The 72,089-nt window shown below is 42.4% G+C and overlaps 1 protein-coding gene and 1 long non-coding RNA gene across 8 annotated transcripts; one reads left to right on the forward strand and one right to left on the reverse strand.

Annotated features, from left to right (window-relative positions):
- Positions 1-13,385: 13,385 nt before the first annotated feature.
- On the reverse strand, positions 13,386-18,350 carry TEX51 (testis expressed 51). 7 transcript variants are annotated; one of them, XM_077861329.1, is made up of 8 exons: positions 18,104-18,350; positions 17,930-18,004; positions 17,611-17,700; positions 17,352-17,456; positions 17,174-17,257; positions 15,959-16,034; positions 15,764-15,872; positions 14,866-14,994 (listed from the first exon to the last, which is right to left on the reverse strand). In XM_077861329.1, exons 1-7 carry the CDS (start codon positions 18,303-18,305, stop codon positions 15,797-15,799), a joined length of 708 nt encoding a protein of 235 aa, XP_077717455.1. In that variant the 5' UTR covers positions 18,306-18,350; the 3' UTR covers positions 14,866-14,994; positions 15,764-15,796. The 7 variants fall into 7 exon arrangements, with proteins under 7 accessions (XP_077717452.1, XP_077717457.1, XP_077717455.1 ...); XM_077861332.1 differs by lacking the exon at positions 14,866-14,994 and adding an exon at positions 15,198-15,412 and having other exon boundaries at positions 17,352-17,369; XM_077861328.1 differs by lacking the exon at positions 14,866-14,994 and adding an exon at positions 15,198-15,409.
- A 64-nt stretch (positions 18,351-18,414) lies between these two features.
- On the forward strand, positions 18,415-53,203 carry LOC144291938 (uncharacterized). The gene is made up of 4 exons (XR_013359479.1): positions 18,415-18,600; positions 20,228-20,325; positions 52,592-52,613; positions 52,819-53,203. It is a non-coding gene; the product is annotated as an uncharacterized LOC144291938 (long non-coding RNA).
- The last annotated feature ends 18,886 nt before the right edge of the window (positions 53,204-72,089 follow it).

The following is a 72,089-nucleotide window of genomic DNA, read 5'->3' on the forward strand; positions in this document are numbered from 1 at the left end:
CCCTTTTTCTCCATTGCTGGCTTCAGCCCTAGTATCTCCATTGTGCTAGTTTTGTCACCTCCACACCTCTGCTCTCCAGCTACCAAAGCTAGAATGCTATGGGTTTTCTCTTTTCCTCTCCCCATCACTACAAGTTTATCATTAAAAAACAAAAATCTTCCATATAGTTTTAATAGAGTTCCAGGAGGGAGCAAAGTTAGATAAATAAATTCAATCCTCTAGCAGAAACCAGAAGACCTGCAGGAATGATTTCTTATAAATACCCCCCATATTGAAAATTTTTCTCCAGTGTATTCTGGAGACACAGGACTTAAGCCACAAGGAATCCAGTACATGAGAGTTTCAACGTACAGCAATTGATCCATCAGGTAGAACCCTGAATGATGTGCTCACCAGACTGTTGTGCCCAAGATTACGTATCCGAGAAACCACCGAGGAGCCGACACCGATGCAAACACACGAGGGTTGATTTGCAAGCTCGAGCTTGGGTCCAAGTGCACCCGACACAATGGAGCAGGAACTTGGACCCCGAGGTGGGTTCCAGCTTAGTTTTATGGGCTGGTCTAGGGGACCTCCAGAAGGGCTGGAGCAATTCCTCAAGTTCTCTTTACATTTTGATATGGGGCCTTCAAGGGCATTGAGCTCTGTTCTCATTCTAATATGGGGCGTTCTAGGATGTCAAGCTGTAAGCTGTTTTCTTCCTGTAACGGAAGTAAGGTAAAGTTCAGCTCTTATTCACAGGGGCCTGGGATGGCTGTACTTGTGCTAACGCTGAACTTAAGGTGGAATGGCCTTAATTTTCTTGGCCTCCACACAGACAACCAGGGGATGGTAAGGTGGTTTACAAGGGGAGGGATCTCCTGTGATTCCAGGTCATGTGCTCAGAGCAGTGCACATCTTGGAGAAGGGATGGTGGTCCCACCTTACTGGTCCTTAGGGAGCCCTGACAGACTCCTTACCTCTACCCTCCTGTTTCCATTCTATACTATTAGCCGTGAATCAGATGATGTTGCTCCCCTACTTAAAACCCTTTAGTGCCTTCTCAAGTCACTCAAAAATCCAAATATTCCACCACAAACCACACAGCTTTGTGTAATCTGGACTTTGGGTACGGCCCCCAATCCTCCCTCTTGGCTTCTTTTCCTTGCTATGCACAGTCATATTTGTTCTTCCCATAGGCCAAGGTTTCTCCTGCTTCAGGGCTCTTGCACATGCTGTGCCCTTGGCCTGGAGGCTCTGCTCTATTTCTTCCTTTGGCTGGCACCCCCACCTCTGGTCACAGGTTGAACGCCTTTCCTGGTCACCACCTCCATTCTGGTCCCAGCCCCCTCCACAGGGGCCAAGCCTGGTCTGTGTGGGAGTATCCCAGGCAACATCTGCTCACACCGAAAGGAAGAGAGGCTACTTCCAGTGTGCATCCATCCTCATCTAGTGTGAGGGGTGGTTAATAAGAGTCTACATGTAATGTGTTGGCTCAGACTTCTATAAACAGATCCAGGAGTTGGCCTAGGTATATGCAGCTGTAAGTACGTATTTCCGGGTATAGCTTCTGGGAAAGGTGATGTGGTGAAATGGGTCAGGTAGGCAGTAAGTTCTGGGCCAGAACCCAAGCTCTGCTACTTCCTTGTCATGTGACAGTAATCAAGTCATTTAACTTCTCTAAACCTCAGTTTCCTCACTTATAAAATGGGTATAAAAGGAGCAACTATCTCACAGGGCATTGTGGCAGGGATTAGGGGCTGTTTGTGAAGGCTCTGTGACTATTCCTAGCACATGGAACCTGAATACACAAGCAGCCACTGCTCTCCCACCCCACAGATTCTAGGGAGGTGCAGTTGGTGACCACAGAGCTGTGGCCTCACTGTGTCTATAGAAAATGTGTGCAAAGCACTGATACTGTGGGATGGGGTTTGGGTGCTCTGAAAGCTCTGCAGTAGGTGTGCTCAAGATCAAGAGCTAAGTTTTAGTCTCCAGGACTGGTTAGGGTTTCCAGAGAAGATGGGTTCAGACACAGGTTCAGGACACTGTCTACCAAGTCATTCAATCAGCCCCCGTTGGTGTGACGTCAGTGTGCTGAGTGCTTGTGGCCAGACTTTGCTTCCCTACCTAGAGTGGCCTTCACAGAGAGGCTTCACTGCCAGAGCTGTTTGCCAGATAAGGTTCTTACTGTTCAGAAGCAGTGGTGCTGGATTTATGCAATCTCCCTTGTGGGTTGGTTAGTGTGTGTTAGCTGGGGCTCAGTCAGAGCAGAACTGACTGCTGTCTGTTGTGCCCTAGGTGGCTGTGGGAGCTGGCTGAGCAGCCTTCGGAAGGCCCTTCTTTGTCAGAGTATCTGATGCTGGAGGCAGTGGGGGAGGGAAAGAGGGAGTGAAGGAGGGGGAACCCATGAGGACAGGCTGAAACCTGTGTTGGTTCTCACTGCCTCCAACCTTGATGATATAGATGTCCTGCCAGAGAAGCTCATGGCCTTAGTCACAGAGCTAAGTTCACATCTGGACTGGAGGAGTAAATGGGAAGAGGTGCAGCCCAGGCCCAGCCATTGATGCTGATGAGGTGAGAGCCAGCAAGTTGGTGACAATATGTGTAAGCTGCAAAAGCACTTGTGCCTCATCTCTGCACTCCCACCCCCCAAGCCCTATTTCTGACCATAAGCAACAATACGGTTACTGCTGTGTGTCTGCCTCCAAATCTAGTGCAGACTACCTTCTGTGGCACATCCTAACCAGAAGCACCAGGGAAGGAAATTCTGTGAAACAAAGGTCAGCCAGCTGAGCTGACTGAGCCACCATGGTTAATGTGAAGTGGCTCTCCAGGTGCATGTTGCCTGCTGAGAGATGGTGTCTGCTCTGTCAAGGTGAGGGGCAGTTGTGAAGTCTACATGAAACATCTGGGGCTGCTCCTCTGTGAGTGCTCTGGAGTCTATCCAGTACCTAGTGCCTGCCTCGTGGGAACCTAGAGCCATCACCAGTAACCAGGAGGGCAGGAGAAGCGTCTGTGGAGGCCGAGAAAATTAAGGCCATTCCACTTCAAGTCCAGCGTTAGCACAAGTACAGCCATCCCAGGCCCCTGTGAATAAGAGCTGAACTTTACCTTACTTCAGTTACAGGAAGAAAACAGCTTACAGCTTGACGTCCTAGAAAGACCCATATTAGAATAAAAACAGCCCAAGCCAAGGGCAGGAAGCCCTATATTAGAATGAGAACAGAGCTCAATTCCCTTGAAAGCCCCATATCAGAATGTAAACAGAACTTGAGAAATTCCTCCACCCCTTCTAGGTGACCTCTAGACCAGCCCATAAAGCTAAGCTGGAACCTACCTCGGGGTCCAAGTCCCTGCTCCGCTGTGTCGGGTATACTTGGACCCAAGTTCGAGCTTGTAAATCAACCCTCGTGTGTTTGCATCGGTGTCGGCTCCTTGGTGGTTTCTCAGATTTGCAATCTTGGGCACAACAGTCTTGGAACTGGGATGGACCAATGCCACCCTGACTTTCAGAAGGGGGAATATTACGGGCTGATTTGTGTCTTTCCAGATTTATATGTTGAAATCTTAACCCCTAATGTGAGATGAAGACTTCAGCAGGTGCTTCAGTCATGAATGGGATTAGTGACCTCGCAAGACATGTGGGAGAACTTTCTCTCCCTATGCCATGTGAGGATGTAATGAAAAGACAGCCAACTGCGCATCAGGAAGGGGCTCTCACCAGGCACAGGGTCTGCAGCACTTCCGTCTGGGACTTCCAGCCCCCAGAACTGTGAAAGAAATGTTTACTGTTTAAGCCCCCTAGACCATGGTACTTTGTGAGAGCAGCCTGAGCCTACTAAGACAGAAGAAAGCAGATTTCATATGTACAGACCAGTAAGCTAAGATCCATCCTGCATGAGGCTGCACAGCAGACAATTCAAATATTTTGGTTCATTTTGAGGGCTCTTGGTAGAAAGAAGGAAGTATGAGGTGAAGATGGGGAGGACGGTGGGGCTGGCTGCCAGCAGAGCAATCAAAGAACCCAATGGCATTAGCAGACCCAGGTTAGCATGTAGTCTAAGAGCTTGAGGTAGGAGTAGGTATCTGCATGCAGCAGCCACTCCAAGCCTTGGGAGTCCCCACCTGGTTGGGTGTAGGGTGTATTCCCTGGGAGATCTGGTGACAGGGTGGTTGAGACAGCAGGAGTTGGGGGGAGAAAAGAGGGTGGCAGGCAGGAAGGTTCCTATTGTGGAGGCCGAGAAAATTAAGGCCATTCCACTTTGAGTTCAGTGTTAGCACAAGTGCAGCCATCCCAGGCCCCTGTGAATAAGAGCTGAACTTTACCTTACTTCAGTTACAGGAAGAAAACAGCTTACAGCTTAATGTCCTAGAAAGCCCCATATTAGAATAAGAACAGAGCTCAATGCCCTTGAAGTCCCCATATCAGAATGTAAACAGAACTTGAGAAATTCCTCCAGCCCTTCTGAAGTTCCCCTAGACCAGCCCTTAAAACTAAGCTGAATCCCACCTCGAGGTCCAAGTCCCTGCTCCGCTGTGTCGGGTGTACTTGGACCCAAGCTCGACCTTGTAAATCAACCCTCGTGTGTTTGCATCGGTGTCGGCTCCTCGGGGTTTCTCGGATTCGCAATCTTGGGCACGACACCTATGGCCTAAAGTCTGCGTTCCATGTTCTGCAGGGCAGAGAGACAGTAGCCAGGAGACCCACCCTTGAAGTATTTCAGCGACGGTAGCGCTGGAGCAGAAGGGAGCTGCCAAAGACTGTGTTGCAGGAGTCTGCCCTGCTCTGGGTGCTCAGAGGAAGGCTTCCTATAGAAAGGAAGGGTTGAGTGGAGTTCTCAGTGTTGAGTAGGAATTGCCCAGCTGAAGGGGGCAGAGAAGAAATGTGTGATGAGGCAAATGGCACATCTGAAGAGTTAAAAATAGCCCTGCATAGCCAGAATGTCGTCTAGCTCTTTGGAAACATGATAGCAGAGGCATCAGTGAATTTTTACTGTTATGGGTGAATCATGAACCCTCCCTGCAAAATTCATATGTTGAAGCCCTAACTCCCAGTATCTCAGGATGCAACTGTATATGGAAATAGGGTCTTTATAAGTAAAATGAGATCACTAGGGTGGGACTTAATGTTGTGCCCAAGATTGCGAATCCGAGAAACCACCGAGGAGCCGACACCGATGCAAACACACGAGGGTTGATTTACAAGCTCGAGCTTGGGTCCAAGTACACCCCACACAGCGGAGCAGGGACTTGGACCCCGAAGTGGGTTACAGCTGGTTTTTTTTATAGGCTGGTCTAGGGGATTTTCAGAAGGGGTGGAGGAATTTCTCAAGTTCTGTTTACATGTTGATATGGGATTTTCAAGGGCATTGAGCTCTGTTCTCATTCTAATAGGGGCTTCCTGCCCTTGGCTTGGGCTCTGTTCTTTCTAATATGGGGCTTTCTAGGACGTTAAGCTGTAAGTTGTTTTCTTCCAGTAACTGAAGTAGGGTAAAGTTCAGCTCTTATTCACAGGGGCCTGGGATGGCTGTACTTGTGCTAACGCTGAACTTAAAGTGGAATGGCCTTAATTTTCTCGGCCTCCACACTTAATCCAATATGACTGGTGTCCTTATAGAAAGAAGGATTAGGATACAGACACAAACAGAGGTAAGACTGTGTAGTTAGAGAAGTGGACACCTATGTGCCAAGCAGAGAGGCCTCAGAAGGAACCAGCCTTGGCAGCACCTTGAGCTTGAACTTCTAAGCCCCAGAACTGTAAGGAAATAAATGTCTATTGTTTGAGTTACCCAGGGATGCTGTTATGGCAGGCCTGGCCGACTAATATGCTTATTAAGTGCCAGGTATTGGACTAAGTCCTTTACACACAGGAACTCATATCTCATGCCAACCCTAGCAAGCAGGTGCCGTCTCTTCCCACTGTGCTGATAAGGACATTGAGGTACGGGGTAAGAAGTGAAACCATACACACCACAGAGCTTACTATCTGCATTAATGTGACTTCATTGCTGGACATTCAGCACTGACATGATGTTACAACTGCAGGACTTTCTTGCCTAGGAAGAGGAAGTTGCAAATAACTTTATGGCTTGTTTAAAAAACTTTCTAAAAATCCATTTATCTAGATAATAGACCACTCAAATTTCTCCCCAAAAGGGTAAGTAACTTCTAAGAAAATTGCTTACTTGGGCTTATCAACTGACTGTGGGCACAACAAGCAGGATACCACAGTCCCTCCTTGCTGTGTTCACCAATCCTACTGTATTGTGAATTTTGCCCAGTGCCAATTAGGGCCCCTGCATGGAAAGATCTACCTTGAACCAGACCTTTCTGATCTCATAAATACCCTACCTCGCCTTTCCTCCTCTGACACCAGTCTATGAGGCTGTGGCTCTCATTGTGGAACAGCAAATCTGGATTTGCTTGATTGACAGATTATTTTGGTCATCTCTCTAGGGAGTTGACAGTCAGCAGAGGTTAAGTAACCTGTCTTGGATCACATAGCTGGTAAGTGATGGACCAGACTGGGACCCTTGTAATTTGGCTGCAGCGTCCGTGCTTCTCACTGAAGTGTCTAAGGGTCAGGGTCAGAGGGAGCTATAGTCTTTTCCATCCCACCTCTGCCTGATTTTCCCTGGGAGGGCAAGCAGCCTCTGGAAGCCACCTGTCCCATTGTTGGGGAACCATTGTTGGGGCAATGTAGTGCAGTAAAAGGAACAAGGGCTCTGGGTTGGCACAGTCCCAGCATATTCATTGGCCAGCTGTGTGATTTTTGAGCAGGTGACCTGACCTCTCTGAACTTTGAGTTTCCCATCATCAAAATGGGGATAATGGACCACGGTTCACATGGTTATGGTGAAGATGAAAAAGGACTAATGTTGATCGAGTGCCTGGCACATGGTAGTTGCCCAACAAATGACATTTTCAGTATTGCTTGTGTATATGGAGTTGATGTTTGCTTCCCAGATTGCCTCCTCCCTCCCCCCACCACTCAGCTTGCTGTTTTGACAAAGCATAGACTGGTCCCCTGATGTTAGAAAGTTCTAGACTTCAAGCAAATCCCTCTTCCCAGAGCCTTTTTATTCCTTTCACTTTCATCCTAGAGTTGGTGGAACTGGGGTGGTAACTCCAAAGAGAAGCACCTCTTGAACCCTTCTAGACCTAGGGCTCTTTGTTTCTGTAGCTTAGAGGTGGAAATGAACACTCCAGAAGAAGGGTGTGTGGCTCAGTGCAAAGAGCACAGGACAAAGTATTTGTCCACCAGCTGTGTTCTGATCCCTCCTCTACATCTATCTTTTCTTTCTTTCTTTCTTTCTTTCTTTCTTTCTTTCTTTCTTTCTTTCTTTCTTTCTTTCTTTCTTTCTTCTTTCTTTCTTTCTTTCTTTTTCTTTCTTTCTTTCTTTTTTCTTTCTTTCTTTCTTTCTTTCTTTCTTTCTTTCTTTCTTTCTTTCTTTCTTCTTTTTTCTTTCTTCTTTCTCTTTCTTCTTTCCTTTTGACAAGTAAAGTCATGAGGATGACAGTGATGTGAAGCCAGTAGGCGATGTGGAGGACACTGTTCCCATGGCCAGCAACAGCGAGGGGAGGCAGTGCAGTGATCCATCTCTCCTACCTCCATGGCCTCTCCCTCTGTGGAGTGGCCCAGGCAGTTCACTCTTCTGGCAGAACCTTTGTATTTACAGGATATGGGCTCAGTCTCCAGAAGTGTCTGTTGGTCTTCATCATCACAGCAATCATTTTGAAAGCCTTCTGGACTTCCTGAGGCAAAGAATGTTAATCCTTAACCTCAAACAAATGCGAAGTTTCTGTTTAGGCATCTCTTTTATAAAGGAAATGGGATCCTTGTAAAAAACCTGTTATCAGTTAACACCATAGGTGCTAATGGCTTTCCTCTGACAGGATTGGCCCTGTGGGAAGCCTGGCTGTCTCAGTGGTTAAGCATCTGCCTTCCCGTCAGGGAGCGATCCTGGAGTCCCAGATTGAGTCCTGCATGGAGCCTGCTTCTCCCTCTGACTGTGTTTCTGCCTCAATCTCTCTTTGTCTCTCATGAATAAATAAATAAAATCTTAAAAAAAAAAAAAAAGGATTGGCCCTATATATTCATTTCCCAGTAAGTCACCTCTTTTATGTTAAGATTCTCTTCTTTCAAATTGCCTCTGCGTCTGTTTGGTTCTCTTCCTAGCCTCCTTGCATGCAGCTGCTTTACCCTGAAGTGAGGACAGGAGGAGGAAATTTTGGTATGGGACCTTTGAAGGTGGATGGGCCTGGGTTCAAATCTTGGCTCATGAGCCAACTGGGACACCTTTGGCTTTTTAATCTTTCTGGGTCTGGGCCTGAGATATGACATCTCTGAATCTTGTGCATTCTGAGGGTGTATATGCCAATACATGCCACCCACACATGTCCACACTATAGTGTGCTAGCTGACAGGAACAAAGCTGGGGTCTGGCATCTAAAGGGAAAATAACCTTTTCTATGGGTTATGTTGAAGGCCAGGAATGATTTATACAATGCAGCATAGTGCCTGGAAATTGAAGGTGCTCAATAAATGATTAAAAAAGACATGGGAAAATTGATTTAGAAGAGAATATGACATGCTTAAGTGGCATATTCCATTGCAGACCAAGCAATGACAGAAGAAAGGGAACATAGGGGATGGCCAGATTTCATTCTTATGAAAGTGTTCATGAAAATGACCACCTACAGAGGCAGTGCACTATGACTACAGTGGTGGAAATGTGGGGGAGGAGGGTAACACTTCTCCTTAGTCCTCAGGTCCTCAGATTTACTTTTCAGTTTCAGGAATGTGTGGAAAAGTCTGAAATGCTCTTTGGAAAAAAGATGTGCCTGGGTAAGTAACAACCTCACCGAGGCTCAGTTTCTTTATCTGCAAAGAGAGGATTATAATGCTTACTCCATGTTGGTACAGGCAAATGAGATAAAGTGATAAGCTTTGCATAGACTAGAAATGAGAAAAATGTCAGACAGCTTCCTCCTGCCCAGCAGAGTCTCTGGCAGGTGTGTGATAGAGCCAGGGCATATGGGAGATGTGTTTTCTTGAGGGAGAGGCTCAGTGTGACCACAGATAGGAGGTATGGGAGCATGTGGCAGATTTGGAAAACCAGGAGCTTTTATGGGAACTTCATCCAGGGCAGTGACAGCAGGTGTTGATGGTGACTGAGAGAAGAGTGGAAGGCAACCATGCTAGGAGCTCAGGCTCTTGTCTGGTTTGCTCTGGACTGACCAGTCAGGCTCCAAAATACGTAAGAACACAGGCAGATTCTGAAAAAGCCCTTCGACCATGACTCCGCTACTTGTTGGCAGGAATGCCTGTAAGATTCTGTCCACTGGCCAGAAGGAATGCCACTCTGGAGTCCTGACAGGGGAACAGCTCAGAAACCTGTGGATTCTGGGGTGGTGGTGTGTACACCCCTGTCCTCCCTGCCCCATGTGGAGTGGCAGCACAGTCACATCTTCTCTACCAGATCCTATGAGATCCACTTGCCCCCTGCCTCCCCCCCACCGCCCCCCGGCACCTGGTACTGTTGGTATCAGTGTGTCCCCTGATACCCCACTGCCACTATTGCTGGTGTTTTCTTTGTGCTTAATGATGCTGAGTATCTTTTCACATGCTTATTTGGCCCTTATTTATCCTCCATGAAAAATCTTTCCATGTCTTTGGACAGTTTCTAATAGGATTGATGTTTACTGCTGAGTTTTAAGAATTCTTTATATATTCTAGACATTAGCCCTGTGTCAGATGTGTAGTTTGCACATTTTTCCTTCCAGTTTGTAGCTTGTTTCACCCTTTTCACAAGGTCTTTTACGGGTGACAGTTTTCATTTTGATAAAGTTCAATTTATGTTTTTTTTCCTCTCATACATTGTGCTTTTGATGTTATCCAAGGATTCTTTGTCCAATTCCAGATTCTGGAGACTTCCCCCTATTTTATGTTTTATGTTTTACATTTAATCCTTTGATACACTTTGAGTTCATATTCTTTATAATGTGTGAGACTTAAGTCCAGGCTCATTTTTGCCTATGGGTGACCAATTGCTCAGCAGCATTTGTTGAAAAACACATATTAAATCTCTCTCTCTCTATTACTTCTGACATCTATTTATTTATTTATTTAAAGATTTTATTTATTCATCCATGAGAGATACACAGGGAGAGAGAGAGGCAGAGACGCAGGCAGAGGGGGAAGCAAGCTCCATGCAGGGAGCCTGACATGGGACTTGATCCTGGGTCTCCAGGATCATGCCCTGGGCCAAAGGCAGCGCTAAGCCACGGAGCCACCCGGGCTGTCCCTATTTACTTATTTTTAAATGATTAAGTGAAATCTTCTTTTATCATAATTCCAGAGTCGTTAACATACAGTGTGATATTAGTTTCAGATGTAGCATATAGTGATTCAACAATTTCATTCAACATCTGGTGCTCATCACAAGTGCCCTCCTTGACTCCCATCATCTATTTCATTCATCCTCCCACCGACCTCCCCCCTGGTAACCATCAGTTTATTCTCTAGAGTTAAGAGTCTATTTCTTGGTTTGTCTTTTTTCCTTGTTTGTTTTGTTTCTTAAATTCCTCATATGAATGAGATCATATGTACTTGTTTTTCTCTGACTTATTTCACTTAGATTATGTTCTCTAGATAAATCCATGTTGTTGCAAATGGCAAAATTTCATTCTTTTTTTATGGCTGGGTTTTTTTTTAAGATTTTATTTTATTTACTTATTAGACACACACACACAGAGAGAGAGAGAGAGAGAGGCAGAGAGAAAAGCAGACTCCATGCAGGAGCCCGACATGGGACTCGATCCCAGGGTCTCCAGGATCACATCCTGGGCCAAAGGCGGTGCTAAACCTCTGAGCCACTGGGGCTGCCCTATGGCTGGGTATTAAATAGTTCTCAGGGGCAGTCCAGGTGGCTCAGCGCTGCCTTCAGCCCAGGGCCTGATCCTGGAGTCCCAGGATCGAGCCCCACATCAGGCTCCCTGCGTGGAGCCTGCTTCTCTCTCTCTGTCTCTGTCATGAATAAAAATAAATAAATAAATAAATAAATAAATAAATAAATAAATAAATAAATAATTCTGAATGAGTAACATCATCTGGACCTGGAAGCGCTGGATGTGGAGGTACACTGAAGGTGCCAAAGCACATGCAGCCTCTGTGGACTTCTGGTGTGGTCACCAAAGATTACATACATGTTGGTGCTGTGATGAAGTCATCCCCCACCCTTAGGAAAACAATATGAGAACAGAACAAGAAATTCAACAAAGAGATAGGAAAACATGTAAAAGAACCAGACAGAGATTTTGGAGTTGAATATATATCTAAAGGGAATGAAAACAAGCTTTTGAGAAGATATCTACCCTTTCTGTTCATTGCAGCATTATTCACAACAACCAAAACATGGAATCAACCTAAATGTCAACGGATGAATGGATAATTGATGATAATATAATATAATGTAACATAATAATAAAATATGTTAAAATATAATAATATATATGTATATATAACATGAATATTCATGTTATTCAACCATGAGAAAGAAGGAAACCTGCCATTTCCAACAACACAGATGAGTCTTGAAGGCATTATGCTAAGGGAAATAAGTCAGAGAAAGACAAATACCATATGAATACCTTATGTATGAAATCTAAAAAACCCAAACTCATAGAAACAGAATAGAATGCAAGTTGCCAGGGGTTGTGGGTGGGTGGGGGAAATGGGAGATATTGATCAATGGGTATAAATTTCTAGTTATAAGACAAATAAATTCTGGAGACATAATGTATAGCATGGTGATATTAATAATACTATATTATATACTTGACAGTTCCTGAGAGAGCAAATCTTTAATATTCTCACCAGAAAACAAAAAGATGGTAATTATGTGATGTGATGGAGATGGTAGTTAATGCTATAGGTAGGCATTCTGCAATTTTGTAAGTATATCAAATCAACACATTATACCTCCTTAAACTAACACAATGTTAATTGTGTCATTTTTATCAATAAAGCTGCTAAGAATATTTTTTGATGCATTAATCACACATATTTTAAAATTTTTATCAGATAACTGATATCTGGATCGGTTGTAGGTTTTTTTTTTTATTGTCTGATTTTTCTCTTGATTCTGTTTTGGCGTGCTTAATAATATATATTTGAATACTGGATATTGTAAATGAAACATGGTAGTGACTTTAGATATAATTTTCCTTTAGAAAATGTTTACTCTATCCTCCAGCAGTGATAGATATAGAATAAGAATAGGTCTCTTTAATTTTGTCAGAGGCTGTGTTACCTTGAGGCTGGGCTCCATGCTCTATAAGGATTTGTCTGCCTCTGGTGTACTAGGTTATCACCAACCACTACCTTGGGGTATTTATTAAAACTTGTGTTCGTATGTAGGTCACCAACTCTAATTTTTATTTCCCTAGCACGCAAATCTCTGATAAATTGATTTCAGAAATTTCCTGTTTGATTTCTTTGTCTTTGGGTCTGTGCTGGTTAAGAACAGGAACACTCCTGAGAGTGCAATCCATTTGTGTCCTTTTCTGCACTTCTGTACTTTCAGGTTTCTCTCACGTTTTATCTTGGCAAGGTAGAACTTCACATTTTGTCTCTTTGGCCCATGATATTGCTAAAAGCTGTGTTGGCAGAAGCCAACAGAGGCATCTGACAGCTCCCCTAAGCTTCTTAACCTCTGCTGCTGAAGCCCAGAAGTGCAGAGGGGAAGCTCACTGCAGGGCAGCAGCTCACCACAGAGAGCTCTACTTCCCTTTGGGACCTCGGACAAATTAGGGATCTGATGCCTTAAACAGACTTTATGTTTTGTTTTGCTCTTTTGATGTATTTTATTTTTGGTTGCCCTTGGTGGCAGCCCTGGTGTGTTAAAAGCTGCTCTGTCATAGCTGGAAGCATAAAGTCCTCCAGAGTCTATATTTTGACCTGACTTAAAATTCCTTAATTTTTCTACTCTAGCGGAACTCAGTATTACTTTTCATGTAAATATACCCTCAAATTATTAAAAAAAAATCTGTTGATAAGAGATATACACATACAGACACACAAACTCATAAATTATACTCAGGATTTTCTATTTTCACTGCATGCATCAGAAAATAGTTGCTCTGGATACTTTTGAAGTAATGGTTTAAGTCCCAATTTAAATATAAATAGGAAAACAATATCACCACCATGAAAGCCCGGCTTTTCCTCTGTCGTGGGTGGCAGCCAGCTTTCACAGACACAGAATCACAGTTTCCTGGAGGTCTATTTCTACTGCCTGGTCCATTTCTACTGCTTCTATAGCTATGTCTTTATGCTTTCTCCAGAAACTTTACATCTATGGACACTTCCTCAGTTTTTTTTTCTTTTTTAAGATTTTATTTATTTATTCATGAGAGACACAGAGAGAGAGGCAGAGACACAGGCAGAGGGAGAAGCAGGCTCCATGCAGGGAGCCCGTTGTGGGACTTGATCCTGAATCCCAGGATCACGCCCTGAGTCAAAGGCAGACACTCAACTTCTGAGCCACCCAGGCGTCCCTTCCTCAGTTTTGTGAAGCAAGGAGTGTCTGTGGGGCTGGATGCGGGGATATCTCAATTTCCAACATGTGGAGCCACATCTGCCTGGGCACAGATACCCTACCCCTCTCTGGATCCCTGTCCTCTCCCTGGGACTCAGGTCTGCCACTGGCAAAACCATCCACTACTTCCCCCTAGCCCGCCCTGCTCCCTTTGAGCCTGGGTACCTCTGTGGGCCCCATCCAGCCATATCACATTTCTTGAAGTTGCCTGAACCTATCAAAGCCTCTCATATCTCTGCTCCTCTGCAACACTGAACTCTTAATGAAAACAGTTCTCCCTCCCTTCCTACCTTCCATGACTTCTCACAGTTGAAGACCCCACCTTATGGGGTGGGGGGTTTCCTGGATCCCTCTGGCTGGGGATGGAGATACTTATGGCTGGGGTCCCACAGCTGCCCTTAGCCATTGTGCTCCCTGTCCTGGTTGGTTTATGGCCTATATGCATCTTGCCTCAGTCTCTTGCAGTCCCCACCCTCACCCACCACCACCACCACCAAAGGAGTGGCCCTTATGGCAGGGTGGTTCTATAGAGTCAGCTCACTTCCAGCCTAGGTGCTAGCTCTGGAAGAAGGGGTACTGGCAAGACCTACAGAGACAAGATGTCTTATTTCAGGAGGTGGGCTGTGGGTCCTGGCAGGATTTCAAGGGACTGGAGGTGAGGGAAAGAGATGAGAACATTACATTTTGACCTATAGCATGAGCAAATGTAAGATGGCAAATGTGAACCTAGTGGGCTCCAGGGTCAGGGCACAACAACCTGGTTGAAGTTTGACATCCTCCCTGCATGCTCAGATGGGGGAACAGATTCACAAGGGGGAGTCTACAACCTTAGCATCAGAACCAGGACTCGAGTCCAGGTTCTGGGATACTGGTCCTTAGCTCTGGTCCCAGACTTGCTTCTTTTCAGCACCCAGGGTTTGACCTGCTGACCAGGGCTCTGGTGCTGGCAGTGGCTGAAAAGCTGTTGGATAGGTCCCATCAGAGCAGAGCCTGATCCAAGGACAAGAGTCTGGGAGTACCAGTGAGGAAGGGCACAAGGTTGAGGGGAAAGGGAAGAGCTGTGCCTGGAGGACTCAGAAGTTCCATTTAATCTGGCAGCCTTGGGTTCAGACAAGGAAAAGGACATAGGGATGGAGGAGGAGGAGGCAAACCCCTGCCCTCCCTCCCCTCCTCCACTCCACTACCAGAGGCAGAGTCAAGGAAGTGTCATTGCTAGCAGTACCAGATTCACCGGGGACCTGGGTGTTCCTAGGGTGGGCATCTTGGCCAGGATGGAGAAAGGTCTGCTGTTAATGTGATTTGAAGTCTGTTTTCTGGTGTCTGTTCCTCTGCCAGTCCCTGAGCTGGCCTCTCATTGTCTCTGTTCAATACCTGGACATAGGGACCCAAGCCATCTCTGTCTTCATCTCTGGTGCTGGAAGTAGATGAGGCCAGACTGAGCCTGTGGAGATACCACTGCTGGAGCCAGAGCAGTAGGAGAGGGGCACTTCAGGACAGGAAGGGTGGTGGGCCAGCAGAGGGAGGGTGAAAAGAGGGAATGAGCCCCTTTATGACAGTATCGGGAGGATCTCGGTGCCAGCTGTGTCTTTCCAGGCAGGAAGCAGATGCTACAGCCCATCAGAATGGGAGGAAGGTGTTTTACTGAAAAGTATTTGCAAGGCATGGGTATAGGGAAACCACAAGACAGAGTGTGGTCTCTTTGCCACATAACTGCTACCACCCCAGATTGGAGGGGGTCAGGGAAAGGACAGTTACTGGAACTCAGAGATGAGATAGCTTCCTGACAGCAACTGGGTGATCTCCGTTCAGAACACTGAACTGCTGAGTTCCTGCTGAGAGAGAAGAAGCAGGGCATTTCAACCCGGACCTTCTGTATGCCCTTGCGTCTGTCCCTCTGAACTCCTGCTGGCTGAACCTAACCAGGAGCAGAGAGCAGGAGGGCCATGTTGGCTGTCTATACAGATCAGGGAGCATAGTGGCCCATGGTGGGGAGAAGGTCTACAGAGAGACAAGTAGAGCTATGGGTGGAGGCCACCTTGTGGAGCTTTGCTGCCACTATGTCCTGGGCCCCTGTTCCTGGGTGTGTGCTCACATTAAGGGGGGTTGGGGTCTCCTGAGCCCCAGCCTTGAATCCACTCTGCTCTGGATGTCAGACCCTGAGAATCAGAGTTGGGGCCTCTAACCTTGCTACTTGCAGCTTTTCCTCCTCGGGAGACCTACATTCTGGCAGGGGTCTCCTTTCCCAGCACCTTTTCTGCTTCCTTTCTCTTCTCACGCCAGAAAATGTACCATCTGGGCCAGGAAACAGGGTGGAGATGGATCAGTTAAGGAGTAGGTGTGTCTTCCTTGGGGATACTGGGGCTTGGAGAGTCACTCACCCACTTCCAGCTATGGCTGCCAGAAGCAGAATAATGCCAAGGCTTACAACCCACGTGACGGTACTCCTGGTCCTGTCTGGGGTGTAAAAGGGGTAGCCAGGTTTTTGGGGAGCAATGAGAGCCATCTGAGCCCAGAGAGGCTACATTCTTTCCTCCTTTTATTTGTCCATTCAGTCATTTGTTTGCAAACACTGATTACCTACTGTGTGCCTGGCATATATTTAGAGACAAGTGAAACATGGTCCCTGCTCCCTAGGAGGTCGACAAACAATTATGGTGTGGTGTCCAAGGGAAGAAGAGCAGGAGAGAACAGAGGAAAAGTTGCCAGGAGGAAGGCTGATGAGCCTCATGGGGTGAGAGCTGGTCAGGGAAACCTTCTTAGGAAAGAGACTTCTGGCTGGACTTTGAAAGACAAGTATAAATTCAATTCCAGTCCCACAGTCAAGCACAAAACTGTGCTCCAGGCAGAGGACACCGAATGTTTAAGGATAGAAGCATGAAGCTGTATGTATGTATGTGCAGCATGTCAGAAGCTCAGTGTGGCTGGGGAAGAGTCAGGGGGCAAGTGATCAGGAGCTATTCACACAAGGCCTTCTGAAGAGGTGGGCTTTATCTGGTGGGCAATTGGGCTACAAATAGTAAGTGTCATAAGTAGATTTTCTCCTTGAGGAAGTTCTTTGGTTGTTGAGTAAGATGTGGCCAAGAAGGGGCACAGAAGCCAGTTGAGAGATGCTGGCATAATCTAGATGAGAAGTGAGGATGTCTGAAGAATAGTGGTGGATATTGCAATGAAAATATGGCAACACATTTAAGAATTGTTTAAGAAGATTTGGTGATTGCATGTATTGCATATGAGGGAGGAAATTTCCTAGTTTAGGAGGCTTAGGGCTTAAGGTTGCCATTTGCTGAGAGAGGCCCTGATGGAAGAGCAGATTGGGGATGGGAGAGTTGAGTTTGAAATATGCTTACAAGCATGTTGGCTTTGAGGACCAGGGGGACTTCCAAGGGAGATGTCCTAGGGGCAGGTGGCTTTATATCACTGAAGATGGACATACAGCATTAAGAAATCCCAGGAGGTGCTATGTTCTCTGGTGAGGATGGAGAGCAAGGAGAGCTTGGGGTTTGGCAGAGGAGGAAGATAATCCAGAGAGAGACAGCAATGACCCAGCAAGGAATGGGTGCAGGCTGGAGGCAGGATGGCTGGCTGCCACTGACCTGGGCAGAGAGTGGGGTCTTTGCAGATAAGGGAATGTATCTTGCAGTTGGCACAGTTGATAACTTCTAGTGTGGAGTGTAGGTCTGTGAGAAGAGATCGGCAGCAGCCTTAGCCAAGGCCATGTGCCCCTAACCTCTCATCCCCTCCCCCTGCTCCCATGTCCCCATACATACTCACCACAGGTCTTGTTGCAGGCTGCCCAGGAGGGTGAGATGGTGAAACTGAGGTGCTGGGGGAGGCAGACAGAGCTAGGAAGGGTTGGGGTATCATCAAGAAAGGGAGCTGGGAAAAGGTACGAACAGACACCCAGTATGTGGGCAAGGGTAAGGATTCCTGGGGAGGGACATGACAGGGACTGCAGACTGCACTCTGCTCCCCTCAGTCCTGGGTGAGGTGAAGGGATGGGTGGTGGGCAGGGGCCAGCTCCATCTCTCACCCCTCTCCTTCAGCTCTTCAGATATCTTATTCAGCCTGTCAGTAAACACCTGTTTCTGGATACGAATCTCTTCCAGAAGTGATGGTTTATCTGAGTAGAAGAGAAGGGTACTCTCATCACCCACATTTTAGAGGTGGAAACAATTATGTAACTCAAGGTAGGGAATCCAAGCCAGTTCTTCAAACAGAAGCTGCATAGAGAATACAGATGCTGGGTCTCTTGCCACTCTTCCCCACACATCCCCACCCCAAGACAGCAAGCCCTCTGGGAGTGCCTTGGGGAACTGGACTTTGTCAACACAGGCCTGGGGCTTCCTCACCATCTCGAAACTTCTTGATGGTTTCATCTATATGATTGAATAATTTGGCTGTTGCTTCCTCCATATGGTCCTGATCTGAGAATGGGATGTGGGGTGAAGGGCAGTTGGAGGTATAAGATCCCAGCCTTGGTAAAGGGGCCAGCCTTGATCCCTGGTGTCTAGGCTGTGCCTCACCAAGATATTGGGGTTCTAGGAAGACACGATCTCTCTTCAGGAATAGGGAGTGGACACTTTGGGAGAGCTCTGCAGGTGGCCCTGGGGTGCCCCAAAGGATCTGCAGATCATAGTCTATCAATGGGGGCAGTTCTGGCCAGCAGTGGAGGCAGCTTTTCCCATTGGTGGGGGGCAGGAGACACCCAAGCAGGAGAAGCAGCATCTTCTGGGGTCTTCCCTCTGTGTCCTTAACACCCTGCCTAGCAGTTCCACACGGAATGATGATACTCCTTCCCCCTGGAAACCACATTCTCTTTACAGAACAAAGTAAATTCTGCAGGGTAAAGTGAAGGCCAGTTATGGTACAAAACTAGTCTTTGGTGTCAGACCCAATTCAAGGCTTCAATATCTTCCTCTGAAGATGAGGTCACTGATGTACTCAGGGAGGATGTGAGGATCAGAGAAATGGCTGTGCAGTGTTGTGGCTGATGGTCAGCTCTCCTGATAGCATTTACCATGTAAGAAATAGTTCAACAGGCTGAAATTTGAGAGGTTAGGAGGGAGTAGCACAGAGAGAGGATTAGTTGTGTAAAGAACCTGAATCACTTTTCCACATAGAGATGGTCAGCCAAGGGGGAGCTTATGGAACATACATCTTTTTTGTGGCACATATAAACTAGCCACTGTCTTGTGCCTGTCCAGGCCAGAGGGACTTAGCTATTCTTATCACAGTATAGACAGGCTGTAGACAGAATTCCAGCCTGTGCTTGGATGTACAGAGAGAGAAGTCATCTTTGGGTCAGTAGTTCTTATGTGCAATGTGCATTGAAGAAAAGCAAACTCCTTACGCTTGAGTAAAGAAAAAGCCAGTGGGATATTTGTCACTGCTTAGCTGGTAAGCTTTGTCCTTCCATGCCATGCTTCCAACCAGCTTCTGAATACCTTGGGCTGGATTATGAGCAGCTGAAAGCCACCAGGCATTTGAAGAATACTTCTTACATGAATAATAAACTAAACACCCCCCCCCCCACCACAAACACAAAACAATAGCAGGAATTCAAAACAAAAGTGATTAAAAATAGCAGGAAAAAGAAAGGGTACAAAGATATGGGGGGGAAGCAGAAGAAAACTTAGAACTTAAATAAATTATTGCTTTCTCCAGACAAGAAGAGGCTGCTATGTAAAGGAAAAATAGAATAAGAAAGAGTTATTGGAGATTAAAAATATGATAGCAGGAATTTAAAAAATTCCATAGAAGACAAAGTTTCAGATATCTCCCAGACAGAGGTACAGAAAGAAAGAAAGAGACAAGAAATAAGAATGAAAAGTTAACATTAAAGAACCAATCCATGAAGTCCAATATTTAGCTAATACAAATTTCAGAAAGAAAGGACAGAGAAAATCAAGGGGAAATTATTTATGATAGAAATTGAGTAGGAAGTGTATACAGAGAAGAATTTTATCTTATCGGGAGAGGTGTTTGGAGGATGGGCATCAAGATTTGCCCGAAGAAATAGCAGTTGAATTGGTAAATTCTGTCAGATGGGCTCTGAGATGAGAGTGTGATTCTGAGTACTGTACAGCTGTTCCTTTCCCAATGATTTGGGATAGTTTCAGGGTTAAGGAATTAGCATACTTTTTTCTACTCAGGGCATGCTCTGGCTCTGGAAAGGAAGGCCCTGATTCTCTGGAGTCAGGGCTGGGAAAAGCAGTGGTCCCTCCCCTGATACCCTGGATAGCATGCAAGCCAGAAGCTTCCAATGCTTGTCATCACTTGTGAGGGAGCTCTGCCCAGCCGGTATGAGAACAGAGGATTGGCAGGAATGATACAAGGAAGACATTTTATAAAGACCTGAGTTTCCATATTGAAGGGGCCCACTGAGTTGGTATCCAGGGCTAGGAATAAGAAAAAACACACCAAAGCACAGAGCAAAAATACACCATGTACAATAATCAGAATGACTTCAGGCTTCTCATGAGAGCAATATAGGAAAGTAGTAGACAATGGAGAAATACTTTCATATTCTGAGAAAAATATATCCATTTTAGAACTCCATACTGAGGGAAAACATCAGTCAAGGAGGAAGAAGACTATTTCATCTAGATAATGAATGTTTAAAATTAGCTTCTATTACCTCTTCTCAGAAAACTATTGGAGGATGTGCTCCAACTAAATGAGCAAAGCAAGCAAGCAAGATAATAACACGGAATTCAGGAAACGGAGAATCTAGCCTTGCAGAGAGGTGAGGAGAACTTCTGTAGTGACTGTTGAGGGACACCCCAGAATGATAAGCAGTCTAAACTATTTGGCTCTCCTTGGGTGAAGAAGGGCCTGGAGCAGGTTGCTTTGGTCAGCCTCCTCTAGGCACTGGGTTTCTTTTCTGATTTGCTTAGGTCTCATTTGCCCTCTTCTGCTTTTCCCTTGCAGAAATAGTCTTTTCTCAAAATAGAGGTGGTGATGTTTAATACTCAGGCTTTTATTTTGAAGATAAAATAATCAGAGTAGGTCTTTAGAGTGCTTTGGCATCAGGCTATCAGGAAACCCCTGCTTACATAAAGGGAACATTCTGTAAGATGCAGCCATACTTGGTGGAGTTCTACCCTGAGGTTTGGGACTAAAGCCCTAGAGTGTGCTGCATCTTTCTTTCTTTCTTTCTTTCTTTCTTTCTTTCTTTCTTTCTTTCTTTCTTTCTTTCTTTCTTTCTTCTTTTTTTTTTTTAATTTTTTTTATTTATTTATGATAGTCACACAACAGAGAGAGAGAGAGAGGCAGAGACATAGGCAGAGGGAGAAGCAGGCTCCATGCACCGGGAGCCCGACGTGGGATTCGATCCCGGGTCTCCAGGATCGCGTCCTGGGCCAAAGGCAGGCGCCAAACCTCTGCACCACCCAGGGATCCCCTGCATCTTTCTTTCCCTTAGTTTATGCTTGTCCTCTGGGAAACTTGAGGGTAAGATTCAGGTGTCACTTTGTTCTTGGCCCAATACCATCTCAACTGTCGGTCGGTCAACTAAAGTGGTACCAACATTTTGGAGTGGTGTTAAACATAGAATCTCAGAGACCACAGATTTGGGAGCTTTTAATCCAACCCACTGCCTATGGCTGGCAACTCTTTGCCTATTCATTTTGCCTTGATTTCTCCTCTTCTTTTTTAAAACTTTTTTTTTTAAGATTTTATTTATTTATTCATGAGAGACACACACACAGAGGCAGAGACACAGGCAGACGGAGAAGCAGGCTCCATGCAGGGAGCCCGATGCGGTACTCAATTCCGGGACTCCAGGATCACGCCTTGGGTCAAAGGCAGGCACTAAACCACTGAGCCACCCAGGGGTCCCCTCTCCTCTTACTTCTAATTTAATTCAATAATATGTTGTATACCTGGAATGAAGTAGGAACTTGAGCTGAATTAGAAGTCCAAATAATAAAGGCAGTCTTTTCCATTGCTAGGCATCTTGGGGGTATCAGAACCTTCTGTATTCTGAGATCACCTTTATCTTGTGCTTCCTACAATGTGGGCATGTTTCATAACCCTGAGACAGGATACAGAACAGCTCATCCAGTTTTTGAAGACAGAAATCAAGCTGCTTCGTTTGAGGCCAAACATCTTTTCTTTGGCCCAACAATTTTTTTTTAGGTTCCCATCTTAGAATATGATTATATGTCTCCTCCTCATTCTGATTACTTTCCTTTTAAACTATTATTCTCTGACTTTGGCAGGATAGAATTTGCAACTGGATCATCTTTGACATTCGTAAAATTTGTTTGATACCCTCCTATTTCCATTACACTATAGATTTCCCCACATATTGCTTCATAACAAATTGCCATAATATTAGTGGCCTAAAACAATACCCATTTATCATTTCATGGTGTCTTATAGGTCAGAAATTTGGGCACAGCTCACCTGGATTTTTTACTCTGGGTCTCTCAAGGCTGAAATGCTGATGTTGCAGAGTTGACCCTTGGACAACACGGGTTTGAACTGTGTTTGAATATATAAACATAATTTTTTTCAATTATATTATTGAACTACATTATATATTATATACTATATATATAATTTATATACATTATATATAGTATTATATATTATGCTATATATAATGTATATAATGTACTTTCTCTTCTTTATGATTTCTTAACATTTTCTTTTCTATAACTTATTGTAAGAATAAGGTATGTAATACATATAGTATACAAAGTATGTGTTAACCAACTATTTATATTATTGGTCAGGCTTCAGGTCAACAGTAGGGTACTAGTAGTTATATTTTTGGGGAGATAAAAGTTACGTGTGGATTTTCCATTGTTTGGAAGGGGGCAGTGACTCTAATCTCTGTATTGTTCAAGGGTCAAATGTATATCATAACCTAATCACAGGAGTGAAATCCTTTATTTTCACAGCACTGCCTTATGTTATGGACACCAGGGGATAAGAATACTGGGTATCATCACAGAATTCTGCCTACTACACCTCTAAATCCCAAATATTTACTCTTTGGAACTATGATGATGTCACCTGCCCCTCCCTTCACATAATTAGTCACCAACTTGGGTTATGAAACTATGCCTCTCCAGAGCCCCTTACTTTTAAAATAAATTAGTTGGAAGCATAGCTGCAATGCAGTTAGTTAAGGGCACCATAGGTTAAGGGCACCATCCTTCATTAGACTGACCTCACTTCAGACACCAGTCACGGGTTCTGGGTCCCAGGCTGTCTTAGCTTCTAACGACTTGGTTACAAATAAGGGGGTTCCCACTATCAATCCTGGTTTCATAATTTGCTAGAAAGACTCACAAAACTCAGGAAAGTGCTATACTTATGATTATAGCTTTATTATAAAAGATGCAAATAGGGAACAGCCAAATGAAGAGACAAATAGGAAGGTCACAAACACAAAGCTTCTGTGTCTTCAGGACACATCACCCACCCTGGTACATTCCTCCTCCAGGAACCTCACTTGAGTTTCAGTGTCCACAATTTTTATTGGAGTTTCATTATATAGACATTGAATCATTGGCTTGTAGTTGAATTCAACATCTATCTCCCTCATCCTCCCAGAGTTTGGGTTGATATTACCTGGGTCAAAATCCTAGCACTCTAAACACATGGTCTTTCTGGCCGGGCCAGACCATATCCTAAATCATCACTTTAGCATAAAGTCAGCTGTAAGCCCACCATAAGTAGCAAAGACACTCCTATCACTCAGAAATTACAAGGATTTAGAGGTTACCTCCTGGGAACCAAGGAGAAAGGCCAGCTCCATTCTTTACTATACAAAAATAGCACATTACTAATTAATATTTTAGCTTGAATAGACCTGAATCTAGGCTTTGTAATGTTCTGAGGTCTGTTGGAACCGACTAAGAGGTCGGTTCCAACAAGCTTTTTATTCACAGGTACTGAGTTGTGGGGATAGTAGCAGTGAGAGATCTAGGCACAAGTGGGACATTATAAGGGCATCTATTTTCATAAAGTGCACAACCAGATTAGCTCAGTTGGTCAGCAAAACTATCTTAGAGGTTATTGGCTTATAAATCCAGTGCAGTTGTTACAGGGAAGCTTGATTGAAGGGTGTTTGATAAATCCATGAGGTTGGTGTCTGCATGGTCAATGCCTTTACAAAAGGTTGGATTTCGTTGTTTGATTTTTTTAATGAAAAAAATTAGAAAAAAATTCTCACTAGATGACCCATCATAAATGAAATATTCATTTCATTTTCTTTCTGGTTAAAACTCATGTCTTGAAATGCTTTGTTGTATCTACTTAGAATGATCAATGGTGATGCCTAGGGGGATTTCTCCTGCAGAACTTGTTGGTAGAGAACATTAAAATTACATGAAGCCTCTCATGTAATTTTAATGACCATCAAAAGAATTTTGATTAGAATTGAGAGGAATTTAAAGTAAGATGCTTCTTCTGGGAAAGGCTGAGGCCATGGTCCTTCCATTCAAGGAGGCAGGGTCAAGCATCTACAGGACATTTCCCCATCCACCACTGTTTCTGATTAGAGACAGTAGCTGCACAATCAAGCATCAAGAAAAGAGGGTCTGCAAGACAAGCACTCCTGATCATCTTCTTACTGCTTCTAGAAAATCATTCAGAGCTAGAGATGGGCATGGGCTTAATGGGGCTTAGTGACCCATGTGTTCTTCCCAGGAGGAGTGAGTGGAGGCCCAGGATGGGAACTGACAAAGCTTCAAGTGTAGCCCTGTGCTTTCCAGATCAATATTACCACCCTACACTCACACCATCTATCTCTCAAGTTTTCATTTTATGCTCACTGAACTCCTGTATCCATAAAGCCTATTCAGGGTTCTCCATCTCACAGTGATTTCCACATCATCTGATCTCTCTGAGGGCCATGTCTAAGTTTTTCATTAGGTAATTAGTTGTGTGCTGATTTGGGACACATTTTTTGCTATTTATTTAAAATGGTATTAAAATTCAGCATAAGCCATGCTCCACCAGACCTTACCAGCCTGCATTTATTTATTTATTTATTTATTTACTTATTTATTTATTTACTTACTTACCAGTCTGCTTTAAATATAGGGTCACAATCACAATAATATTTCTCCAGGTCATCTCCTTTTCACAAGGTCTTAACTCTGATGGCTCTCCTGCTGTCAGTAGTTTGGACAGTCCTCAGGATGTCCCCCCATGGCTTCAAGCACAGTTCATGCAGCTGGCATGAAGTGTCTGCTCCTTTCTCTGGAAGTGAGCTCCCCATTGCCACTCTCTACACACAGTGTTCTCAGCTTCTTCTTCCCTACTTTGGATGCACTGGGTTCTGACTCCTTGCTGAGATCCTAGAACTCTCCTGATTGCCCTTATAAGACCCCAACTACTGCTCCATAGAAGAAGGGGAAATGGCTCTTATTCAGCCGTGAGTTCAAAGCAGAATGTCTGTGTTTAAAGCTCTGGGAATAATTCTGATATTACTTGCTTTCTTCCAATGCTTATATGTAGTAGCCCTTGATACAAGCTTGCTCATCTCCTCTCTTTGTTCCTTTCAGTAAGTTCTTTCTTATAAGGCTCTTTGAAAAAAAGAATGGGGTCTTTCCAGAAGTCTCAAAGATAGATCTGAATTCTAAGGTAAATGTGACAGGTAGAAACAATGGCTGCATTTATGCTAGTCATAAAGGGTCTTGATGGGACAAGTCTCCAGTTCCTAAATGGGGTATTTGTTTTCTCTGGAGAAGCAGGAGAAGAGATAGAGGATCTCCAGGTATGGGATGACTACAGCCTCCATGGCTCTGTGGTTTTTGGTGCTTGCATAGAGCAGAATAAAGCCTTTGGCTGTTGGAAGGCCATGGCTATCCTGAGGACTAGAATGTCTTCTATCTGATAAGGTGGCCATTGAGGCTGTTATGGTGTACACCTGAAATCAGGAGCATGGGCTAATGCCAGGAATGTTGGACATCTTTGAAAGACATGGAGAATCCATGTCAACAAGAGATTCTGGTATCACAGGTCTATGCAAAGAGCACTAAGCACAGACTTATTCATCAATAGGGGAACAATATAGCCATAAGACCAAAGGTGGGTACACATAACTAAGGGATCTGTAAGAAGGAATTAGAGGGGTCAGTCGGAGCAGGAAACCAGAGTGGTGGTGGCCTGCTCCTGCCTGAAAGTCCTTAGTCCTGGGAACTTCAATACAGAAGAGTTTTGGGTCTCCAAATGGACTCATTATGCAAACCCTGTCAGCCCACTGAGGGTCACAAGCTTAGGTTCCTGAATAGATGGACATCATGGCCACTGCCATTCACTACCATCTAAGAAGCAGTAGACATGGGGTGAAGGGGGATCAACTGGGTTTACTGTGGTATTTCCTCCTTGTGGAAATGAGAAAACAGGGGGAATAAATGTGCATGCAGTCTTTTCCTGAGCTGGATCTGGGTTTGATATCTTGCTTTGACATTTCCCTGTTGTAGTATTTTGGGATGGTTTCTTCACATCCCTGATCCTTGGTATCCTAAAATGGGGATAATTAAAGCACCATCTCCTGGGGCTTTTGTGAATATGTATGTCAAGTGCTTAACATAATGTAGCTGTTCAATATCTTTTAAGTCCTTACCCTTCTCTTTGGATGAACCTGAATGCAAATGGATCTTGTTGCCAAATAATAATAACTAAGCACTGTGAAGTGTGTGCTGCATACTAGGAATGGCACTTAATCATAACAGACACCTTAAGACATGCACAATCAATGGGTATCCCTCTGCTAGAGAACAGTGTGCTAAGGTACCAGAGGATAGGCTTTGTCCAGTTGGGAACTGCATAGCCATGTGGCAACCCAGGCGCGCTTATGCACACACACACGCACACAGCGTTTGTACATACTTGGGTATGTTTCTTACCTAAGGGTTAGCCAGTACAGATCAATAGCTGACTGCCATTGACATTTGAATCTGAGAAGTAGTCATTTAAGCACTCATGCCTGCAGGACACTGAAAAAATGATTCCTCTGGTACCAGAGCAAAGGATCTAGCCAGCACTGAAGGCTGTGCATGGTGGGGCCATTGTGGGTGGGTGCTGGACAAGACTTCTTAAGACCAGGGAGAGCCTTGCAACAGAGGAATCCAAGTTTCCAGCTGCTGGGTGACCTTTCACAGCCTCCTCTTGTTGTCAGGTGCTGTGGGCCTTGCCCATTGGTCTAGGAAACATCATTTACTGTGCCTGCAGCTTCTGAGGGCTGTGCCAGGAGCTCCACAGAAATGATAGAATGAAGAGTCTTCCACCATTCATGGGTGGAGGTGGGTGATTATTTCCTCTGGGATTTTTATGTTCCTGGGAGACTAAAGATTAGGCAGTAGTAGATATGTTCCATAGGACATGAAGTCTAGCCTGGAGTGGATTCTCAGTAGGGCTGGTTGTTAGGGGCAGATCTGGACCTGGCTCAACAGCCAGTTGGAGGGGATAGGAGGGGCCTGGGCCTGGAGAGTTCTGCCTTTTCTTATTGGGAGCTGGGCAGTGTTGTTGGCCACCTACCAGGTCCTGCTCTGTGCTCCTGTGCTTCTAGTAAACTCTTCCTTCCACTTTTCATCCTCTCTAGCCATAACTGCAGCCAGGGATTCCCCAGAGCCTTGGGATTTATCTTCTGGTATGAAGTTGCTATAAGTTGGTAGACAAGTGTCTCCATGGAGGAGAGGGTGAGATAGGATGCTCTCATGCCTTCCTGCTCCTTTCCACACCTGGAGCCTGCATGTTCTCACTCTCTTCCCAACCACTGCTGCTTTTTGGGGAAAAAAAATCTGCTCCTTCTCACCTACATTTCAGTATGTATCAGAATGTCCTTTCTGTTGGGAGTATTTGACTTCTTTGCTATGGAAGGAGGGGTTTTGTCCTCTGTATTTTAAGGTTAAAGTGGACACAGCTATCATTCTGCTATGAGCCAGGTGCTTTTTCCACATAATCACATTTAATCTTTACAGTAATGATATCACTTCAGGTCAGGAAGGTTGGACTCTAACCACACACCCTCACCTTTCAGTGGCCTAAAGAAATAACAAAGACTTATTTGTCCTTTATGTTACTTATACATATGGGTTGACTGGGTCCCTGCTCATCATAGCCTCTCAGATTTTGGAAGGATAAAGCAGCCTCTCTTTTGGGCCTGTGGGGTACCCTACCAAAGGGAGAAAAGTCTTATGTGGGCACTTAAAGGCTCTAGCAGTGCAAACTGTAGAGTTTGCTTCCATTCACAAGTCATAAGTAAGTCTAGTCATATGGCTTCTTCCAACCTCAGTGATGTAGTCACTTAAAAAGTTGTAGTTACTTTACAAACATGGCATTTTATAAGTGGCTGGAAACAGCTTTCCCACTAAGAATACCTCCTCTCCAACACCTGTCTCCCCATCCCAGAGGGGAAGCAACAATGCTTGGTGACCAGTGATCACCACACTAGCTGGAAGGCAAAGGAGAACATCTCCATTGGACACGCACTTGCTATGAGTCACTTCCATGGGCAATGTGATGAGGCAGCAGATAAAAACCCAGATCGCTCTGCCTCAAAGATCCATGCTTAGGGTGAATAGTTTTACTTTTTCAGCTTGTTAATCTTTATTTCCAAAAGTCATTTATAGAATTTTAAAAGTGTTTTAAACTCACACAGGGCCCTAGCCTAGAAAATTGTCATGCCAGCTACATGCAAAAGAATGCAACTGGATCACTATCTCATACCATACACAAAAATCAACTCAAAGTGAGCTAAAGACTTAAATGGAAGACCTGAAACTGTAAAACTCTTGGAAGAACACATAGTCAGTAAGCTCTTTGACATTGGTCTTAGAGATATATTTTTTTGTATCTGCTTTCTCAAGCAAGGGCAACAAAAACAAAAATAAACAAATGGTACTACATCAAACTAAAGAGGTTTTGCAGAGTAAAGGAAACAATCAAAATGAAACAATCAAAAGGCAATCTAATGAATGGGAGAAGATATTTGCAAATGATATATCTGATAAGAGGTTAAGATGCATGATATATAAAGAACTTAACTCAGTATTTAAAGAAATATGATTAAAAAAAGAAATATAATTTAAAAATGGGCAGAGAAACTGAATAGATATTTTTTCAAAGAAGACATCTAGGTGGTCAACAGACACATGGAAAGTTGATCATCATCACTGATTAAGGAAATATAAATCAGAACCACAATGAGATATCACCTCATACCTGTCAGAATGGTTAGTATCCAAAAGACAAGAAATAACAAGTTTTGGTGAAAATGTGGAGAAAAGAAAACTTGTTCACTATTGGTGGGAATGTAAACTGATACAGAGCTACAGACTTCCAGTTATAAAATAAATAAGTCACAGGGAGGTAATGTACTGCATGGGGAATCCAACAATATTGGAATGACTTTGTAGGGTGACAGATGGTAACTTGACTTTCTGTGGTGACCTTTCTGTAATATATAAAAGTTGGATTGCTATGTTGTGCACTTGAAACTAATGCAAAAATTGTTGTCAATTCAATTACTCTCCAATTAAAAAGAAAATTGTCATGTCCTCAGGAACCCCAAAGAGGAAACGTTTGGGGGCAATTAATATCGGTAACTGTCCTGTCCCTTGCTGTCCCTCCAGCAGGGCCCTGTAGCTCAATCAGAAGACACCGAGGCTGGGAAAGGAAGGATGTCTGGGTAGAGCTTCATGCATGAGTGAGCTCATGTGATGGGGCGTGGCTATCCTGATTTTATACATGCAGAAAGGAGGGCTCAGAGAGGGTGAGGGACCTGCTGGTGCCACACAGAGAGGAGCTGCAAGGTGAGGCCATCTGAACCTTGTCTTGAGCTCTCTCTGAGTATGGTCCCACACAACCTGTTAAGACACTCCACTTGCTCAGGAACGCTAGGCTGATCAAGTGATCCTGGCTGGGGACATTTGAAGGTATTTAAGTCCATAGGAGGCATTAGGTGACAGTGAGGGCTGCTGGCTGTGTCTGACAGTTCCTGGTTCAACAACTGTGGGGCTTGGTGTGACTCTGGGTCTCAGGGAGGTAGAAGCCAGGACAAAGAGGAAGATTATAAGTTCCCCAAGCACTGTGGGTCATAGCCCAGTGTGGGGGTGCAGGGTATCACGGGAGCCTGGCCCCTCCATGTCCCTCTCTGTGGGCTGTCCAGTTCCCAGGAGCTGGAGTTTGGAACCTCTAGGCCCTGCTTAAGTCTGGGGTAGCCATCCTGGAAGGCCCCCGTGCAGCAAGGGGGCCCCGTCAGTCAGTTTCCAAGGGACCAAGCGTCTGCTGCTGAACTTTTCTTTCCTACATTTTCTCTCTTCTCTGGCATTTTGATCTGGAGGAGAGGTTAGCAATAGAAAACGATCAAGCTTTGTAGACACCATGGCTCTCAGTCCTCCTGGTAGCTGTGGATGGTAGGCACTGCTATGTCCATTTTAAGGATGGAGGGACCAAGGGTTAGGGAGATCAGAGTGGTTTGTCTGAGGCTGAGGAGCTGAGGCCTTCACAAGTAGGGATAGAAGATCTACAAGCCTGCCTTTTGGTAAGAGTGGGGCTAGGCTCTGGGAGGGGGTGGGGGGCTCCCAAAATGGACAGCATGAGGAAACATGCTGCAGGGGAGGAGAGGGGCTCCTCTAGCTTAAGGGAACACGGCTGTCTGCCGGTAGTTTTGGATCATTCATATCTTCATAAATAAGGACACCTTTATAACACACAGAGTCCCCTGCTCTGAGTGGGTTCCATGGTCAGAGACATTCAGGCAGAATCTCAGAATAGTCCCCAACCAGCCATGTGGGCTTGGGCAAGTCATCTACCCCCTAGGGGTAAAAATAATGATGCCTATTTCATAGAGACTTCATGGGAATTATTTAAAATAAAGTGTCCAGCGCATAGTAAGCACCGTAAATAATAATGATGATAATAATAAGAATAATAACGATTTCAGCTGCTAGCATGACTGATATGATTGCACGAAGTGGTGCCTCGAGAGCTGCTCACACCACCACACATCAAGCCATGACTCGGTGGGACGTGAGCTGGCTGCTACAGAAGAGGCCCTGTGGTGGAGGGAGACTGAACCTGGTTGCCTGTAGGTACTTCCACCTGACTTTGATTCTGGCTTTGATGAGCTGAGTGATCTTGGACAGAGATACCTGCCCCTTTGATATCTCAGTTTTTTCTTTAGTAAGCTCTTATCTCTGACCTGAGTGATGAGATGACAATTTGCCCCAAACAGACTCCTGTGGGTGATGAAGTACCATGTCTGAGTGGGAGAAAGAGGAATGGCTCTGTCTACAGAGCTAAGGGCTAAGGATGACTTTCCTGGGACATGGTGCTTCTGCACATTTCCTCTGGGTCTTTGAGGTAAGGCCCCTCCACTGGCTTAGGCCCAGGGCAGTTGGCTTGAGAACTTGGTCTTCCACACATTCCTTTAATGGGCCCTGTGCTCATTGAAGCAAAGTGCACAAAACTCCCTGTAAATGCCTGGTAATATGCCTTGGAATTGGGCCCTGCAGGATTATTAGAGCCATCCATCTTAATTATACTGAAAATCACTTATACACTTTACATAATAAAGCCGCACTTACAATTTCCCAGATCTGAGCCAAGCCTGGCAGGGCTCTTGCTCTCTGGGTGGGGCATTTTCCTCAAGCCCCATTTTCTGTTTCTCCTCCCTGGGTGTTTCTTTAATTTCCCTTCTCTTCATGGACCATGGGCTCAGGGCTGGGCTGTGTGGGGACTGAGCCCTCCTGGGGCAGGGCACTGTCCAGATTCTTCACACTCAGCATCTTCCTTAACCCTTAGGATGATCCTGTGAGGTCCGTGTGCTTATTGCCATTTTACAGATGAGAAAACAGCCTCAGAGAGGCTAAGTTGCCTAAAGCAACACAGTTAAGAAATCGTGGCTCTAAGAAGAAAAGCTCTTCTATCTTCCATGGAGGTGTCTTCAGATGTCTCACTTCTGCCCTGCAACCTCACCTTCCCAGTTTCACTTCTGTGGTTTCAGGAAGCAGTGATGAGAATAAATTATTTTCTCATCTAAGGCAGCCTCTCCCTCACTCCTCTCCCCATATAGCCCCAGAAAACATGCACATAGACCTTTGTCACTCCATTAGACCATCATTATGCAGGGTAATGCTGGGTTTCCTATGCCTTGTGCACATGGGGTGGACCCTGAAGGTAAACAATTAGTTGGGCTGTGAGCCTACTTAGGAGGAAAGTGTGCCTTGGAGTAATTCTCAGGAGTTGGCCTCACCTATGTAGGAGGAGCTGAAGGAGCCCAGGGAGGAGGCACATGTGTGCGTGCTCAGGTCCAAAGCAGAGTGTACCACTATTGGTGCTTGGGTTGAGGGGCCCCTCCTGTGGTTCTTGAGATGACTGGGAACCTAAAGTAGAGCCAAAGGCCAAATATCAGGAGCCTGTAAATAAATATTTTTTTTTTCCAGCTAACTGCGACCATACCCCTGTACCATTTTGGCCAAGGGGAGATGAGCTGTGGCTCTGGGCCATGGAGGAATTAGGCAAGGAAGGGGGAAGTCAGGGGAAAGCAGAATGGGGAAGATCAGAGACCTACAGGGGTCAGATCCTGATGTACAGATCCTGATGAGGAGCTCAAGGTTCTTGAGGAAAAGGAGGAGAGTGGGAGGTGAGAAAGGGTAGGCTGGCAGTCAAATGTCGGACCTCAGGCAGAGTCTACTGCCAGCAGGAGAGTCACTGAAAGGGAAGCTCAGGGGAGAGGCCTAGTGTCTGCTGTGATAGGGGCCAGCAGGAGCCTCCTGCAGCCCATGGCCCAGGCAAGGGTGGAGGACCTGAGTTGAGACCCAGCCTGATAGGGGCATATGTGGACGGAGTGGCATGTTCTGCCAAGCCACAACCACCAGGGTCAAGTTGGGAGGAGCAAGAGAGGCTCTGGTGATGAATCTGGCAGGCCTAGCATGTGGGTGGTGGCTGAAGAGGGGCACTGGCATGTGGCAGGACTGGTCCTGAGGACCCTGTGTGCAGGCCCTCTCCTGGTGCACACCTACTTGCCTCTGGACTGGGGCAGGGTAGCTGAAGCCAGGACAAGCTACTCTGGGACATCAGGAGGTCAGTTAGCTTCTCTGGACCTGGCATTGCTCCTTAGTACATACAAAAGGTCCATGAATTGCAAGACCACATAAGTACCTTCCAGCACAGACACTCTGTCCAGGAGAGGCAGTGTTTGGAGTCCTGTAGTATACACCATACCCCATGAAAAACAGAAGCAACAGGGGGCTGATGAATGAGCTTCTATTCCAAGGGCTAGACAGCTGCCTTCCCTGCTGACTTAGCACAGGGAAAGCTGCCCAGGTAGAAATGTTTCTAAGAGAAGAAAATGTGAGTCCCATGGGCCAATCTGATAGTGCAGGATATAAGGAAGGAGTCAGGTTTAAGAGGGGCACATGGGGTAGAGAAGCTCCAGGCTTGAGGATCCAGGTAGGGCATGAGCTCACAACCCCAACCAAGTCCTAGCCAGAGATCCCCTGCAAGGCACTGTATGCTTTTCTGGGGAGCATCGAACTGTCACTGCCTGGAAAATGAGCAGCAGAACAAACATGCTTTAGGCCAAGGAGCAAGTGTTTGTTGATGGCCTACTAGGCATCTGATGGTTGGCCCATGTTAATTCTGGGATTTATGTTTTCCAATTCTCATATGAGGAATCTGAGAACTAACAGAAACCCATGACAACTATTGAGGAGTGGAGGTAGGATGGACCTGCCAGGCCTGCTGTCTTGCCTGTACCCACTGCCTCCTTGGCCCCTTCCCACCTCCTCTTTATAGCCTCTCCCCACTTGGAGGCTGGAGGTGTGAGGTTGGGGGCTTCCTAGAGATGGTGTATTAAAGTTCTCTGAAGAAACAGAACCAGTAGGATATCTATATGTACTACAAGAAATTAACTCACATGGCTATGGAGGTTTGCAAGTCCCAGATCCATAGAGCTAATATTCCTATTTGAGCCTGAAGGCCAGAAGCTACTGTAGAGCTAGGGAGAGTCAATGTTGCAGTTTGAATGTCTATAGGCAGGAAGAATTCTCTTCTACTCAGGGTCAGTCAGCCTTTTGTTCTATTCAGGCCATCAACTAATTGGACTAGATTCACCCACATTAAGGAGAACAATCTGTTTTCCTCAGTGTACAGATATAAATGTTAATCTCATCTGGAAACACTCTCAAAGAAACACCCAGAAAATGTTGGCTCAAATATTTAGACACCCTATGGGCAAGTTGACATATGAAATGAACCATCATGGGTGGAGTATGTTTTGGCAGGGGCAGGGAGCAGTGGTATAGCCACTGCAGGTATCTGGTCATGAGGCTCAAAGACACATCATCTCTGTAGGGCATGCTGTGAACATAACAGAAGTTACTGGATTGGTGCCACTCATAACCCCATGATATGCTTAGCTCATGGGATCTTTCTGTCAGACCCATGCTGGTCAGTCTCAATTGTCCCTCCCAGAAGGGACCCACACAGGTGATGGTAGTAGTGTCCCCAAGCACTCACCCTCTTCTCCTTGGCCATGATTACTGCAAACCTACCTGTAGCTGGTGTCTGCAAGCTTAGGATGATACACTCTGGTTCTTCTTGGGGCCACAGAGCCACAAGTCTGTGGTTCTCTGAGATCTCTGTGACCTCCCTCATTACTCAGTTCCCCAGAGGCTGACTATCTAAGGGCAGAAAAGCCAGTGAGAGTTATAAGTGGGGCTCAAAACACTGGCATTTACTGTGTGGAGAGAGAGCTGGGGGTGCTAACCTCCCCTTTATTTTGATATGTGCCAGTCAGGACTCAGTATCCTACCCCCAGGCCTCTGAGCTGGTTAGGGAGGTGATTCCAGTCTCATGTCCTGATGTGTTCCTAAAACCAAATTAAGTGGAAGAACGCCAGGCTTCTTAATTATGTGGCAAGATATAAAGTAATTTGAAAACCAACTACATGAAGCTGTCAGAAGGGAATAAATGTCAAATTGGCAAAGGAAACAAGTAATTGGGATCAGATTTCATAGTATCCTTTGTTCACATTCATCTGTGCCAACAAGATAGATGACACATTGGGGAATCAGATGAGTTTCAGGGCCCTGTGAATGTGCTGGATGTTGTCATCCTGGACAGGAAGCTTTTTGTCCATATGACCATCTCCAGACTACAGTTTTCCCACTGGGTGGGGCACAAATGTATATAAGCCATATTCCTCTCCTGGGGTCTTCTTGGGAGTTGGGACATGTACATAGGGGGCAATTCTAAGAGACAAAGCCATGCACACAGAGCAGAATTTTAACTATAGGTAGCCGGAGGCCAGCTTCCTGGGTGGTTCTGAGGTCCAGACAGCCAGGGTCATCCTGTGCTATATTTATTTACCTACTTCCAACATAGTCCCTATCCCACTGGTTGACCATTCTGGGACCCAAGCACCAGAGCCTGGTGCAGTGTAGGTGGGAAAGACCATTTGTTGAATGGATGGGTGGGTGGATAGATGGATGGATGGGTAGTTGGGTGAGTGGGTGGGTGGTGAGTGGGTGCCATGTCAGTGAGTGGAACGTGACTTTCCTTCTGTGGGGTAGAGGATCTCTCTCCTCTAGGGCTTGTCTGGTACTGGGAATCCTTTGTTTTCCATCTCTGAAAGGCTGAAATCAGGCAGATTCTTGGTTATACGGGGCTGGGGTGGTGGTGGCATACTGAGTAATTTAGATGAGATTCCTTTCATACTGTGGTGTTCAATTTATCAACAAGTAAACTGGAATCCCCATATTCCACCCGTTTGTGCCATGGCAGGCCCAGGGCAGTTGAGCATGGGGCCCCCAGTTCCCAGTGAGTGCAATGTAGTGTGGGGAGAAGGTCTTCAAAGTCAGTATAGGAAGCTGGAGACAGAATATGGGAATAAACTCACAGAGGCCATGCATTTTGGCTTTTGATTTGCAGGCTAGGGAGGGCCTTCCTGGCCTGTCTCATTCCCCATGAGATCCAGAAGACAACAGGCTGCTAAAGTGTGAGGGTCTCCTGGCCTGCCCTTCTTCCTCCCAAAGCCTGTCAGTCTCCTAGTTTCCTGTGGGAACTAAGAGGCTCTGTGGGCCTATTACACATGGTGGACTGGGTGCTCCTTCCCTCTCCCTAGTGTCAAGGGATTTAAGTGCTGAGTCCTGCCTAGGTCACTTGTTTTGGTGATGGGTAGGGGACAAGGCTTTGGGTGGCTTTTGTGAACAGCTGTGTAAGGAGAACCTCTTCTGTTCCAGCAGGTGTGTAGTCTTTGGTCAAGAGGGAAAGAATAAAGACTTTGTAGCCAGACACTGGCTGATAACCCACCTTTGTCAACACTGTGCAGTGTGACCTTGGGCATATCACTTAATGTCTCTGGACCACAGTTTCCTCATCTGTAAAACAGAAAATGGCAATATATATCTAGGAGGTTTCTATGAAGGACTGATGACATGTTTCATAGAAAACAATTCTAGCACCTGGAGGGCTCCTAGTAACAACTAGTTTACTACTGTGCTCTCAATGTGAGTAGTTTCTGGGTGAGCCAGACCTCTATTACCCAAGCTCTCCCCTGTTACAGAGCACACAGCGCATGGTAATGTTTGCATGGCATATCGTGTAAATGGAGATAGAAGGTGTCGGAATGAGGTGTGTTCTGTAGAGTCCTTCTTTGTGTCCAGTGGAAGCCATTGCTGGCAGACCTGCATTCCCCTGGGGCAACTCTGAACCAAAAAGCCTTGCCTCGGACCCTACATCAAACCTGACAGTGCCTTTCCTGGCTTCTGGACCCAGTCTTCAACCATTCTGGGTTCTACACAGTGCCCTTGAGGACAAGGTAGGGGTCTCTCTTGCCTGCTGTGACCTCCTCAGCACCCAGCACACATCAGGGGCACAGAAGAGGTAGTTCACTACACTGGCCATTTGTAAATGCCTCCTGTGTGCCAGGCGGTATGTAGGGCCTTTTACATATATTATCATGAATTCTCAAAATTATAATAGAGGGAATTATAATGAGTAACTAGAGGCTCAGAGAGATTAAATTAATTTTCCCAAATTCACATATCTAAGAAGTCGCAGATCTGGATTTTTTCTTTCTTAAATTTTAGATTTAAAAATTGTAGTAAAATATACTTAACATAAAATTTACCATCTTAACTACTTTTAAATGTACAGTTCAGTGGCAGTAAATACATTTACATTGTTATCCATTTCCAGCGATTTTTCATTTCTCCAAATTGAAATTCTCTACCCATCACACAATGCTGCATTAGCCTCCCCTCAGCTCCTGGAAATCACCTGATTCTACTTTCTGTCTTTTATAAGTTTGACTATTCTAGGTACCTCATGTAAGTAGAATCGTTCAGTATTTGTCTTCTCATGACTAGTTTCTTTCAATAAGCATATCCCCATGGTTCATCCATGTTTTGCATGTGGCAGAATATCCTTCCTTTTTAATGGCTGAACAATATTCATTGCAATAATTGGTTACAATAATATTGTATGCAATCACCACATTTTGTTTATACATTCATATGTCAGTGGACACTTGGGTTAATTCCCTTTGGCTATTGTGAGTAATGCTTCTGTGAACATGGATGTGCTCATATCTCTTTGAGACTATGCCTTCTGTTCGTTTGGACATATGCTCAAAAGTAGAATTGCTGGATTATATGATAATTCTATTTTTAATTGTTTGAGAAACCTCCATACTCTTTTTCACAGCAGCTGCACCATGTTATATTCCCAACAGGCCTCCAATTTCTCCATACCCTCGCCAATAATTGTTATTTTCTGTATTTGTTTTTGTTTTGATGGTAGGAATCTACTATCCTAATGGATGTGAAGTAGTTTTGAACTGAATTTCCCTGATGATGCACACTGGAAGTATGGGAAGCCAAGCCAGACAAATGTCTTTCTCTTGGAGCTCCCACATTGTGGGTGAGCTGTATATGCACTGAAGAGTGGGCTGGGTGCGAAGGCTCTGAGCCAGAGCGGCACTTGGTGCTGGTGTTCTTAGACATGCTGGTGATGGAAGGGACCCTCTTGTTTACTTTCTCCATTGCCTTGTGGGTGCTCAAGCACCTTGTCCATAATGCACACTGCACAGAGGAGTGATGATATCACTGTGCTTCCAAGGCATCTGTCTAGGCAGGGAGATGGTGGATACAAAGGGGCTGGAGACAATTCTGATGTGCCCTCAGACCATTTTAGGTTTAGTTCCTTAGACACAAAATAGTATTAGAAAAAATATCTCTCATGCTGAGGACTGAGGGTGGTCAGAGTGGAAGTGCTCTGAAAACAGAGTAGTGAGGAGGCAGCTCTCCTATGCCTCAACTCTGAAATATCTGTTGTGTCTTGCCTGCCCCCCCCACCCCCCTAGCTCCCCTGCCAGAGCTCTGATGGTAGCACTCTACCACATTCCTCAGCTGTCTTGACTTTCAGTCACTGTCTTGACAATGGCCCATCATCTTTCTTGGTGCAGCCGGATTATGTAACTATCCAGCTCAAAGCCCTTAAATAGCTCCCTGCTGCCTCAAGGCAAAGTGCTTTAAAAGACCCAAGGTGCATTACTGCTGCGAGTCACAGGAGAATAGTAGTCCCTGCCACGCCTTGTTTACCTGCGGGCCTTCCCTCAGCCACATGCCCTGCTGTATGCCTCCGATGCAGAGGAGACACTTGTAACCTCCCTTTGCTTTTATTGTTCCTATATCTGGACTGTCTGAACCCCATGTTTCATCTGGGGGCACCTACTACACTGTACTGCATTGCCTCAGGATGGAGAACTCCTTGAGGGATGGGACCTGTGTATGCCCAGTGCCTTGTACACAGAATGCCCTTGATGGGAGAGGAGAGGAAACGAATGGAGAGAGAGATGGCAGATTGGATGAGTGGAGGAATTGTGGAGTTATATCTGTCACTATTAATATATGGATGAGGTAGTGCTATACAAATTTAATAAAAAAGATTCTGAAAACACAAAAGCAGACAGTCCCCCAGTGGTTTCTGCCTTATGGAAGGAGCTAAAGTACATTGATATGATTACATCTCTCTCTCTGTATATTGCCTGTTTTGTTAATGTGAGGGCAATGCCTTATTCATCTTTGTCCCCTGTAGCCTAGTGCAAAATCAGGAATTTGCTGATGCTTAAAGACATTCCTTCTCAATGGAGAGAAAAGGAAGAAGTAATGTGTGTGTAGGAGTGTCGGTGTGGTATTGTGATATAATAAGACATGTATATTTGGTCTTTATCCACCATTCCTGGCACAAGAACCCCTAAAATGCTTGTAATTTCCTGAGTGATAGGGCTGAGAGGACCATCTTTGGTTTTTCATGACAAGCCCCTTTTAACCACACTCGAGTTAACACTAACAAAGGGATTTTGGAGAATGGAGGCTGACAGAGGACCAACCATGTAATTGGAGGCTTGGAGCTTTCGGTCCCATAGTCTGACTTACAGTAAGGGGAGATTGGCTGGAGATTGAGTTAATCACTGATAGCCAATGATTTGATCAATCATGCATATGTAATGAAACCTCCTAAACCCCCTAAGCAATAGGGCTTTGGAGAGCTTCTAGGTTGGTGAGTGCATCCATGTGCTGGGAGGATGCCACATCCCAACTCCAAGGAGACAGAAATTCCTGTGCTCAGGATCCATTTAGACCTTGCTCTAAATACCTCTTCACCTCGTTCTTCATTTCTATTCTTTATAATACATTAGTAATAGTAAAGTGTTATTCCTGAGGTTTATGAACTCTTACAGTAAATTATTGAATCTGAAAGGGGGATCATACAAATTCTTGATTCATAGCCAAATGAGACAGAATTGTGAGTATCCTGGGGACCCACTACTTGCTATTGGTGCCTGAAATGGGACAGTCTTATAAAACCGAGCCCTTAAACTGCAGGGTCTGTGATGACTTCAGGTAGTTAGCATTAGAATTGGATTAAATTGTGAGACACCCACTTGGCATCTGCAGAGAATTTGAGAATTGATTGGAGTGGAAAACCTACATATTTTGTGTTATGAGTTGTGAGTACAGAAATAGATACTATCCTAGAATGGGTTTTTAAGAGTATGTGTGTGGGGTTGTTGGAGTACATGTATATGTGTGGCTGGGTTATGCTGCATCAACAAGCAACCTCTCATGACTCAGTGGCTTTACTTATACAACAAGAATTTAAGGCTCCTTATAATGAAGGTTGGCAGGGTTCTCTGCTCCTTCATAGTCACTCAGGACCCAAGCTAATAGAAGCCCCATCTCAACATGAGTTCTTTCACCACAGAGACAGATGGAAAGAAATGTGATAAATTGTGTGCATCCTCTTAGCATTTCTGCCCAGGAGAAATTATTTTATCTCATTTTGTATTGTTCAGAGCAAGTCCTGTAGCCTCACTAAATTCAAAGTGGGAAGGGTAGTGCATTCCTTCCGGAAAGAGTGAGGAGTGGAATACTATGAGCAGTCCAGGGGGTTAGCACTGGGGACATGAGTCTTTGGGGTCAACTGAAGTACCTTCTCTTCTCTCTCAACATCAAGGAACAGTGGTAGGATCCAAGATTCAGGCATTCAGTATGGGAAGCACAGTTTGGAAAGGCTGAACATTCCACCGGTCTTGGACATGCATGCCATCAATCTCTCCTCCTTAGCTAGAAGTTTGGATACTCTCCAAGGGGCCTGGGTTAAATAAAGTGTCAATTTCAAAATAACATTAATTTTATATATCCCAAGAGAAGAGAGTCAATTTCACAAGTTAGTCTTTGGGAATGTCTCCAGTGGGGTAGGTGTAGGAGGGGCAATGGGAGGCCGTAGGGGCTGCCAAGGCAGAGAACCCACCACAGTCTTCAGGGTTGGACAATCAGCAATTTTTTTTCTGTGGTCTTGAGAAGCTACTCCATGTTATATGCTCATCTATAAACTGGGGCTGATGGTCATGTCCACCAACTGAGTAGCTGTGGAAACTGAATGAGATCATGCCTGGATAACAGTTAGCAACAAACCCGGGCCAGAGCAGGTGCTTGCCATGATGCTTGCTGCTGGCCATCATCACAGCTGACCCTGTTAGGTCATAACAAGGCCTGCTCTATCCTTTGCTAGCTATGGGAGTATGGACAGGTGCTAAATGCTTTTTCAGTGCACAACTCTGACTGAAAAGTGGAGATGATCATACCTTCACCCTAGAGTAGAAAGTTTCTGAGACCTGTACAGATGCTCAGTGGGTCTAGGGAAGGTGCACAGTGTGTGGGTGAAGCACAGGCAGGGGTGGGTGGCTCTAGGGAGGTGTGTGGTATAAGCAGAGCATAAGCAGGGGTGGGTATGGGGCAGCCTTGGGGACATGGCATGTTACAGCATGTGTAATGTGCAGGTGGGTGCCAACTCATAAATGGTTTTATGCTTTTCCTTAACTGGAACAGTGCTTTCCTTTACTTTTATTACAAAAATATCTCCCTGGGAGCCAGCTGTAATTGGCAGTGCCTTGTGGACAGGCACACTCCTTTCCTGAGTGTTCCTCCTGGGTGATGCTCTGGCTGGAACTATGGACGTGGAGTGGGCCCTTCACGACAATGGCATCTTCTCCCATCTAGTCAGCATAGAACTAAAGAGTTCTCAAAAAAGAGGGTGGGGGACAGAGGCCATTAATTTTAGAGTGCTGGGAAGCCAGAATGGGTGCCTTCATTAGAAAGTTCAAAACTGCATTTTATTTCCATTTGGATGAGATTTTTATGTATTAGAATAGATGAAGTTGAATCCCATGAGTGTAATGGACCTAGAAAGATCACAGATACAGGATTGAATCCAACGAACCATGAGGAGTTTAGTAAATTAATTAAATTTAAGAAAATAATGTATTTTTTTTTGCCACTAGATTAAAATTTCTAAATGTCTTAAGAAGACAATGGCAATTCTCATTCATGAGAAATTACAGTTACACCAACAACTCCCCTCCCCTCCCTCAATTCTTTCTTGTGTTTGTTTTACAAAGCTACATTGGTGAGAGAATACCTGTGGTAGGGTGGGTTAGGGTTGGGGTGGAGAGAGCTTTTCCAGAATGCTCCTTACAAGGTCCTGACCTTTCAGTTCTGGAATGCATAGATGCTTTGCCTACTGCCATAGATTAGGAGCATTGGGTCAGAACAGTTTTGTTGGAGTTGGTGTAGGTGAAAAGTCGATCAGTTACCTAAGGGGCCACAGAAAATTCTTCCTGGGGGATGTAGGTGCAAAAAGTCCAGTTGATAAGGAGAGATTTGCTTGAGACCTGTGGTCCAGGAGGCAGCCCTTCTGCTGTAATCTGTGCTCAACATCATCCATACATATTCACTCCAGGAGGAGGTCATGATAGCAGATGGCTGGGGGTTTCGTGTTGAATAAGTACATGCTTTGTGTTAGATGCTCCACATGTATGATCTCATTTAATTCAACACCTAATTAGGGGTCTGATTACTGGTACATTACAGGGGAAGACATACAACTATGGTGATGTGTCTCATTTCAAGTTCAGATAACAATCCTCAACTGAATGCTTAATTCTGTCCAGCAATCATATTAGTAGGCAAACTTTCACTGTTAAAAACCAGATGGTGAATATTTTAGGCTTTGTGGGACGTGTGGTCTCTGCTGCAATTACTCAACTGTGCTGCTGTCTTCTGGAAGCAGCCATAGACAACACAGGAATGAATAAGCATGGCTGTGTTCCAATAAAACTTTATGTGTTACAACTGAAATTTAAATTTCAAATATTTTCACATACTACAAAATATTACTTTTCTTTTGTTTTTGCTTTTGCTTATCCCTCAAACATTTAGAAATGTAAAAACCATTTCTATCTCTTGGAGGCCGTATTTGGCCTGAATGCTCTTGTTTGTTGACTCCTGCTGTAGACCATTCCCTCTTCATACCTTGTGTGACTATTTCCTAACCTAACCTTGCAGGTCTCCTCCACCTCCTCCCACTTTTTCCTACTGGACTTAGAGGAGAGAAACAAACAGAACTCCGCTTATCATCTATCCCCTCACTATTGCTCTCCTTCCATACCTGGGCACTTTCTTAAAGTCAATCCCATTTCTTGTGATGGAGATTTTACCTTCTCTGTCTACTCAAGGAAGTCAGTCCAGCAACACTTACTTTTCTCCTGGATCATTCCTATAAGTATTCGACAGTGCTGTTATTTTTGTTTCTTTACAAATAAACAAAATTGTATTTCTCACACTGGCTTTATCAGTTGCCTTCCTATTTCTATGGTCCTGCTTACAGCAAAACACTGACTTCTTTGTGTACCTTGTCTCTAATGCTTCTTCTGTCATTCTGTCTCTTTAAAACGTTTTAAAATATTTACCATAAAATTGAGGCAGATTTCACGTAGAGTTAAATAAACAGAGTTTCAACGTGCAGTTCAGTAGTTTTGCTAAATGAGTACTCTTGCTAACAACCACCCAAACCAGGATATAGACTATTGCCACCATCCCTGAAAGTTGTCTCTAATCCTTTCCAGTTAAGGGAGCTAGTTTTGATCTCTATCACTATAGATTAGTTTTGCTGGCTCTGGTTTCTTTTGTTTAAACTTTGTTTTTGAGACTTGATTCATCCATGAATCAGTAGTTCTTCCTTTCAGTTTTTCTAGGAACTCATTTGTTAAAATTTTATCAAGTGTATTTATCTATTCTCCTGTGGGTGGATATTTTTCTTTTCAGCTCTGGGCTATTATAAGTAAAACTGTTATGAATATTCTTCTGCAAGTTTTCTTGTGGGCCTACATTTTAATTTCTCCTAGTAATATTCTTAGATGTGGGTAGGCATGTGTTTAACTTCAAGAGATACTGCCAATCAGTTTACCAAAGCATTTTGTGGTCTTTGCCCTCTGACCACTAATATATGAGTTTCAGTTGCTCAACATCCTCATCAGCATTTGGATTTGTTCATCCTTTTAGTGATAGCCTCTGCAGTAGATGTGAGGTGGCATCACTGTATTTCTTTGGTGTTGGTGCTTATTGGCTATTTGTATGGACTCTTTTTTTTTCTCATTTAAAATAATTGGTTGTCTGTTTTTCTTATTGATTTGCAAGTATTCTTTATATATTTTGTAGATAAGTTTTTTTTTTGTCTGATATATATATCTCAATTATTATCTCTTAGTCTGTGGCTTGTCTCTTTTTTTTTTTTTTGTAATAGTGTCTATTCATGGGTAGAGGATTTTAATTTTGATAAGGTCTAAATTATCATTTTTTTCTTTTATGTTTGATGCTTTCATGACTTGTCTAATCAATCTGCAATTTGTGAAAATATTATCATATTTTCCTTATAGAATATTTTTAGTTTTAGCTTTTAGTCTATGATCCATCTTGAATAAATTTTTTGAATAATTTAAAGTAAAAGCCAGTGTTAATTTTTTCTAGTTATTTTGTGTGGGTCTGTTTCTGAACTTTTTTTTTCTGGTTCTGTTGATCTATTTTCTGTTCTTAGGTTGATACCACATAGTCTTCAAAACTGTAGCTTTGTAAAGTCAAGTCTTAAAATCAGGTATCATAAGTCTTTTTGTTTTCTTTCTAGATTGTTTTGTTTTCTTTCTAGATTGCCTGGGCTAATCTAGTTCCTTCCGTATAAATTTAGAATCAAGTTGTCAGTTTCTATAACAAATCATGTTGGGATTTTGACTGAATCTTCAGTGAATCCATATGTCAACTGGGGTGAGAATTGGTATCTGTACAGCAGTCTTCCAATTCGTGAACAGAAGATGTCTTTTTATTTATTTAGCTCTTGTTTTCTTTTAGAAATGTTACATATTTTTTTGTATAGAAGTCTTGTACGTGTTTTGTTAAATATATTCCCACATATTTGTTTTTTTCATCGCTATTGGAAATGGTATATTTTTTTACTGTATTTCATTTTCCATTTGTTGCTAGTGCTTAGAAACAATACTGATTATTTTACATTGAATTTTTATCCAACAACCTTGTTAAATCCAATAATTATTCAAATAGTGTGTATATTTCTATGGATTTTTCTATAGTCATGTCATCTGCAAGTAAAATTAGCCTTACTTCTTCCTTTAAAATCCATCTTTTTTTTCTTTAATAGACTACTAAGCTTCCAGTACAATAGTATATAGAAACAATGAGACTGAATATCTGCCTTGTTCCCACTATTAGGGCACAAAGGATTAATATTTCATCATGTATATGATGTTAGCTGTGTGTTTTTCTCATGAATACTCCTTTTTAGGTTGAGGAAATGCCTTCTATCCTCTTTGCAGAGCGTTTTAATTAGGAACAGATGGTAAATTTCATCAAATGCTTTTTCTGAATCTATTGAGAATATTACATGGTTTTTATTCCTTTATTCTGTTAATACATTGAATAATACTGATTTTTCAGTGCTGAGCCAACCTTGCATCCCTATGTTAGATTCCATTTGGTCACAATATATATTCTTTTTTCATGTATTTCTGTATTTGATTTGCTAATATGTTGTGAAGGATTTTTGTGTCTTTTCGTGAGGAATATTGGTCTGTAATATTTTTTCTTGTAATATTATTGTAGGATTTTTTATTAGGGTTATGTTATTCTCATAAAATGAGTTGGAAATGTTAAAAAAAAAAAGAGAGAGAGAGAGAGTGAGAGATGCCTGGGTGGCTCAGTGGTTGAGCATCTGCTTTTGGCTTGGGGCCGGGTCCTGGGGTCCCAGGATGGAGTCCCCCATCAGCCTCCTGGTAGGGAGGCTGCTTCTCCCTCTGCCTATGTCTCTGCCTCTCTCTGTCTCTCATGAATAAATAAATAAAATATTAAACTTCTTTTAACATCTGTAGGACATTTCAGACTTTCATTTCCTTCCTGATACTGGTAATTTGTGTTTTATTTTCTTTTGTTTCTGACATTCTTGCTCTTTTATTAATTTTCTTTAAAAAGAAAAAATTGATTTTGCTGATTTTTTAAATAGCTACTGTGTTTTCTATTCCATTTATTTTTCTTACCCTCTCATCTTTATGACTTTTTTACTTTTCTATTTGCTTTGGACTTAAACTGCTTTTCTTTGGCTAACTTCTGAGGTAGAAGCTGATTTAAAACTCTTGTTTTCTAATATGTGGAATTAAAATAATAAATTTATATCTAAGTACTGCGATAACTCCTTTTCACACATTTTGAAATATTGGGTGTTCATTACCATTTCGATAAATGTATTTTCTAATTTCCTTTCAGTTTTTCCTAGTTTCATGGGTTATATAAAAGTCTATTGCTTGGTTTCAAGAGATTCTGATGGAGAGGTATTTTCTAGTTAATTTGTAAAATGACTGCTTACTAATTTATTTTTAATTTAATTCCAGAGTAGGTAAGAATGGACTCTGTCATCTCTTGGGACATATTATATGTACCACCACATACATGGTCTATTTTGGTGAATATTCCATGAGCACATTCTTAAAAAGAAAGTGTGTTCTGAACTTCCTGGGTTTAGTGTTCCAATAATTGCCAATTTGATAAAATTGGTTAATTGTGATGTTCTATTCGTTTATGTTATACTGATTTTTAAAATCTCATTTTTTTTATCATTCACTGAGAGAGGATTATTAAGATCTCCAACTCTAGTTGTGACTCTGTATTTCTGTTTGATCCATTCACTGTCATTTTGTGTATTTTGAATCTATGTGATTAGGTGGACACATATTAGGATTGTTATGTCCTCCTGGAGAATTAATATTCTGAACATTGTGACGTGTTCCTCTGTATCTCTGTCAATGTCTTGAAAGCTATTCTATTACTGTAGTTATGTCATCAGTGTCTGTAAGGCACATATTTCTCCAACTTTTTACTTCAACCTGTATTGACCATTACATTTAAACTTTGTCTTATATTAATAGCAAAGAACTTAAAAAAAGAATTCATTTGACTTTGCTCAGGTGAAACATTCTGAAATCATCCTTGATCATATTCTTTCTTTCTTTTTTTTTTTTAAGTTATTCTTTCTTTTATATTCCTCATCCAACCTGTCAAGAGGTTCTGACAGTTGATCCCAACTTTTAAAATTTTTTTATTTTTATTTATTTTTTATTGAAGTTTGATTTGCCAACATATAGCATAACACCCAGTGCTCGTCCTGTCAAGTGCTCTCCTCAGTGCCCATCACCCAGTCACTCCATCCCCCTGCCCACCTCCCCTTCCACTATCCCTTGTTCATTTCCCAGAGTTAGGAGTCCTTCATGGTTTGTCACCCTCTCTAATTTTCCCACTCATTTTCCCTCCTTTCCCCTATAATCCCTTTCACTATTTCTTATATTCCCCGTATGAGTGAAACCATATAACGATTGTCCTTCTCTAATTGACTTACTTCATTCAGCATAATCCCCTTCAGTTCCATCCACATGGAAGAAAATGGTGGGTATTAATCCTTTCTAATGGATTCCAACTTCCAAATAAATCCAGCATCCACTTTTCCCACCAGGTCCATCCTACCATCAGCTCCCACCTCATTTACTGAACACCCTCCAGCTTGTCTCTGCCTCTACCCTTGTCCTTCTGCAGTGCATTCTTCACACAGTAGCAGAAGGATCTTTGAAAATGGAAACCAGACACTCTGATTCTTCTGTTCAAACCATGTAATGGCTCTCCATTTTATTCAGAGTAAAAAGGTCAGGTCTTGCCCTCTTTACCTCTCTCTTCATTTCACTCATTCACTCGAGACACAGTGCCCCTTTCTATTTCTCAATTGTGCTGGGGGAATGGCAACTCTTATATAGCACTTTCCTGGATGTCCACATTGCAGGAACTGAAATGAGAGAGATTGAGGAAGACCTTATTCACCATAGTAAGGAATCTCACCCAAAGACACTAAGCAGCCAAAGATGCAATTTTGCTTTCCATCCATTTGGTGAGACCAGTGCAGTGGTTGGCTGTGTTTGGCATTATGAAATAGAGATCAGAACTGTAGAACAGATCAACAAAACCAGGAGTGGGTTCTTTGAAAGAATTAATGAGATAGATAAACCACTAGCCAGTCTTATTTAAAAGAAAAAAGACTAAATTAATAAAATCACAAATGAAAGAGGAGAGATCACAGCCAATACCAAGGAAGTACAAACGATTTTAAAAACGTATTATGAGCAGCTATATGTCAACAAATCAGGCAACCTAGAAGAAATGGATGCATTTCTGGAAAATCACAGATTACCAAAACTGGAAGAGGAAGAAACAGAAAATCTTAACAGGTCTATAACCAGCAAGGAAACTGAAGCAGTCATCACAAACCTCCCAAGACACAAAATTCCAGGGCTAGATGGCTTCCTAGGGGAATTCTGTCAAAGGTTTAAAGAAGAAATAATACCTATTCTTCTAAAGCTGTTTGAAGGACAGAAAGGGACAGAATACTGCCAAACTGGTTTTATGAGGCAGCATTACCTTGATTCTAAAACCAGACAAAGACCCCACCTAAGAGAAAATTACAGACCAATATCCCTGATGAACATGGATACAAAAATTCTTTCAAGATACTAGCAAATAGGATCCATAGTGTATTAAAAAGATTATTTACCATGACCAAGTGGGATTTATCCCCAAGATGCAAGGGTAGTTTAACACTTAAACAATCAACGTAATAGATCACCTCAACAAGAGAAAAAAAACAAGAACTCTATGATCTTCTCAATAGATACAGAGAGAACATTTCACAAAATACAGCATCCGTTCCTGATTAACCCTCTTCAATATGTAGGAATAGAGAAAACATGCCTCAGTATCGTAAAAGCCATTCATGAAAAGCTCACAGCGAATATCATTCTCAATGGGAAAAACTGAGAGCCTTTTCCTGAAGATCTGGAGCATGACAGGGATGTCCACTCTCACCACTGCTATTCAACATAGTACTAGAAGTCCTAGCCTCAGCAATCAGACAACAAAAAGAAATAAAAGACATTCAAATTGGCAAAGAAGTAGTCAAACTCTCCGTTTTTGCAGATGACATCATACTGTATATAGAAAACCCAAAAGCCTCCACCCCAAGATTGCTAGAACTCATACAGTAATTCAGCAATGTGACAGGATACAAAAATCAATGCCCAGAAATCAGTGGCATTTCTATGCATTAACAATGAGCCTGAAGAAAGAGGCTAAGGCATCAATCCCATTTACAATTGCACCCAAAAGCATAAGATACCTAGGAATGAACCCAATCGAAGAGGTAATGGATCTATACCCTAAAAACTACAGAACACTTCTGAAAGAAATTGAGGAAGAGAGAAAGATATGGAAAAACATTCCATGCTCATGGATCAGAAGAATAAATATTGTGAAAATGTCTGGGGTACCTGGATGGCTCAGCAGTTGAACATCTGCCTTCTGCTCAGGCATGATCCTGGAGTCCCGGGATCGAGTCCCACATCGGGCTCCCTGAATGGAGCCTGCTTCTCCCTCTGCCTGTGTTTCTGCCTCTCTCTGTGTCTCTCATGAATAAATAAATAAAATCTTAAAAAAAAGTCTGTGCTACCCTGGGTAATTTACATGTTTAGGGGAATCCCTATCAAAATACCGTGGACTTTCTTCACAGAATTGGAACAAATAATCTCAAGATTTGTATGGAATCAGAAAAGACCCCGGATTGCCAGGGGACTATTGAAAAAGAAAACCAATGCTGGGGCATCACAATGCTGGATTTCAAGCTGTATTACAAAGCTGTGATCATCAAGACAGTATGGTATTGGCACAAAGACAGACACAGATCAATGGAACAGAATAGAGAACCCAGAAATGGCCCCAACTCTATGGTCAACTAATATTCTACAAAGCAAGAAAGACTATCCACTGGAAAAAGGACAGTCTCTTCAATAAATGGTGCTGGGAAAATTGGACAACTACATGCAGAAGAATGAAACTAGACCATTCTCTTACACCATACACAAAAATAAACTCAAATGGTTGAAAGATCTAAATGTGAGACAAGAATCCATAAAAATCCTAGAGGAGAACACAGGCAACACTTTTTTTGAACTTGGCCACAGTAACTTCTTGCAAGATCCATCTACAATGGCAAGAGAAACAAAAGCAAAAATGAGGGCAGCCCTGGTGGCCCAGTGGTTTAGCACCGCCTTCAGCCCCAGGAGTGATCCTGGAGACCCAGGATCGAGTCCCACATCCAGCTCCCTGCATGGAGCCTGCTTCTCCCTCTGCCTGTGTCTCTGCCTCTCTCTCTCTGTGTCTGCTATGATTAAATAAATAAAATCTAAAAAAAAAAAAAAAGCAAAAATGGACTATTGGGAGTTGATCAGTATAAAAAGCTTCTGCACAGCAAAGGAAACAGTCAACAAAACTAAAAGACAACCTACAGAATGGGAGAAGATATTTGCAAATGACATATCAGATAATGGGCTAGTATCCAAGATCCATAAAGAACTGATTAAACTCAACACCCAAGAAACAAAAAATCCAATCATGAAAAGAGCAGAAGACATGAACAAAAGTTTCACCAAAGAAAACATAGACATGGCCAACAAGCACCTGAGAAAATGCTCCACATCACTTGCCATCAGGGAAATACAAATCAAAACCACAATGAGATACCACCTCACACCAGTGAGAATGGTGAAAACAATAAATGGTGAAAATTAATAAAACAGGAAACAACAACAAAAAATAAAACAATAAATAAAGAGGGTATGGAGAAGGGGGAACCCTCTTGCATTGTTGGTGGGAATGTGAACTGATACAGCCATTCTGGAAAACTGTGTGGAGGTTCCTCAAAGAGTTAAAAACAGAGGTACCCTCTGACCCAGCAATTGCACTACTGGGGATTTACCCCAAAGATACAGATAAAGTGAAACACTAGAGCACCTGCACCCCAATGTTCATAGCAGTAATGTCCATGATAGCCAAACTGTGTAAGGGGCCTCAGTGTCCTTCAACAGATGAATGGATAAAGAAGATGTGGTCTATATATACAATGGAATATTACTCAGCCATCAGAAATGATGAATACCCACGATTTGCTTCATCATGGATGGAACTGGAGGGTATTATGCTGAGTGAAATAAATCAATCAGAGAAGGACAATCACCATATGGTTTTACTCATACTTGGAATATAAGAAATAGTGAATGGGATTATAGGGGAAAGGAGATAAAATGAGTGGGAAAAATCAGAGATGGTGACAAAATATGAGAGACTCCTAACTCTGGGAAATGAACAAAGGGTTGTGGAATGGGTGTTGGGCCAGTGGTTGGAGTAATTGGGTGATGGGCACTGAGAAGGGCACTTGATGGGATGAGCCCTGGGTGTCATACTGTATGTTGTCACATCGAACTTCAATAAAAACAAATAAAAAAAGAAACAGATAAGGCCACAGCCTGTGCAATGAGCCTCTACATGATTTTCTTTTTATATGGACAAATCCCAACTCTGTAAGCATATAGTCATGGAAGGCAGGGTTCCATGGAGGTCTTTAGTGAAACGCTTTCTCTCTGAAATATCAATTGTAAACTCTGAATAAAACATAAATCCTACTTTTGAAAAAAAAAAAAAGTATCAGGGCACCACGCTCAAAGTACAGGCTCTTGCAGAGTTCTGCACACCAGATTATAATGCTAGTTTGTCTGTGCATTGAGCCCAGATGTGTCTACTCTTCATCTGAGACCCATAATCCAAAAAATAAAAGTTGCCCTCCTCCCCTACTGCATACATAGTTGAGGACCATGGGTGGGACAACATACTGTCCCACTAGGAAACATCCACTGAGATTCTGAAGTCCTGCTGGGTAGACTTAAGTGGAACCCCTACCTGCTAAGGGCAATGTTCCTTAATTAAATCCTAGTTCTGTGGGGCTTCACAGGCAGGGCTTCTGGGGTCCCTCACCTTTGCCCTCGGGAGAGGACCTTCCTTTTATGTTGTTCTCATTGGCAACACCTAAAAAGGGTGTTAGAGGTTGTGTCCTTTCAAGGCTGAGCCCCTCATTCTACTTCCTTTTTTACAGAAAGTTGGAGGTCCAAAGATCATTTTAAGTCTCATTATAAACCATTTTGTCCAGATTTTTGGCAATAGATCTCTCTCAAAAAGCCAAAAACATAATCCATTTCTTACCAATTTAATTTTCATCAACTCCATATGCCATTGTCACACCTGAATTCTTGAGAAATGCCTCTCTCTCCCTCCCTCCCTCCTTGTCTGTCTGTCTCTCTTTCTGATGTGATAAGCGACCCTCAGTTCAGTATTTGCTACAAGTCTGACTTTTAATTGCCTTTTTCCTCAAATATTTCCCAACATTATTGTTTGAAATCAAGAAGCAGTCCCCAGATTTCTTGAGTCTATTCTTTTTTTACTTTCAGCTAATATCAACCAACACATAATATCAACATTCTTCTTAACAAACTCTTATTTTTGAAGTAGGAGTTTTAATTTTCTGGGCTATTATTATTATTATTATTATTATTATTATTATTATTATTACAGCATAAGTGGTGCTCTTACCAAATATTTCACCAGCACCTGGCACATGGACCACCCCTGGGTGGACCACCCTTCCAGCCTCCAGCACAAAATGTGGTATCCTTTCTTGCAGTAGTGAGAACTTATAGAAGAATAGATTTAATGAGTGGAGAGAATAAATGAAGAGTCCTGTTTCAGCCAAAGCAATTTTTGAGATGCCAGTTAGACATACACTATGAATTTGCAATTCAGGGAAGGGATTAATGGTGAAGATATCAAAGAGGGAGTCATTAGCCTCTTATTTCTTTATGTAGTAAGAAAGATTAAATAAACAAAATAAATGATGAACTTATTCCAGATGAAATTCACTAATTTGGAATCCCCTAAATGAGGCATTTTTGAAACTCAAGGCAACATTGGAAGACTTTGTTACTCTGAAGCATGCAAACCCCACCCCCTTTTGCACTCTCACCCTTCAACCACAAGAATTATTGCCTTCAAGAACACTGATGTCAAGAGAAACAGAGGTGTACCTTGAGCATCCTGGAGAATGCAAAAACCTGTGAACCTCCCATACCCCAAAATAATCTAAGTTCTTTTCAGGTCTAATAGTTTCTGACTGCATAACTATAAATTAAATGTACCATTCTTCTTTTATTATAGACACTCTGAAATATTAAAGAAGGTTAGGGATCCCTGGGTGGCGCAGCGGTTTGGCGCCTGCCTTTGGCCCAGGGCGCGATCCTGGAGACCCGGGATCGAATCCCACGTCAGGCTCCCGGTGCATGGAGCCTGCTTCTCCCTCTGCCTGTGTCTCTGCCTCTCTCTCTTTCTCTCTCTGTGACTATCATAAATAAATAAAAATTAAAAAAAAAAAATAAATAAAGAAGGTTAATAATTAAAGCTAATCTTGAACCAGTTCAAAGCTCCAGCACTAATAATCTGAGCCACTTGGCTATTTCTGTGACTTCCTCATCATGCAGAAATCTGTTCATCAGTACTCCTAACACCTCAGGCAGGTAGACTTGGTGAAGAGACAGTATGGCCTGCCTCACCTCATTGCATCTATATGGACAATTCCAGAAACTCACAGAGATTTTGCTCAACTGTCTTCACTCATCTAGGCTCAAGTAAACAATCAATTTAAAGTAGTTCATTTGGGGGAACCCTGGGTGGCTCAGCGGTTTAGCGGCTGCCTTTGGCCCAGAAAGTGATCTTGGAGTCCGGGATCGAGTCCCGCGTCAGGAGCCTGCTTCTCCCTCTGCCTGTGTCTCTGCCTCTCTCTCTCTCTCTATCATGAATATATAAATAAAAAAATCTTAAAAAAAATAAAGTGGTTCATTTGTGTCTTTTTTGTCTTTATAGATGTGAATAAGTATGTCATCCATGTGTACATGTGTACATCAATGTGCAGCTTAACAACATGGCATTAAATATTTCACTGCTTGGGTGAATACAGGTACTCAGTTGATGCCTGAGTCCCAGCTTGAATTAAGTATTTATCGTGCATCTTTGTCCAAAGCCCGTTTTAAATATGGGCATTTATCAACATGTTCAAAGAATGGCACCAGATCCCTGATCAAAGGTGACCTACAAGCATCATAAAACTGAAAAGAAAAATGAGGCTTCTGCTTTGATTATATGTATGCTAACAGAGAGCTACTTCATGGGACACTGAGAACTGGAAGGCATACTAGGTCTATTGCCCAGAACAAGCTTCCAAACTGAAAATGCAGTCCATAGCTAAAGGATAGCAATTTGGAAAAGTCACAAAAACATCGTGGGAAAAATATACATTCATTTGGACAGGTGTCTGTTGTGAAATCACAGGTTCTGACAGGACTCTCTGCTGATGCATGCCCTGGGACCAAAGTGGGGACTTCTGTCCCTAGAGAAACTGAATCATTCTATCCCTGGGAAAATGGCATTGGCACCCAGGAGGAGCCAGGAGGCTCAGAGGATGTCCAGAAGAGAAAAATGCTCTTTGCATTAGGATTAGCACAGGTACACTCCAAGCACCTTTCACTCCTTCATTTAATTAAAATTTTCTTGAAATTCTCTTATTCCCTCACTTATTTTTCACTCTTTCCATGATGGATCCGGGTGAGGCGTGGTATTCCACTTGCCTCAACAACCTGTTCTTCTCAGTTGGCTTCCTCAACTTCTCCACCTCAACATGACCCTTTTCATCCTCTCTGGGCCATCCTATTCCAGCCCATAACCTTCCAGCCCTGTAAATCAGCAGTCTACAGCTTTACGAGGTCCTTTGAAATTTTTTTTTAATTTTTATTATTGAAGTATAGTCAACATACAGTGTTGTATCAACTTCAGGTGTACAACATAGTGATTTGACAATTCTATACATTATGCAGTGCCCACCACCATAAGCATAGTCACCATCTGTCATCACATGTTACTACAAGGTAGACTATATTCCCTATGCTTTTAATCCCTGTGATTTATTGATTTACAAATGGAAGTTTGTACCTCTTAATCCCCTTCGCCTAAATTGCCCATTCTCCACCCTCCTCCTGTCTAGCAACCACTAGGTTGTTCTCTGTATTTATGAGTCTTTTTCTGTTTTTGTTTGTTTATTTGGTTTGGCTTATTTTAGATTCCACCTATAAGTGAAACCATATGCTTTTCCCTTTTTTGGTCTGACTTATTTCAGTTAGCATAATACCCTCTAGGTCTATCTATGTTGTTGTGAAAATTTAATGAGAGCTGTGAGCCTTTCTTCAGAAAAAAATACACATGCTCATACACACACAAAATTTTGCATTCCCTTCATAGAAGGCACTGACTTGGGATAACCCTCCCCCCCCCGATTGGCAGTGCCCCCAGCCCCTGCCCCCTGGATTCAGGACTGTAAGTCATTGTAAGAACAGTGGGGGCTACTGTTCTCCACTGAACCCCCAGAGTCTACACTATAAGAACCCAACAAACATTTGTCAGATAGTGAAAGAAGCTAAGTTGTAAAAATGTACATATTTTTAAAATACAGAGAAGAATGAAAAAAAAATGCTTATAAAGTATGATCTTAATGATGAAAAAATATGCTTAGAACAAAAATTGAAAGGAAACACACCAAAATATTACCAAGTATGTTATTTCCAGGTAGTGAAAATTATGAGAGATTTTTCTTTTATTCTTTAAACTTTTCTTTTATTTTACAAATGTTTTTGAGCACATATAGCCCTATACTTTAGTCCAATTTTCTCTCATGAGATATTTTGTGGAATGAAAGTGTAAGTCCTGGGCTTCACCATTCACCACTTTTCCCCAACTCTCCTCTCTTACACAGAACAAATCCTGACGTTCCATGTTCTGGGGTCTTGAAAGCCTTTTGCAGTTGGTGTCTCAAACTGAAGTTTCCAGGTACCCTGAAATCAATCGGTACCATGTCTTATTTGAGAAATCCAGGTCCAGTAGACCAGGCAGGGATGGAGGGGGGCAGGAGAGAAGGAGGTGGGTAATTGAGGGGGGATGGGTTAGCTTTCCCCCAGGAGTTTGGAGGCTTCTGAAAGAGCAGAGATTCACATTGCATTTAGCTGCAATATTCCCAGAGAGTCAAATCTCTGAGAAATGCAGCTTCTCAGGCAGTGGTGCACTAGGCATTGACTGTGATGCTCCTGCTGGACACTTCTAAGCCCTGGATGGTGGAGGCAAAGAGCAGTGTGAACAGTGGAGGCAGCTGAGAAGAGGCAAGTTCTCTTGCCTCAGCAAGAGAACAACCCCAGCAAGGTTGGGGTGCTTGTAGGAATTCCTAGACAGAAACAAGGAACTCCAGCAGTGACTAAGGATACATATCTCCACGAGTCTGATTTAGTTCAATGTACAAAGAGAAAACACAATGATGGTTTCTGTACCTGAAGGTCTAGAGCAGAGTCTTCCTTGCCACAAACATGGAACTAGGTACTATTTGGTGTGTCGGTTGGTTCCTGGTTGTTTCTGCTGCTGCCTCTGATCGAATTGACCTTTGGAATCTTAGCTGCAAAAGACATATAGACAATATCTTAGGATTGGAAGTCACCTTGGAAAGTGGACAGTCCCATGGCTTTTAAACTGAGCTCTGCAGAGCTTTCTCAAGCTCACTACAAAAGCTGAGAGGAGCAGGAAGCCAGAGCTCCCCTCCACACACCGGGCTCCCCTCAACTTGACCAGAGCAATTCTACTTTTATGTTTCATTTAATATGTTTCCCTGAGTCCATTCACCTCAAGACTGTGTGACTTTAACATGCAGGGGAAATACTTGCTCTGGTCTCCCACCTCACTGAGGCCCAGAAGGGAAAAGTTATCCCTGGCCCTGGGGAAGTATAACAGAGACTAAACTAGAACTCAGAACTTCTGACACAGTACAGGGCTCTTTTGACCTGTGTTATTTTTTTTCCCATAAAGAGCAGAAGATGTAGGTATGTGCTTCTGTTCGATGGGATCACCTTGGAGGTTTCTGCAATGCTACTATTCTGACCCCTTATATCTCTCCAGGTTCATAAGCAAGCACAGAAAGTCACTAGCAAAGAGAAATGTATTTGGACAGATTTCTGCAGACACTTTTATATTCACTCTGTATCTGTGACAGAGTAATCAGAAGAGAAACATTTGGCCCTTCACAGTACCCAAGCCCAGAACCCACCAGTTTCCTGCAGACTAGCAAGGGCACCCCCCCTCAGTGATGCCTGCAAGAGCCAATGGAAAATGACACCCTTCACATACCATGGCTCCAGACATGGCCACGTGCCACCAGTCAGATGTACCACAGACTGGTTTGGAGCCTATAATTAGAGCAGCAGAGCATGAGACATTCTTTTGGCTGGGGTATTAGAGCCAACAGCTGTAGTGGTAGCTTTGTTTTTTTCCACCAAAGTAGTTGACATACATATTACACGCATATTATATTAGTTTCAAGTGTACAGCATAGTGATTTAATATTACATACATTATCAATATTATATACATTATGAAATCTAGCTGCTGTTAGTCACCATACAAAGTTATTGCATATTATTAGCTCTATTCCCTATATTGCATCTTTCTGTAATTTATCTTATAATAGAAGTTTGTGCCTTTTAATCCCCTTGTCCTTTTTCACCAATCCCCATACCTCCCACAACCACTAGTTTGTTCTCTGTATCTGTGAATCTATTTCTGTTTTGTTTTGTTCGCTTTGATTTTTATATTCTGTATTTGATTTGTATATATTTGATTTTATATTCCACTGTATTTTAGATTCCCCATATAAGTGAAATCATGTGGTATTTGTCTTTGTCTTTTTTCACTTAGCATCATACTTTCTAAGTCCATCTGTGTTGCTGCAAATGGCAAGATTTCATTCTTTTTTATGACAATAATATTCCATTGTGAGTATATATATATATATATATATATATATATATATATATATATATCACCTTTTCTCTGTCCATCAATAGACACTTGGGGGTCCTATAGTTTGTCTATTGTAAATAATGCTGCAATAAACATACGGGTGCATATATCTCTTCAAATTAGTATTTTTGTGTTCTTTGGGTAAATACCCAGTTGTGGGATTAAAGGATCGTAGGATAGTTCTATTTTTAACTTTTTGAGGAAACTCCATACTGTCTTTCAGAGGGCTGCACCAGTTTGCGTTATGCAAATTTACTAAGTGGTCTCCTGATTTGACAACTTTTGTAGCAATGGTGACAGGTCTTCACGGCATTCTGTAGCAGCGGCCACAGAATGCCGTGGCTTCTGTGGCTTAATCAAACTTCTTCATCTTGACAGAGTAACCCTGGGTGTGGGAATTTTTCTGGGACATTACTTAGATTCTTAACTATTTTGTAAGCACCTAATTCCTTGCACAAAACCATTTCTGTTTATACCAGCTAGGTGAATTATATTGTCTGCAATTTAACTCTTAATTTTTTTTATAAGTAGGGTCCATACCCAGCATGGACCCCAACATGGGGCTTGAACTCATGAACCTGAAATCAAGACCCCAGTCAAGATCAACAGTTGGATACTCAACTCCACTCAGGAGGCCCAGCCTTATTGAACTTCAGCATTTCACCAATCCAATCAGTGGGGGGAAAATGTGTTCATTATAATTTTAACTTAATTTTCTCAACTTGAGTGAAGTTAAGTCTTTTTCTGGGGGTGCCTGGCTGGGTCAGTCCATAGAGATGCAACTCTTGATGTCAGGGTCATGAGCCCAAGCCCCACCACATTGGGCATGGAGCCTACTTAAAAGTTTTAAAAAATAATAATAAAATTAAAAATAAATAAATACTCTATTTTTTAAAAACTCTTTCTTCTGTGTTTAAGAGGCATTTGAATTTCCCTTTCGGAGAATAATCTGTTCTTTTTTAAAAGGTATGACCTCATTTGTCATACTTATTCTCCCATACTTATATCTTCTTCTTTTTTTTTTAAAGATTTTTATTTATTTATTCATGAGAGACACAGAAGAGAGGCAGAGACACAGGCAGAGGAAGAAGTAGGCTCCATGCAGGGAGGCTGTTGTGGGATTTGATCCCGGGACTCCAGGATCACACCCTGGGCCGAAGGCAGGCGCTAAACCCCTGAGCCACCCAGGGATCCCCTACTTCTATCTTCTATTAAGTTTATAGTTTTACTTTTAACATTTAGACCTTTAATCCATCTGGATTCCCCTCCTGTTAATGGGTTAAAGTAGATAGTCAGTTTTCCCAGTACTATCTACTTGCCGATTTATGTTCATCTTTCATAGAATACCATATACACGTGGGTTTGTCCCTGAACCATCTCTATTCTGTCCCATTGGTCCATTTGCCTGTTTTTACATCAATCTCACATTGGTGTGATTATGGTAATATTGTTACTTCTTCATAAATAGTAGGATAAATCCCTCTCCTTGCTCTTTTTTCCCTAAATCTTTAAAATTTATGAATATTCATTTTTCTCTATAAATTTAGGGATAATTCTGTTGAAGTTCTCAGAATATCAAGCTAGAATTTGGGTTGGGATTGTATTAAATTGACAGAATAATAGAATAGTAAGACCCTTATGAAGTTAATGTATCCAGTCATGAGTATTTATTCAGATGTTTTATGTTCTTTAATTAACTTTTACATTTTTCTCCATTGATATTTTGTGTAATTTCTGTCAATTTCTAAATAATTTATAGTCTTTAAAACTATTGTGAATATTATTATTTTATATTGTATATTTTATGGTTATTGATGTTGAAGGTAAATGCTATTGATATTTGTAAGTTGACCTTGCATCCAGCAACCCCAATGACCGTTCATAGTAGATTTAATTATTTTCTGTTGATTCAACAGAAATCATCTTTCCTATATAGAAAATCATCTACACAGGAAATATGTACATCTACCTGTAAGGGGAGTTTTATCCTCTCCTTCTAGTTCTTATAACTTCTATTCCTTTTCCAATTGGATAGTATTTTTGAGATTTTTTTTTGAGATTTTAATATTATATAAAATCTGGCATTAAGAGAGGCCATCCATAATTTCTTCTTGATTCTAAAATGAATGCATCTAAAAATTCTGCATTAAGTATGATGTTTGCTGTTGGCTTTGGTTTGCAAACTCTATCAAAGAAATCTTTTCGTAGTTTTACTTTTCTAAAGTATTTTCCATTGTTAAATGATTGTTGACTTCCTAGTATGGCTAAATTGAACAGAATACAAGACGCAGTAAGTGTTAACAACAATGTGGCTGGCTGCTGCTGAGAATGTAGACTGGCACAACCACTATAGCAGACACTGTCAGTGCTCCTCCCAGAACCCCTCCATCCCTTGTCTTTGCTTCCCAGTCTTCACTGTATTTTCCCCCAATTGCCCACATCTGCAATGATGGGTCTTATACTGCTGAGACCATGTAGCTCCCATGGACAAGGAGCCAGAAATGCTCCCCATGGCAGCTATTTAGCCAAAAATGGTTCAGGAATATGAAATCCCAGCAAATCCATCTCAGGTTGGAACAACTGAGAGGCATATTTTATGCCCCCAAAGTCTTTTGTGGGGTCAGTGAAGCTCTGCTCCACAGGATTTTGGCTTACATCATGCCCTTACTTGGGTTCTTCTTCTCTATCTTGTTCACCTTACTATCTTCCTCATTTCTCCCAAGAGCACATCCTTAAAAAAAACCACAATCCCATCCCACTCCAAGGTACATACAGAAGAAATACATACACAAGTTTAGCAATTAGCAATAATCATGTATGAAAATATTCATTGCAGCATTATTATTAATAGCCCCAAATGAACACAACCTACATTTTCATCAAATTATCCTAATTGGTAAGTAAATGCCTTATATTTACATGATGGATGAATAAACTACAACTGAACTCAGCAATATTGATGGATCCGATAACTTGCAACCTGAGAGGAAGAAGCCAGACACAAAGGGGGACAGGCGGGATGATTTCACTTACTATGCAACTTGACAAAGATAAACTATGAATCCAACTTTGATTTTTTCACATGGCTACTGAGTTGTCTCAATATTGACATTTATTGAATAATATATATTTGTTCTGCTGATTTGAAGCCAGGATAGTGATTGTCCTTGTCCAGGGTGACACTGAGGATTATGGGTGGTGGTTGCATGGACACTTGCAGGTTATGAAAATTAATTGAGCTATATTCTTTGGTTTGTACACTTGTATAGACTTGTTTAAGAATATTGTCAGTACATTTTTTTAAGTTAGAAAAAAGTGAAGTGTTAAGCTTTATCAATTTGTCTCTGCATATATATTGACATAATTACATAGTTTTTTTTTTAAATGTTGGACTATATTTACACTCTTGAGATAAACCTTTTTTGAGCATATAGAATGAATTTGTTAAAGTAAGTTGGATTTGGAGCACCTAGGTGGCTCAGTGGTTGAGCATCTGCCTTTAGCTCAGGTTGTGGTCCTGGGGTCCTGGGATTGAGTTCCACATTGGGTTCCTGGTGAGGAGACTGCTTCTCTCTCTGCCTGTGTCTCTGCCTCTCTCTGTGTGTGTCTCTAATGAATAAATAAAATCTTTTAAAAAAGCAAGTTGAATTTGTTTAAGATTTCTGTCTATTCTATAAAGTAAAATAAGTCTACAATTCTTTTTGTCCTGTTCTTATACAATTTTGGAATTGCAGCTAAACTATGAGCTTGGCAACTTGATTTTCTTTTCTACTTTCTGAAAAAACTGGAATTAGATAGGAAACATCTCTTCATTGATAGTTTACTGGAACTCACAAATTACCTGCATCCGGGTCTTTTGGGGAGGAAGGAGTATTTATCCTTTCTATTTATTTAGTGTCTATTGAAATGTTACCATTTTCTATTTCTTCTTCCTTCAAGTATAATTTATAAAATTTCAAAAAATTAGTCCATTTTCTTAAGATGTGCAAGCTTATCAGCATAGTTTCTTCTCATAGTTTTATTTTGTTTTATTTTTAAAAACTCTTACCCATCTGGAATATATTTTGAGGTAAAGTGAAATTGTGGTTAAAAAAAAATTAAGTGAAATTGTTTTTTTAGTTTTTTGGGTTTTTTTCCACATGGCTACCAAGTTGTCCCGACATCATTTATCAATAACACCTCTTTTCCTCAGGGAATCTGATTGATGTCAGTAGGATGGCTGTGAGTGGCAGTTCCATTGTTCACCGCTAACGTCAATGAAGTAAGAGACACTGGGATGAACGGTGAAGATGTGAGCCCCCTTGCCATTTCATCCACTGAGAAGGTAGAACAAAAGAAGAAACAAATATCCAGATGAGCATGCCCAGACAGACCCCTGCCAGTCCAATGGCGGAGACACACTGGGGAACTAGGCAGAATCAATCACAGCAGGGAGCTCAACAGACACCTATATTGCGTACTCAGAATATGAGGTTGTTAGAACAACAGAGCTAGTATCTCTCTGCTTTCTTCTCTGTATTATACTCTGCAATGTCATAACAAATGATCAGTTTCAAGTCAGGAAGTGCCTGTGACTTATTTCACAGGGACTCTGTTAGCTGTGCTGGAAAGAATCTCCAAGGCTCCAGATAGAGGAGGAGGGGGCTCACCTTCCACAGCAGCAAAGAAAAAATAGGTCCTATCCCCAAGGATGTCCTTGATTCCCTGACAGGAGCCTCAGTTATGCCCCGACCCAACTTGGACAGAGTAGGACATACAGTGCAACCTATATGATATAAATCCAAAACATAAGTGCCTCAATTGTTTTTAGAATATTCATAGTGAGATATGGATGAATAGAAGGGAAAAGATCGTTCACCCTTCAAAGGACTACTTTTACTCCACCCCATGGGGGGTGTACTTAGCCAAGAAATATTCCCGTGTTCATAGAGAGGAAAGAAGAGAGAAAGTAAACCTCTCATAATGTAATAAATCTATTTTCCCTTCAGTCTGACTGAACCATTTTAGGCTGTGTGAGCATCCACATTGGACAAATAACAGTCCTCAAAGAATCCTGTGCACTGATTGGCTTAACCCTGGCTTTCTAAGCCAGTCACAGGCAATCCAGATGGGACAGCATGATTGAGCCACTCTTACTTGGGTCCAGTTCTTGGTGCTGGTTACTGAGAGAAACCCAGGAGAGTTCTGTTCCTGAACCAAACTGGGCGTGTACTAGGAAGAAAGAATGAGGGAATATATGCTGTGAAAGCAACTGTGTTCATGGCAGAATGTCTCTATGAATTTGCCTATTCAAGATACTTCATTTAAGTGGAATCATATAATATCTGTCCTTTTTTGGTCTGGCTTATTGCACTTAGCATAATGTTTTCAATATTCACCTGTGATATCCCGTGCATTAAAATTTCCTTTTTATGGCTGAAAGATATTCCATTGTATGTATATACCACATTTAAGTTATCTATTCATCAGAAAGCAGAGAGATACTGGCTCTGTTATTCTACATTTGCACTGTTTCTACATTTTGGCTATTGTAAATAATGCTGTAATGAATTTTGGCATGCAAATATCTGTATGAATTCCTGTTTTCAATTCTTTGGGGGTATATAGCTGGAAGTAGAAATTTTAGGTCATATGTTTAGGTTTTTGGGGAACTGCCAAACTATTTTCCACAAAGAATGCACCAGCAATGTATAAGGTTTCTAATTTTTTCAACATCCTCACCAACCCTTGTTATTTTCCCTTTTTGAAAAATATTTTATTTACTTATTTGAGAGAGAGAGAGAAAGAGAGAGAGAAAGAGAGCATGAGCAGAGAAAGGGGCAGAAAGAGAGGGAGAAGCAGACTCCCCACTGAGCAGAGAGTTAAATGCAGGAGCCCTGATCCCAGGACTCTGGGATCATGACCTGAGCCAAAGTAGACATTTAACTGAGCCACCCAGGCACCACCCCCTTTTTGCTTTTTTTTTTTTTAAGAAATTATAGTCATTATAGTGGATATGAAGTGGTACCTCACTGTGATTTTGGTTTATATCTGCCTAATGACAAATGATGCTGAGAAGGTTTTCCTATGCCTGTTGACCATGTGTATATCTTCTCTGAAGAAATGTCTAAGTCCTTTACCCATTTTTCCCAACTATTCTACCAAATAACTAGGGTCATCTGTCTCATTGTTGAAACTTTTATCAGATATATGATTTACAAATATTTTCTCCCATTTTGTGTTTTTTCACTTCACTTTCTTGATAAATATCCCTTGAAGTACAAGTGTTTTTAATTATGACAAGGGCCAATTTATTTTCTTCATTATCTACAATTCTAGTGTCATATCTAAGAATTTCTTGCCAGTTGCAAGACATGAAGATTAATCCCTGTTTTATTTTAAGGGCTTCAGTCCTTACATTTAGGTCATAATCTATTTTTAGTTAATTTTTGTATAAGATGTGAGGTAGAAGTCTAACTTCATTATTTTACACTTGAAATCCAAATTCATTTATTGAAGAGACTATTCTTTTCCTATTGAAAAGACTTACAACTCTTGTCAAAATTCAATTGCCTATAGATGAATGGGCTCATTTCTGGATCCTCAATTCTATTCCACTAGTCTATATGTCTATCAGAATGCCACTGCTACATTGTTTCATTTACTGTAGCTCTGTAGTAAGTTTTGAAATTGGAAAGAAAATATGAGATATTTTAACTTTGTCAAAAAACTTTTTTGTCCAAAAAGTTTTCTTCTAACTTTGTTTCAAATCTTTTCAAAATGGTTATTGCTATTCAGGACCCCATGCAATTCCATTGAAACTTGACAATCAGCTTTATCACTTCTGAAAAAAACAAGGATATTGGAATTTTGATAGAGATTGCATTGAATCTATAGATAGCTATTTCAAATAGGTTATCTAATTTTTGCATATAATTATGCATAGTATTCATGTAGGGAATAAAAATTGATTTAAAAGCCAAAAATACAGAAATATTGGCTTTTATATTTGTCCTTTACCTTTACTGGATATCTTTACTGCTTCATACAACCTCCAGTGACTAGCTAGTGTCTTTTCATTTCAACCTAAAGGATTCCCTTTAGTATTTTTTTTTTGTAGGGCAGATGTAGTGGCAACAAAGTCTCAGCTTTCTTTTTTTATCTGGGAATGTTTTAATTTCTCCCTCATTGTTCAAGGACAGTTTTTTGAATATCAAATTCTAAAGTAACAGGTTGTTTTTTTTCAGCATCTTAAATATGTCATTCCACTCCTTTTGGCTTGCATGATTTTTATGAGAAATTAGATGTTAGTCTTATAGAAGATCTGTGTATAATGAGTGACTTCTCTCTTACTGCTTTCAAGATCATCTCTTTGACTTTCAATAGTTTGATTACAATGTGTCTCAGTGTGGGTCTCTTTTCTATTTTATACTATTTGGAATTTATTGAGCTTCTTAGATGTTTAGCCTCATGTCTTCCATAAAACTTGAGAAGGTTTGGGCCATTATTTTTTCAAATATTTTTTTCAGTTTCTTTCTCTATGTCTTCTCCTTCTGGGACTCTCATAATACATATATTGGTCTCCCTAATGGTGTCATATATATCACCTAAGCTCTGTCATGTTTCTTCATTCTTTCTCTTTCTGCCCTTCAGATTTGATCATTTCAGTTGTCCTATCTTTAAGTTCATTGATACTTCTTTTCTGCTTAAACCTGTTATTGAACACTTTATTTATATTTTAAGTTATTGTACTCTTAACCTCTAGAACTTATGGGTTTTTAAAAAATAATTCCTATCTCTTTACTGATAGTATCACTTTTTCATACTTTATTTATTGATCTCTTTTAATCCTCTATACCTTTCTTTTACTTTTTGAGCATATTTAAGATTGTTGTTTTAAAGTTTTTGTCTAGTATGTCCAATGCTAATCTCCCTCAAGGATGATTTATTTTTACTTATTTTATTTCTTTGTAGGAGCATTGTTCTTATTTCTTTGTATGCCTTGTGTTTTTGTTGTTCTTGTTGAAAACTGAACATTTGACTGTTATAATATGGGAACTCTGAAAATGAGATTCTCTCCCTACCTCAGAGTTTGTTGTGTTTTCTTGATTGTTGAAGGTTGTAGTCATCTGTTTATTTAATGTCATAACAATTTTTTCATAGACTGTATTCTTTGTTGTGTATGGTCATGAAAATCCCTGTTCCTTAGCTTGTAGTCACCTAGTGTTTTGACAGATACTTTCTTGAATTCCCGGTTTTAAATGGACTTTTTCTTGATTTTGCCTTCACTTGATTGATGTAAGCTTTTTGTTTTTTCAGAGTTTTTACAACACTGGTTTTGACCATTTTTGCTTGTTTTTTGGAACTTGTGTGGAGAGAGAAGAGCTTGGGGCTGGCTACTGCTCCATTTTTCTGATGTCCAACATAACAGAATTCTTTTGGAGATAAATTCTAGAGAAACTTTTGAATAGAGTCCAAGTAGAGCCAAGAATGAGTAAGTACTAAAGAACCAGTACTCTAATTGAACTCAAATTGAGGACAGTAAGAGGAGTGGGGGTTGTTTAATTTGTTTTCTGCAAGACAATCTCATAACCGAGTGACTCAGACTTTACTTCTGAAAGTGTAGAGGGAAATAAGGATGTATAGAAAGTCTTGAAAGTTTCTGGCATGCATGAGATTTCTGGTGATGTTGGTCTTTAATATATTTCATTACTATCATTTATTATCACTATTTACTCACTATTATCTCACTCTTGAAGCTGTCATCAACTCAACCACACTATTTTTCTGCTCCAAAAAAATAAGAGCAGGTAACACAAATATATGGTTGAGACCCAGATTTAGAAGGAGAGAGAGAACTGCAGATAAGTCCTAGAATTTCACTTACTAACTCTGCAATCCTGATTAGGACAAAAAGCTCTTTGTTCACAATTTCCTCATCAAAAAATGGGAATAATTATATACAGTACCTCAATGGGCTATAGTAAGGATTAAATGAGCAGCACTGAGCACCCTCATAAAAGTTATTATTGATATTGTTGCCCGTTTCCAAGGACTTGGGCTCAACCTTCAAAATGATAAGGCTGTCCTTTCTCTTTTTCAGATAAAGGTGGCAAGTTCTCTGTCTCTACCGATGCTGGCCTCTCTAAGTAGATGTCAGTCTTAACCAATTCTGACCTGGGATTTCATTCCTGGTGAATGTTTCTGGCTCCAGGCCTCATTGCCCCTCAGTAGACCTGAGCTCCAGCCTTCCATCCCCGCAAGGGGCCCTTCCCCAGCCTCTCTTCCACAATATATCCACCCTTAGTTTTTTCTCTTCTGTGCTATGGAGCATTCAACCATTTATTTTTCACCATTTCTTAACACTTCTACCTCATGTTACCCAAGAGGGTATAGTTGGGTGTAAAGTGGGAGCAATATAGAAAAATTTTAAAGTAATCTATTTTCCTCTTTTAATATTCCTTTTGGTTTTCTCAATCCCTCCAAATTCACCTCTGGACTATCCATTCCCTTTCTGGATTTTGGGTTTCTAAAATCTATAAGCCCTGAAGGGGCTATAAGCCCTAAAGGGAAGAGAAATTGCTGAGGGCATATGCAATAGATTTAGGAGCATCCAGGGGGACACAGAACAGGGTTTCCCACCCCTTATTACTCAAATTGGGGAAAGATTTCCTATTGTAGGGGGAAGGTTTGAGAACTGACATTTTGGAATTCTTTAAGAAAGCAAAACTGCTTCCTTCTGGGGGGAAGATAATAGGCTCTTCATCTAGCATTAAGATAATCAAGAGCTGAACATAGTATCTGTCTTCTTTCCTAGGCATACCTCAGGATTAGGTCAGAGCAAAAAAAGTCATGTGTTTGTTTAGGGTTGCAAAGCCACCTGAAATGATTCTGGGAACCACAAGGATGACTTAGCAGTGGCCTGTATGGACTGACCACCAGGGACCAGGTGGAATCAAAGGTATATCACTAGGAGCTGTCATAAGCATTTTAACACTGAGACTTTTAACTCCCAAGCTTATAACACAACAAAGTAAGTCTAAACCCAAGGAGGATGAAGGAAGACCAATTTGCCTGAAATTCAACACATGAATTCTCAGCAAAATAGGAAATGTAAAATAAAAATGATGTCACTAAAAGAATGTAGCATTTCTTTCTTGAGGTTGAGCAGCTACATAAACATCTACAGAAAGGTTCATGCCTATGACTTCACTTTCATGATGTAAGCAGTGACATGGCTAGCTGGCAAGGAGAGGGAGCAGTTTCCAGATTCAAAAATGCTAGCTGAGGGATCACTGTGACTGAAGGTCCCATACTCTCACTCATCTACAGAGCCCCCACTGACCAAATTGAACTGGAAGCTGAGGGCAAAAGAGGCTCTATGATGCAATCCATTCAGGTTGACTTCTTGGCACTGGAAGCATGGTGAAGAAGGGTAGAAAATGCATCTGGGGAGAAAAGGGAAGATAATCATAACACCATGTGACAATACTCTTATTGGAATGAACAACTAGAGAGATTGCTTTCTTTTTAAAAAAATTTTATTTATCTATTTGAAAGAGAGACAGAGTCAGAGCATAAGCAGGGGGGATGAGGTGGAGGGAGAGGGAGAAGCAGGCACCCCACTGAGTGGGGAGCCTGACATAGGGCTCGATTCCAGGACCCTGAGATCATGACCCAAGCTAAGGGCAGCCACTCAACCAACTGAGCCACTCATGTGCCCCCTAAAAGATTGCTTTCTCAATCTTGCCTCCCTCCTGGGGTTGGAAGAGGAGCTAAGCATAAGGAGAGAAAGAAGATGGAGGCCACTTTGGTCAATAAAGTTAACACTCAAAAGACCATTTGTAGAACCCCTTGTCTAAGAAGGAGAGAAAAGGATGGACCTAAGAAATGACTCGAAACTTAGAAAATACATGGTGGATCACACCAAATGAATAACACTGATAACAGTGGAAGATAAGAAGATGAAGCAAAGGAGTCAGTTACAGGAAGAGCAAAAAAATAACCCTATGAAGTCTTGGCTTCCCATTGAGTTCAACTTCTCTGTGAGGGTAGCTTTGAATAGGTGCCACATATATCCAGATCTTTCTGTTTGTCATAGCAGCTCCACCAATATGAAAAAACTGGAGAACTTCTCTGGGGATATCTTTAGGGACTTTTCAGGATCCAGCCAGATATGCAGACTGGATCAGAGTTGGAGAGCCATTTCAAGGAATGTTGAGTTGAGCTGCAGTTGATGAGATGGCATGACATTATGCTATTTAGTTAAGTGTTCGTTTATTTCTAATTTGTGATTTTATTTTTGGAGCCAATATATAATTTTTTCATATCTCAAATGTTTTCTTAGTTTAAAAAGCTCAGACAAGCACAGTGAAGGGAAGTCCCTGAGCAATAGCCATGTGAGTAGCCTGAAACAACCTTTCCAGATGGAAGTTTGAGGGCAGAAGTCTCCAAGAGGGAAGCTCCCAAGAACTAATAGAGTACCTAATTGCCAGACCAGATTGAGAGAGACTTTTACATAACTGATAGGTATGGGAAGAATTAGTCACAGGTAGATAGAAAACTAATCAATTTCTTAAAGTAAAAAGTCAACTAATAGAAAAGTTAAACACTGCAAAAAAAATGGAATGTAATCATAGCACACAAGTAGCATCAGCTATGAATAGTATTTATATAATCATAGTAAACATTGAATAATGATTTAATCAAAAATTATTATTTAACTGATTGAATGGTGGGAGAAGGGAGGTAATGCAGACCCTAAAGTTCGAGTACTAAAAGTTTCTCCTCTATAGTAATGAATAAAGGATACTAGATAAACTAAATAGGGAACTGCTATGTTAAGTATATTATTTAAAAATATGGAAGCTAACATCAGAAGAAACCCAGGAGCTGAGTATGCCAAGCAAAGGCTAACATCTAACTTGTGAATAACAAGAGATTAAAAGAGGTGTCCATGTATAGGTCGCCAAACCTGGCTATTTGGGGGGAAGCCACAATGTGTCAAGCCCTGGATACTGTAGGTTTTCTGTTCTTTCAGCAGCTTCCTTCTTAGCTAGTTTTACAGAATATTTATGGTGATTGCTTTTCTTTCTGACAGGCATATTTTCATTGAACATCTAGAAAGTTAAAGGGAAAATCTCAGCAGAAACCAGAATGGTGTTGCCTCCTCTCACATCTTCATCTTCTATCCCACCTCCCACGGAAGAAAGGAGACACAAGCACTCACGGACTCTGACCAACAGTGCTCTGCCACCTTCAACACAGAAGTGGGTACTGAGGTACATTACCCAGGTGCCTCAGGGCCTAGGTGCTAAGGAGTGTTTTCTCTTGAGGGGGCTCACAGCAGAGATCTCTTGAGGTATAGCTAAAGGGTGCTACCTTACCTGAGGTTATCCTCTGCCCCCTAGAGAGAGCTCACATCTGGTGACTTGGAATACAAAGTTCCAGCCTCCTTTCCCTAATGCAGGACATTTCTAAGGGGCCAGGCCAGCCTAGCTTCAGAGCAGCCCCTGGTTCAGATAAGGCCTCTATTTAGACTGAATTCATATGAACTCTGTCTGGTCATGCTCTTCTGCACATGTGTTGTTCCTGAGAGCTCTATGCAATACCACCTAACATGTCAATCTCCTCAAAGTCTGTGTTCAGGGAACCCAGCTAAAGGAGGTACCTTCAGGGTCACCTTTGTTCCACCTGTCAGAAAGGGGAAAGGTCATGGAGGGGCACAGGGGGAAGTCTGGGATGCTGAATCCTAGAGGTGATACATATGGCTTCCATTACTTAGAACCCAACTGCATGGCCACACTCAGCATCTATCGAGGTTGGAAAATGTAGTCCAGTGGTGTCTCCTGGAAATTAGTGAGCACTTAACTGTCTCTGCTGTTGGTACCTCCTTACATTTACACACACACACCCTAGGGGAAAACACATTTGCAGCATCTGAAGAATTAAGATTTGAGGCAACTCAGGGCCATGTCTATGTGGAAGAAGAGACCTATGTTGTCAGCACCAAGATCCCTAGACCCTCTTTTCTTATTAAGAAACTCTTCGACTGTGGACCTTTGTATTTAGCAATTAAATCACTGATGCTTCCTTTGCCTTCAGAAGAAATTTGTTTTCAGAAGAAGCAAAGTGAACTCAAGACTGTAGAAAAAGAATAGAGAGTTGCCTCTCAGCCATAAATTCCAATGTTTCAAAAAGCCAAAGGGAACCTTGTGGCCTGGCCCTGTGTACCTAGAACTGGCAGAGCCCAGCTGGATGAGTAAAGGAAAGAAGACTTTACCAGGAGCCACGCTAATCCCACAAGGTGCAGGGCCAGTTCAGAGAGGAGGCTGCAGACCTGCTGAGGCTTCCTTGACATGCCACAGAAAAGAGGCCAGTTTTTTTTTTTTCATTTATCATGTCATTTTATTAGTTAATGCTGCAGTGAGATACAGTAGGCTTGTCCATAAAAGGCAGGTGGGACTGGGATTCAGACCCAGTTACCAGACTTTGTCATCTCCCTGTGAAAGGCAGTAGCCCTGCGCTCCTGCTGGCTCGGATACTGACCCTCTTTCTTCCTGGCAGCCCTGTTCAGAAGAAGCCTCGGTTACATGGGGCTGTGTCCTGGAGCTGCAGCATGGGCAGCCTGGAGCCCTCTCCCAACATCCTGGTCCCTCACTGGGCATTCAGAGTGCCCCTCAGAGTGCCCCTCCATTGCTTGGTGTCTCTGCCCCCTCAGGCCTCGGGGGGCCAGCCTGGAACCAGCCACAGAGGTTGCCATCCCCACCCACACCCTTCCTCCGCTGCCCCTCTGCCCAGAGAGGGTCCGGCAGCTGGGGGCTTGAAAGCCTGCACGGCTGCTAACTGCTGTGTGCCCTAGGCTGGTTACTTCGGGTCTCTGAGCATCAGTTTTTACATCTGTAAAATGGGCGACAAATGTTGGCAAATGGGCAACTCCACCTTCCCAGCATTGGGGCGCCAGCAAGTTTTGTTACATAATGAGAGAGTTTTTTTGTTTTGTTTTATAACTGAAAGCATTTTCCAAAACATAAGACAGCTGGAAATCTTGCAAGGAGGTGCTCCAAAACATGGGGAATGGTCTAAGTCCAGAGAAAAATGCCGTGGATCTGGGTATCCTGTGCACCCCCTTGCCTTCCAGGGACAGTCCATAACCTGTCAGTCAAGAAGATTCAGTGTCAATGAACAACAAGTGTTGATTGTCCACACACTAGTGCTAAGGGCAAGCATAGCTGGCCAGCCTCTGGGGAGTGGCTATAGCCACTTACCTGAAGCCAGGTAAAGATGCTACCTGCCCCTTTAAGACCCCAGTGCATGTAGGTGGAAAAGTAGCTTCAGAAGACCAAAGCCTCATCTTCTCTCATCACTCCCCTGGGACACAAGGTTAACATCACTCTGGGTGACAGTGCCAGTGAGGATGTTTCTTTTCTTCTGTCTCCCTTCACTTCTGGCCCCATGCCGTCATTCACCTGCCCTTGTTCCACAGTGGCTAGAGGCAGAAGTTTCATGTATTGACTTTTCCCTCCTCTTGCTCTCTCCCATTGTCCTCAACTTCCTACCTTTGCCCAGCTCTCCCTGGTTATTCATCACCCCACTATGGGCCTCCTGACTGGAGTACACTGGCCCTTCTTTGGTCACCTTATAGGAATGGGGAAAACTCATCTTCTTAAAAGCCTCACTCTAATGGGTAGCTTTTCCCTCTTTCTGCTAGTTTCTGCTAGAATTTTTTTCTCTGTGCTCATGTTTCTTCTCCTCTCTTCTTCTCCCTGGCTCTGTGCTTTGCCTTCTCTTTTTG

Source organism: Canis aureus, chromosome 20, assembly GCF_053574225.1.
Source record: "Canis aureus isolate CA01 chromosome 20, VMU_Caureus_v.1.0, whole genome shotgun sequence".
NCBI lineage: Eukaryota > Metazoa > Chordata > Mammalia > Carnivora > Canidae > Canis > Canis aureus.

Bases quoted from the DNA above. Each gene is read 5' to 3' on its own strand.
- TEX51 (XM_077861326.1), bottom strand. From the start codon at position 18,305: ATGCTGCTTCTCCTGCTTGGGTGTCTCCTGCCCCCCACCAATGGGAAA. The intron at 18,005-18,103 runs GTGAGGCACAGC...TCCCATTCTCAG, and splicing joins CCTAGAACCCCAATATCTTG to ATCAGGACCATATGGAGGAA. The intron at 15,873-17,173 runs GTCAGTGGCAGC...TTCCTGGCCCAG, and splicing joins AGACCCCACTCTCTGCCCAG to ATGGTACATTTTCTGGCGTG.